The following is a 56,426-nucleotide window of genomic DNA, read 5'->3' as shown; positions in this document are numbered from 1 at the left end:
ATATATATATATATATATGTATATATATACATATATATATGTAGATATATGTATATATATATATATATATATATATATATATATATATTAGAGCAGTTGAAGGTGTATAGTTAAGTTATTAAAGACACATAATGACCGCGTTAGAGCGGAACAGAGATGTTTCTTCTAATAAACAGGCCCCGCCCCCTCAGTAATGGCCATAACGCCACATAATAACCGGCTGTATCCTCCCGGATAATCACATTTTCAGCCGGCTAAGCCCGGCCCATCGATGCAGGGGCGCTCCATGTGACGCTGCTGGGGCTGGAAGGAAAAAAATCCAGTATGGCGGAATCTGTCAGGAGATGAATTTTCTTGTCCCCCCCCCCTCCTCCTCCTCCTCCTCCTCCACCCTCCACTCCACCACCTCCTCCTCCTCCTCCTCCTCCTCCTCCTCCACCCTCCACTCCACCACCTCCTCCTCCTCCTCTGCGCTGAGAGAAAGAAAAAACACCCCAGAGTGTGACATGGGAGAGAAATAAAAAATGTTTTAAAAAAAGAGCCCCCGCGGGACACATGTTGGGACGACTGGCTTCCTGGTGGCGCGTGTAGGTGAGCTGTCGGATGAATGCGTGGACCCGCGCGCGGCCGCTTTGATGTTTGAGGGGGGCCGCGGGATGCGACGCACGAGACGGGATTCATCAAAACAATGTCCGGCTGAAGTTTCCACTCCGCTCCGCGCACCGGTTTGGGCTCGTGTGTGTGTGTGTGTTTAATTGTGTTGTTCTTCTCTTCTCCCCCCCGGACTCTCGCGTTTCCTTTTCTTTCTGGAATGATTTAAACATCTTCTTTTTTTTTTTGCGACATTGTTTCTCTTTTCCAAGACGGTTTCTTTGAGCTGCAGCGGGCGGGAAGTGTGAAGGCAGCGAGGGAGCGAGGAAGCGAGGAGGGAGGGAGCGAGGAGAGGGAGCGAGGAGAGGGAGCGAGTGGACAGGCGATGTTTATTATGCCGATTGTTGCCGAGCTATTTTTAGGTGCGCGGCCGGAGCCTTTAGGCTTTTAACGCGACGCGCGGCGTGCTAACACGCTCCTGTCGCCCGCGTGCGCGTCCGCGTCCGCGTTATTGGAGAGGAGGAAAAAAAAAAAAAAGGTAAAAAACGAAGACGCACAGGCCCGCGTGAGTGTGTGTGTGTGTGTGTGTGTGTGTGTGTGTGTGTGTGTGTGTGTGAATGGTTCGGGATGGGCGGTGTGGTAATTCTCTGCATGCGTCAATCTTTTTTTTTTTTTGTGAATGGGGGCGTACGGGTTTGTTTGGAGCCGTAAACGCGACATATTACGGCTGGTTTAAAGTGTCGTAAAGCAGACGTATTTGCCGTCGTTGAGGGGAGTTTGGAGTGCAGGGTGAACGCTAGTGACACGATTAATGCTACGCTGGGGTCGTATTGCAGCACTCTTTGGCGTTACATCCCATCATAACTGTGTGTTTAACCCATTTTCCCACTTCTGTTTTTCTGTTGTTGTAATTATTTCTTCACTTTGGGCTCCAGGGCTGTCTCCCCAGATCTGTCAACCTGCATCATGCACGCTCTTTTAGGGGACAATGGCCTGGGACACGCACGCACACACATGAGATGAGATGCCCTGGAGAATGGTGTTGCATGAAGCCCCCCCCCCCCCCCCCCCCCCCCCCCCAACCCCCCTGGAGTGTCAGCTACTCCCTGTGACACACACGTTCAACCCCCTCCCCGGTTTAATTTTTCCATCACAAAGCACAAGTGTACATGCTCTGTGCAGTGACCGACTTTTTTTTGGGGGGGCAATTTGTCCTGCGGCTGCACTGTCTGGCCCTCTTGTCTTAAGACCCCCCTCTTAAATGCACGCGCACACACACTCACGCGTCCATCCTGCTTTAGAGGACCTCTGCCAACACACACACACACACACGGGCGTGAACATGCACGCTGCCCCCACGCCGCCCCCCACCCACTTTGCCTGGGGCGGTTTTTACCCCTTCTCTCCGCGGTGGTAAACAAACTCGACTTGATGCTTTGGTCTCGAGCCGTTATTACATCTGACAGCGCTGCTCCAGGCACGAGGAATTCAGGCTACCCTCCAAAAAAAGAAAGAAAAGAACAATAATTTATTTCCAGGAACAGCCGAAAGACCAAATAGTTACTCGCAAAAAACGAAGAAAAAGATTTTTTTTATCTCCAAAACAAATAGAAGAATGAAAGTATGTGTTGTCAGAAGACAACTTATGGAGTCTGTGGTTGCTTGTTCGGCATTTTCAACGCAGGCCTCGAAAAAAACAACAATTTAATTGATGGACATACAAACCAATAGTCATATTTACATTTATAGATGACCACGCCATACCAGCTCTGTACTGTAAGTGGAATCCAAGACGTCGGTCAAGAGTCATCATTAGAGTCACGGAGAGATCAATACTATAAATAACTTGTAAGAAGAGCCGTGTGTGTGTGTAATCATTAACGGAGATGCACCTCGACAGCCTTTTTTCTCCCGCGCCGTCTTTTCTTTCTACCTTTTCTAACCTCACCGCCCTTTTCATCCTCTCCGATAGGTCGCCAGACAACCAGCCGGCTCTTTGATTGGAGCAGCCGAACCAAAAGCCTCATGGGGATTGGCTGCCGCCGCCGGACGTTTGCTTCCTGTTTCCAGCCTCGAGAGAGCGTTGGATCAACCTGAAAACACACACACACACACACACACACACACAGTTTTGGCATGATTGTAGCTTCCTGATTGCCATCTTGTAAACACCTCCTCCTGCATAACACACACACGGCGAGCCGGGCGCTCGCCTGCCCGTGCAGCGCGGACGCCACCGACCTGTCAGCGATGACGTCACACAGCCACCAAGGTAAGATCTACGCCGTTGCATTACGTCTTCTCGTTCTGTCGGCGCGAATCGGAGTCATTCGCTCAATGCTCCACGTTGATACACGTGAACATTTTGATTTTGAGCGCAGACAGACCGCCGCGGCTCGTTAAAACACAGTAAAACATTTAAAATCTGTCCGTGCGACTGTTAATTGGCTCGATTCAATATGAATGAGCTCCAGAGGACGAGAGAACGAGTCCGTAACCGGGCTCATTAAGAGAGTCGACTCTCCTCTTTGACGGCCAATCAAAGCTCAGTTTAGATCAATTATTTCGGAGAAGCAGCTGGCTGACGGAAAAAAAAAAGGTTAGCCCCCCCGCCCCGGTCGCCGTGGTACCTGGCGCTGTCGACCGTGTGTTTACCTCGTACACCAGGGAGTGTGGGAACTATAAATAAATACCACAGCTGGGGTAACCAGCAGGGGGGCGGACGTGAACGAGCTGCAGCCTCAGCCCTCCCAGCATCTCCTGAGCACACCGCCGGCGCTCCGAGAGCGCTCGGTACTCTGGTGGATATGTATGTCCACCCCCCCCCCTCCAAGAAGGGCCAATCTCATTAGATTGTTAAATCAACCTCGGGATTAGCGCGGCTCAACCGTTATCATTAGACGAGCCATTCTGGTCCCTTTACACCTTCACTCATCTCCTCTTCAAACAAGGCTGACAAAATGAACGCCTCCCTCATCCGGAGAGATGATTTAGACTGACACATCAGAGGTGTGTTCACCGCCTGGAAATACACGATAATAGACATTTAAGCAGGAAGACATATTCAGAAATCTTCCGTTTCGTTTCTGATTAAATGCAAATGTTAAGGGTTAATGCACAAGTTTAAAAGCAGCGGAGGCTGAGATATCTTGCCTTTTTGTCCCTACCTCCTAAAACAATACATTTCCCACAATGCAACTCAATAGCGTCTTTCATTGGACCCACCCGAGGGTGGCCAAACTGTGGAAATGAATCAACTTCTGAACAGTCTGAAAACTTAAACAGACTTTTATTTAAATCAATAGATCCTCAACGTTGTGAAATGCACTAATAGCCGATTTATCTTAGTTATCTTTGTGCTGCTTTTATTTTATTTTTTTCACTGAGCTCGACGAGGAAACTGTCAAATCCACGCTGTCACACGCGGGGGGGGGGGGCGCGTCTCTACGGATCAATAGGTGCTCTTATTATCTACAACCGAAAAAAAAAGACCGCCGTCCCGTCATTATTTAATCACGGGACGGCGTTTCTTTTGGAAGAAGACAAACATTGATGTTGAATCAACGCCCAGAGCCGAACGCAGCCAAGGCAGGAAACTTCAGCAGCCGATGGAGCAGATAAACTAAGCAGCTCCTGTCAAAACACGATCATCTTAATTTCCCACGCTGCACCTCCTCTCCCCCCTTCATCTCTCACCTCTCCCCACCTAAAAAAAACGCAAAAATAGCAGCGATCTTTCCGTTTGTCTCGTTGGCCTCCGAGAACCTTCTGGAGGAGACGCTCTCGGCCCTCCGGGGGGGCCGACAAGTGTGGGCGTCGATTTTGAGGTGTTGCTTCTCCCGGCGCTTGAGCGACAGCTCGGAGACGCACTTGTTGGATGTCGGTACGATAGATATATATATATATATATATATAAATGTGAAACCTCGTGCCGCTTGTCGGGCTCACTGAAAGTGATATTTTAAGAAGTGAGAGTGAGGTCAGGTGTCGGTTTACATCTTCTCTGGTGTAATTGAAATAAAAAAGATGCAGGGGAATTGATTCAGGTCGCATTCTCGTCTGCTCAAACTGTTCAATTGAGTTTGTTTTTTTAATGAGTGTCATCAAACAACGTTGGCTTTGTTCTCGGGGGGTGAAAACAGCGAGACTTTTCACATCCGCGGCTTTTGTTGTACTCTTGTATTTGCAGAATCAAAGCTTCCTTTTTCTGAGGTTGCTTTGCACTTATTTCCAATCATGTACCAGGTCTCAAAGTGTAAAGCCCTGTGTGCGTGTGCGTGTGTGTGTGTGTGTGTGTGTGTGTGTGTGTGTGTGTGCTCCATGCAGCAGCTCTGGTGGGTGTTTTTCCGGCGTGCGTGTGCGCGTTCCTGCTTGTGTGCCACTTCTGTAATCTGCAAATGAGCTTACCAGCACGCATGTTTTTGATCCAGGACTTACTCATTTTCTTTATTACAGTGGCAGCGGGATTCTTTTTATTTTTTTAGATTAAACATTTACCATAATGCTCTTCCTAGAAAAGTGAAATGTAAAACCCTTTGTCGGGTTTGTATTGTTCTAGAACAAAAAGGGGGGGGGGGGGGGGGGGGGGGGGGGGTCAGGCCCTCACAACATCATTTTCAGCAAACAGGCCCGAGTGTTTGCCTGGGAGTGATTACTCTGTGTGCCGAGAGCTTTAGCACATTAGCCGGAGACATTTGTTTTACACAGCTAACGCGTTTCAAACGTCACGCTCGTGCATGATTAGCCACAGATCAGCGGCCGGAGCTGAATATGGAGGACAGACAATGAAAACTCGAGCGTGCTGCAGAACGGATCCCCCCCAAAAACCTCTTTGTGAGTCGCTCCTGTTCGTCGTCCTTCCTGTTTTCCCACAATTCTCTGCGGCGACTCGGCGGTCGCCTGAGGGAATCGGCCTGTCGGCACCGCTATGGGCCGGGTGATGAGTGGAAGTGAAGAGCAGGCGGCCTCCTTCACGGGTTTCAGTGACGGGAAGATGCCACTTGCTGGCAACGATTTGTTTTTTAAAGTCAGAAGTGCACCGTCTTTCCAGGAAATTCTGCAGCTTTCACTCTTGGAGCAGGAACAGGGTGTACATATGAGTCATCCACCAACACACACACACACACACACACACACGCAGGTACTACTAGTGATTATCAATGAATGAGAGGTTAAAACTTTCAGTTCTTTCATGCAAATTTGTAAAAAGAGCCTTCCCCCCCCCCCGAACACCATCAGAAGCGAGCGTTCATCAGGATATTGAAACTGTTCAGATCACATTTCTCCCGTTTCATTGTGCAGGGCGTGTGCGTGGGCGTGGGCGTGAGCGCCTTTTATGGCTCTGAAACGGCGAACTTGACACAGCGTTCTCTTCCCCGAAGGCTCAGCGATATCTGAAGTTACAAGCGCAACCAGTTCCAGGTTTCACATACGACCTCGAAGGACAACAACAACAGTGACGGGGGAATGAAGTAAACGGTAATGAGCGAGACCAGGGGGGGTCACGTCAGAGCAGCTGTACGATCACTGGTTACAGAGAATTATATATCATTTTAAGAGTGTTTTATGGAGAACACAAACCCTCAATCTGTGCAATAATGTGAAATATTAAGTACAGAGAAACATCAACTGTAGAAATAGACAGCGAGCTAGTTTTTTATTCCTCTTTTGAACTTCAACACCCACTCCTTTTATTCGACATTACGAATAACACAATTGTAACAGATGGGAACGGCGCTGCCGTTTTCAAGGTAAGGAGCATCCGGTTGGTTCATCAGACTACGACCCTCAAAATGTGGCACTATTCCTTTAAGTATCGCGATCTGCTTTCTGCTGCGTGTTGTAAAATCCTGTGAGTGTACTTTTACTCTCTGCTCAGCTGGGGGGGTTTTGTCTGGAGTGGCGAGAGACTGCTGCTGATGTGTGTGTGTGTGTGTGTGTGTGTGTGTATATATACTACCACAGACAAGGTAGTGACACGCACATGTGTGTACACACCCCCGGGGGATGCTGGGACAAGCATGCATGTCCTCTCAAACCGTGTTTTTCACTCACCTTCCAGCAACGGGGCGCCATAGACGTTGTAGAACGCTGATGATTGCGACTGATCTGCTACTTTCATCCGTCTTATAAAACCCCCGCACCGTCACTCTGCTGCCGACAACCCCGCGTGTCACATTTTTTAGCTGAATTTCCACTCGTATGTTGGAGTAATTTGACGGCCCGTCGTTGGGGTCTCACGCCTCTATTTGATAAACACTGCAGCGCAGTACGGATCTCTGGACGCCTATAAATCCATATTATGGATTTTCTTTTTATTACACCTGCCAGATACTATTAACGGGGCAGCAGTGGCACGGAGATTTAAGGAACAGACTTGGGACTGGAAGATCACTGGCTTGGTAAGTAAGAGAAAGTGAGGACGGTGTCCTTGAGCAAGACACATAATTCCTAACTGGTCCAGAAGAGCACGTCAGACATAAAAAGTTTCAAAAACAGTAGAAGTACTCCCTGCCTGTAGAGATATGAACACAAGGCCAAAGTGCATGATGGTTCATGCATTGAATTTACATTTCCCTTATGCACTCTCCCAGAGTGACCCCCTTTGTTCATCCTCTTATCCAAACGCACGCAATCGCTGCTCAAATCCTGGGGTGAAGGGGTTAAAAGTTTTTTCGCTGCAATAAAAGAGGGCCCGGCTTATCCCTGCGTCTATTTTTAGAAACACACACATGCGCGCACACACAAGATAAGCACATGTGCACGGCGAACAAACAATCATTACATTTGCTCTCCCGTGACGCTTCTCCTCATGTGAGATGGGCCGCGGGCTAATTCAACCCCCCCCCCCCCCCCCCCCCCTGGCGTTTGGTCCGGCCCGTCCACTCGTGCTGACGCGTCGTTTCCCATCCTCCCCCCCCCCCCCCCCCCCCCCCCGTTTCCAAATCGTGGCAGATTGCGAAACGCGCCTCCCCGCCCTCGGTGAACCCCGGTGAGCGGAGCCGCGGTCGCTGCCAGCCAGACAGTTCGCCCGCCGTCCCATGTGCCACCAACTTGGCTGAACATTACAAACAGTCCATCCCAGAACAAATCCCCCCTGGAGGGGGGGGGGGGGGAGTCTCTTGTGCAACGAGCGACCCCCCCTACATGCACAAGCCCTGCTTTGTCCTTGTGCAAATGGAGCGCAGCACCCATCCCGTCCCGCCGCACCCATCCCCCTCCAATAACAAACGCCCAATCGTGGACTTCAGACGGGGTTTTATGTGCTGGCTACGTTAGAAAAGCTCTGTTTTTAATTGGTATCGGGACAGAGACGGCAGAGAGGGAGCATGAGCTAATGAAAGGAACAGGACGCGTCTTTTGTCCCCTTGTCTTTTGTCCCGTCCCAGCCGAGAAACGGGATACACTGTGTTCTGCCAACGAGCTGTCAGCGGCAATTACGGTTTACACTGTCTCCTCGGAGCCCTATCTTTGCCTTCTGACATGGCGCCACGGTGCCAAACACCAAAAAACACCAAAATATGAAACGGTGCACCTGTTACTCTGTCTGCAGAGTAGCTGCAGAGCAACTGGCATCTCGCATGCTGTGGGCGTGTGTTGTTCTAAGGCATTAGGCTACTGAGGCTTTAGGGTTGCATCACGAATCTCCTAGCAACCGTGTGTACACGTCCATTAAGAATCGACCGCGTGAAAATAATCACTAAATATACGTAGAAGCGTTCTGAGTGGTGTATGTCAAATGGGATGTGTGCAGGTCGATTCAATCATTTTTTGCTTTTATAAATTTTTATCATACTTAATAATTGCTGCACTGGGTCCCAGAATGCACCAGAAATAGAAATAGAGCCTCCGAAGTTGCATACAAAGAAGCGCTTACACACCACCCCAAATCGCATTACCGCTGTTTTCCCCGACTCTCCCAGCATGCAACGGGGGTCAGACGGTCGTTTCCGACTGTTTGCGGGGACGCAAACCGTCGGAGGCTCGCGCAGGGGTCACCCGCTCGCTTTTAATCCGTCGCCGTTGACGTCAGCCCGTGCCCTCGGGGGGGAAGCAAATTTGCGACCCTTGGGGGGGGGGGGGGGTGGGGGAAACAGGCTCTTCAAGGAGAGGCGTGTTTGATTAATCGTATTGTTCCTGTCGGGTTCACCTTGCGCGCCGGAGTCACCCCTGGACGAAGCAGCCAGAACGGAAGTGCGCTGCATGTAATGAGGCTGGAGCATCCTTCCTCCCTTCCCCTCGGGTCTCTGGACACGCATCTCGCTCCTCCTGCACAACAAAGACCTCTGTCAACACGGAGAGCCCCATCCTGTCTCTCTTTACTGTCACAGACCACGCTCGGCAATGCAGCAGACGGAGCCCTCCGCCATTTAGCACCGCACTCCTGCATCACCCCCCCCCCCCCCCCCCCCCCCACCCCACCGCCCCCCAGAGAGCAGATCATAACATGCATGTTTTTCAGCGCGCGGTAGCTGCATTAGCTCGAGCTGACTGACTCTCTGCCCGAGGCGAGCCGAGGCTATTTATAGCTCCCCTGTCTCCCGATGCCTGCCCAGTGGGACCGAGAGGAAAGAGGAGGATGGAGGGAAAGAGAGAAAGGAGGGAGGAAAAGGGGGCTGCTGGGTAACTAGGCTACGTTCAAGATTGATGGACCCCCGTTACCGCGGCACGGGGCACTTCTCAGTGTGGTGGTTGTGTTAGACACGTGTGTGTGTGTGTGTGTGTCACACCTGCGCGGCCTCCACGTGCGTCTCGGGTTTCAACCGCGCGGCCCGGACTGAAAGCGTACACGCTGTCTTGTCATAACCACCCCACCCCCCCCACCCCCGTGATTCCCCACACTCACAGGTGAGAGATGTAAAGCTGCGACACCAACCCGGCCTAGGATGACTCCTGAGCCACAGGTGTCATTACACATTTACATCGCGCGCGTGTTTTCATTTGAATATCCTCGTCCAGAGATATCCGCTGTCACGGGTGTGTTTGTTTTGGGGAGGCAGGGACGTGGCCCCCCCCAACCCCCCCCTGCCCGTCTGCTTTATTTACATACATTCTGAAACTCGTGTGTAGGAGGCCGCAGATTTGACCTGCTTTTAAAAAACAAATTGATTTAATTATGATACGTCAGGCAGCGATATCTGACAGAAGGTCACGGTGAACAAAAGCGGGTTGAACAGGACCAAACGTGATGAGTCCTCACCCAAGTGCACAGAGGGATTGGTGCATCATGGGTGCAGCCATTCATGCAAGGTGGTACGAGACAAACACACACACACACACACACACAATCAGCGCACAACGCGTCCTCCAGCTTCATGGCTAATTAAGTGTGTGTGTGTGTGTGTGTGTGTGTGTGTGTGTGTGTGTGTCTGGTCCAGGGAGAATTCCAGAAATAGATCATGCACAGTGAGACGCTCTCCTGTTTTCCTCTCTTTTATTCCTCCAAAGGGATTTCACATGGGTTTTCATCTCCCATCCAAAGGAATAATTGCATGTTTGAGCGCCTCAGATGTCATTCAGCCTTGTGCTCAGAATATATATATATTTATTTATTTATATATACAGTATATATATCTATATATAGATATATAAATATATATATGCACACATCAGGTGCCCAAGATTACTAAAAATACATGCACATATAGAGAATGTGTGTGTCAGTAGTTGCAGATTGGTGTGAAGCCGCGATGCATGTCAATTCCATCCTCCCTCCTCCCTTTTTTTGTGCCTTTTTCGTTGTTTTTTTTCCTCCACCGCCTCATTCTCATCACCTCTCTCTCTCTCTCTCTCTCTCTTTCTCTCCCCTCCTTACCTCTGTCTTCCCCCTCACCCCCAATGCGTCCTCCTCCTCCTCCTCCTCCTCCTCCTCCTCCTCCACTACCCCTCTCTGTCGCTCTGCTTTTTATAGCCATGTCTTCCCAGGGCTCGGCAGCTACAAAAGCCCTTTTCATGTTGCCACTATAATTACAGCCTACACACACACACACACACGTGCACGCACGCACACGCGCACACAAACACAGGAGAGCGGCCGCGGCAGTGTGTCTTTGTGTCTGCATGTGTGTGCGTTGGGTGTGCGCTCTCCGCATGTGCTGTTATACACAAAAGGGTGAGCTATTTTTACCTCTCTCCCTCCCACCCCTCGTCTCCATCCCCCCAACCTCCCCCCGCCCCCCTTCATCCCTCTCCGCTGCTGCTGCCAGCCACATTTGCTATGCTGAGCACAGGCGGTATCAGTCGAGCCCCACCATCCCTCCTCTCGCACACACCGAACTCGCGCACAAGCACACGGGAGCCGATGAAGGCTGCTCCCTTTCGGCGTGCCTCCGATTTCGGGCTTCTTTCAGAGCACCTCCTGCAGCCGAGCCTCTCCGGAAAAATTTAGCAGCTTGCTCTTTTCGCTGGTCATGCAGCGGGCGGTCGCTCAGGTGGCAGAAGCCGCGGCGCGGCGTGTTCTCGCAGCCCTGCAGATGACCTGAAGCCCGCCTGCACCGCCCCGGACCGTGGTCTCGACCGCCTGAATTAACACGCTTGTGTGTGTGTCGCCGGAAAAGCCCGTCTCAATGTTGCGGACCATATTTGAAGCGGAGTGTGCTCTCTCTCCCGCAGAGGGGCTCCTGGGGAAGGAGCAGCCGCTGGAGGTTCTGAAGACGTCGGCGCTCAACCACATCCCAACAGGTTGGTGTGTGTGTGTGTGTGCGTGTGTGCGTGAGCTTCTGTAAACCAAAGACAAGTGCGTGTGTGTGCATGTGTGTGTGTGTGTGCACCTACGTGATTTCACTGTTAACCACATCCTGTACAACTTTGCATGCATAGGTGTTGTTCCTACAACGGGTCCGATTTCCATTCTGTCCCAATTATCAAAGTGTCCTCACTTTAAATACCGTCCGATCTCACGTTCACAAGCACGGCTGACCCTAATCGCTTTGTGGATTTTTTTTTAATAAGTCCAAAGAAGAGTCCGCGCTGATTCCTGTACGCTTTGATTCATGCAGTGCCATTTTGTTGAATGGAAATACAGCCGCCTGAGTGTCGGCGCTCCGCTCGTGAGCTCATGTGAAATTGTTGCCGAACGACTCGGAGGAGGAATGGCTGCCAAAAATATGAAGCAAAACAAAACAAGTAAATTGTGACTTGTCTTGGTGATGTGTTTGCTGCAATTCCCCCGAGGCAGGAGCGGAGGAGATGGTCCCAAAACAAACCGGAGCTCCCTTTTTTTTTTTTTAGCTTGTGGGCTCAAAATATATATAAATAGGTGAAAATGGGCTTCTCTCTCCAGATCCCCATGTGCATTCTTTCTCCTTTGCAAGGACACAGTCAAAAACATCACAAAGTGTTGCACCGTATTGACAGTAGCTTCCTCCACCTCCAGTCCATACAAACACTGGCAGGGTGGACGAGGAGGGAGCAGAGGCGAAGCTGTGAGTACAGAAATGAAAGGGCCACAGATGGAGATGAGGTAATCTGAAGGTAATATATGCATAATGCATTATCTGATTCCATGATGAGGAAGCTTAAATTGCTCTGTGCTTTTCATTTATCACCGCGGAGAACCATTTTTGATTCCCCCCCCCGTCCCCCTTCAAAAATAATGGAAATAGTAGGAGTGCGATTCATAATTTACGGCCCATGCTGCTCTTTAGCTCCCGCGATGCCACGATGAGAGAAGCAGGAAGCTGCTGTTCGGCACTCTGTTGCTCCGGAAGAACACACAAACGACAACTTCTCCCTCACTTTGACCCAAAGAACCGCTCTCTCTCATCCCAGAACCTTGTTGTCGGGGGGTTTGTTCTGCACGCCTCCGGCGAGGCTGATGAAATATTGAAATTCACTGGAGCGACTTCATCGGATATTCTCAAAATCTGTTGTCTTGGATACAGAGCTGACGCCCCCCACCCCCCCCCCCCCCCGACTGTTTGGATGCGCACCTGTTTTTAAAAGCGTCCCTTCGCCAACAGCCCCGGAGCAAATGCAATTGTTGCGTCGTTAAAGTGTCGAGCGCGCATCGCTTTTCTTTCGGGATGCAAAGCGGCGGTGGCGGGGCGCCTGCTGGCAGCCTCGCGGCTCAAAGCAAACACCCGGGTTTGGTTCCACGCAAAGCAGCGCCGGGCGTAACTGTGCTCTGTTGAGCCGTGAACCTGGACCTCAACGACAAGAGAGGAGAAGAACTGTGGAACTGGTGTAAAATGTCTGGTCTGGAGTGCAAGAGCTTTGGAGGTAATCTTTAAAATGTCAGAGAATTGGGAATAAATTAGGACACGGTCTTCAAATTCTGTCTGACCAGCAGTCCAAAACCAGTCCAGATTCCAGATTGCATGACTCCGGGACGCGAGCGTAAACCGTACGGCATCAACGCTCACAGGCCTTGACACGTTCCTGCACGTTCTGCACCTCGACATCAACGCTACGGACGTCACCGGGGCCGCGGCGTGTCGGAGCTCGCTTTCGGGGCAGAACCGGGCCCTCCCTGCTTTCCCCCTGTTCCCCGTCGGCGTGCCGGCGTGATCGCGGTCGTAACCAGGATGTGCTTGTCAAAAAAAAAAAACAAGAGTTTGCATTTAGGTAATAACTCTTGAGATAACGTAGGCGGATGTTCACGCAACCCGCCCTCGGAGACCAATCAGTAAGCCGACCGCAGCTATATTTTCCACCGTCAACAGATGTGCTACTTGTTGCCTCTCATCTGCTAAATTCACTGTGAAACCGTGTGCAGAATATCTCCTCTTCTTTGTCGTCTCTTTGCATGCATTAAATAAAGAAGAAGAAAACGCTCGGCTCGTCTCAGCATGACGTCTATTAAGCCTGACGAGTACGGCGCTCGGGCAGCCGGACCGCGGGATAAACACTCGGCGAACCGAGCCTCAAATCAGAGACGCCAAGCCTCTGCATTGTCTGGTATTAATAGATCTGCAATTGGAGCCAGAAGAGTTGTGGAGTGCGCCGGAGGGGTTGTAAACAGATTGCGATCCGTTGCGGCGAGATGGAGGGAAGGGAAAGTGGGAGGGAGCCGCCGAACTGGGAAGGATGCAGAGCGGCGGCCTGGAGGACAGGGCACGAAGGAGGAGGATGGAAGGGAGGAGGGAGGAGAGGAACCTGCTGGGAGGGAGAGAGGTCAAGGAGGAAAGGTTGAGGCTGAGGGAAGAAAAAGAAAGAAATGGATTCCAGAGAGTTCTACGTGTTGGAGAGGAGGTCCAACCGCACGCCCCGAATGCGTTCCATATCAAACCTGGAGGAAACTTTGAAGCGCTCACAGGATATGAGCCTGATGTTTGCTCCAGGTGAGCTGTCAGTTCGATCCTCCGGTGGAGACGGTTCGTCTTCGTCTGCCATCCGGCACACGTCTGTGCACCGAGGCACGTGTCCGAAGGCAAGATGTGCCGAGTTGATCTTCGCCAGGTTAGTCTGATTGGGCCGTGAGAGTTTTTTTATATCCTGCCATGCGTGTTACCGGGTAGTTTAGTGTGTGTGACCTTTTGAGGGGAACCCGTACTGCAGCTGCGGAGCCTTTTATTGAGCTTGACCTGCTACAGCTCTGCAACCAATGACTGTTTTCACCATCGATTCGTCTCGTCATTATATTCTGGATTACTTTATCAATTGTTCGGTCAAAAAAGCGTCGAAAGAAAGTGAAAAATGCACTTTCAAATTGCTTAAAACTCAACAAACATTATGAATTAAGAGAACAACACATTTATTCTCATTTTAGCAGAAATATTTGCAGCTAAAGATGTGAACGTTTGCATGAAGGACACACAAAACAGAATATATGTGAAAGAATACGAGACCTGTACTGTAATGATGGGACGCAAGATTACAGTAGCAGAGTTGTGTTAAAATAAAACAATAACAAACCATTATCTAACACTAATCCCACATTATTATTTTTTATGATCCTCCATCTTGGGGTTTTATTTGTTTGGGAAATGTTGGCAAATTCCAGGCCAGGAATTTGAGCACTGGGTATTAAAACCACATGGTTATTATGGGGGAGTGCTGAGGGAGGGGAGGGGAGGGGGGGGGGGATACATGCAGCTGAATGAGACGCAGGAGATATTTGATGCACTACAACCGGCGTGGAGGGTTTTCCTTTCCCTTTTAGAAGCTAGGGAAGCAGGTCGAGGGACAGAGTGAGAGTGTGTGTGTGTGTGTGTGTGTGTGTGTGTGTGTGTGACGTTGGTTCCTGGAAAAGCAGAGGGCTGCAGAATAAACAGGCTGCATGCCTGAGACTGCCCTGTGATGTCACCACTGGGCAAGCGAGGGACGAGGGGAGGAGAGAGAGAGAGGGGAGAGGAGAGAGACGCCCATCGGGTTTAACAGGAGAGGGGATGAACGACGAGCAAAAAGTGTCGGAGGTGAAGAGCAAGAGGAGTCAGATGAGCAGCAGAGGGAGCGAGCTGTCGTTTGCGGCAATAGACTGAAGGAGGTGCAGCGATAAGGAGGAGAGAGGAGGCTGCTGAACGGAGGAAGAAGAGGAGGAGGAGGAGGAGGAGGAGGAGGAGGAGGGCACCGATGGGTACGTTCAACGACACCACCGAGCCCCGTCCGCCTCTCGCCGGCGTGACGGAGACGCAGCGCGTCACCATCGTTGTTTGTGTTGTGTCAGGGACTCAATACCCAAAGAGGAACATTGTGTGCGTGTGTGCGTGTGTGTGTGTGTGTGTGTGTGTGTGTGTGTGTGTGTGTGTGTGCATGGGTTATGGATTTGCCTGAGCCAAGATTGGAGTCTTTGTGCAGCTTTTCTGTCACAGTAACATCTCCCCTGTCCCTTCTTTCTTTTTTTACTTTTCTATCACTTCCTCTTTTTTACGTGCTAAAACGACTCTTACGTGAGACAAAAAAAAAAGAAAAGGACAATTAAACCTTTTTCCTCTCCGAAGTCACCGGCCATGATGCACGTTTACCTTGAAACTGACCCCGAAGACTTAATACAGAGTCCGTGGCTCTTTCCAGACTCCTTAGCCGTCTGCAGGGATCTCAAACTGCAGAGTGACTCATACGGATCCAGGTCGGAAATTATAATATCTCTGTAAATAAGTCATTTTTGTATGTATATATATATATATATATACTGTATATATATATATATTGTCGGAATCCAGCCTCTTTGCTGTCAAAACTCTCTCTTCATGTTGTGAAATGATGATTCACGACGTGGAGGAGTCACTCTTTCCTAACGAGCTCTCTCCTCCTCTTCTCGTCTCATCAACCGCCAAAAACCTTTAACCGGCGTCGCCTCTGAAGCGAGCGAGGAGGGGGGGAGGAGGGGGGGAGGGGGGGGATGGCCGCCGACGAGGGGCGTCGCTGCATTTCATTAACGATCGGGCACCTTGTTAGTCAGATTCACAAATGGGCGATAAAAACACTCAGGGCTCCCTTTTTTTATTCCTGGAAGGAGACTAATCGTGGTAGAAAGAAGAAGGGGGGGGGGGGGGGGGGGGGGGGGGGGGGGGGGTGAAAGGAGGCATCTTACCACGAGGGAAAGGTCAAACCTCATGGGGTTTGAAACGGAGAGACTAATTCTCACTTTGGACAGATTGTACGCAGATTAAGAGAGAGCGCCGGGTCCCGCCTCACATGTTGCTGTCATCCGCCGCATGACGGCAGACCCTCTGGGACCCGTTGCATGTTGTTACTCTGGGGGGGGGGTTAAGCCGAGTGAGGACGATGTTCAGACGGGGAAGAAGAGGCTTCACGTGGCTCAACAGATGCAGGAAAGGGGAAGACTGCAATATAAAAGTGTATTTAAAATCGACCGAAGCCTCCTCACACGATTTGTGTCCGAGGGTTGAGTTCAAGTGCGACGTCCCTAAAAAGAAAAAGGAATCCTGAGAAATCCCTGCAGGCTTTTAGGCATAAGTGTCAATTTGCCCGCTGGATAGTGCTCGCTGTGTACTTCCCTCATGTGAGGTTTGTTTGGCCGTTCGTGTGGTTTTCCTCTTTATTAATACAAAGTTTCGGGGGGCAAGTGTCTCTTGGCTCTCGCCCGCGCTCTCTGTAAACATGTAGGTAAATAATCGGCCAATCGGCTCTCTGTTTATTTGGATTAAATGGGGAGGAAGCCGCGTGATTGGAGGGCTTCCTGTGCAGTGATTTGTGGGTGGCTCAAGGTCAATGCGACCTTTGTCAGGTGTCGGCGGGCTCCGCGTTGCAAAGGTGGAAAGGTCTTTTGTGGAAAGGTCTTTTGTTACCGGATGAAGCGGCTCGTGTCCCCGTTTGTGTGCATTGGCTACAGTTTTAATTCTTTACCTTTGCACTGTCGATTTGAAATCGAACAAACGTGCACACAATAGTTTCTATGCCGCTGTGTGTTTTCCGTCACTAAAGCGAATTGATTCGAACTCCAAAGCGTTGAAACTCTTTGATGCTGATTGGTGGCAACAGGTATCGTCTTCATATCGCTCACCCCCGAGCATTTTGAAGAAGCTTTAATTTAATCATATTCAGCTGCACAATGCCAAGGTGCCTTTTTTAGCTTCACGCCATCGCAAACGTCTGTGCCGACGTCTGTCCGTCTCTTCTCCTCCCCCCCCCCCCCCCCCCCCCCCCCCCCCTCGCAGTGGACATCAACTCGGCGCTGCCCCTGCGTCTCCCTCCGGCCGCCATCCCCATGGACCTGCGAGTGGACCATCACCACCACCAGCAGCAGCAGCAGCAGGTGTCCTCGCTCTCGCCGCCCGGTCAGCAGTCGTCCGGCCCGGGGTTGCTGGGGGGCACGTGCCAGGCCGGCGGGGGCGTGCGCGAGCAGCAGCTGCAGCAGGAGCTGCTGACCCTGAAGCAGAAGCAGCAGATCCAGAGGCAGATCCTCATCGCCGAGTTCCAGCGGCAGCACGAGCAGCTTTCGCGCCAGCACGAGGTCCAGCTCCAGGAACACATTAAGGTACGTCCGTTAGCGTACTTCAGTATAATCCTGAGGTACTCGTGCTTTACTCGAGTACCTCAGGATTTAACCTCCTCAAAGGTTCAATGTTGAGCTCATTTGACCTTTTATTTTGAAGGAAAATAGCAGCGTCAATCAATAAAGCTGTAGACCAACAGCAGCCAGCAGCAGGAGCAGCAGGAGCAGCAGGAGCAGCCTGAACCTATTTAGAACTTGACTAAACAAAGCTGAGGCAGCTCTAGCCTTCTGCTTCTTCTTCTTCATCATCAACAGACTACACTCGCCTCCGTCGGCTTAAAAGAGGACAAGGAGGCGCGTCGGCTTCTTTTGCTTCTCCTTCAGAGGACGGATAACAGCGTTTAGATCCAAGACTTTACGTAACCTTACTTTAAAATGCGAGCATCCAGATAATACACACTGGTTTAATATTTCAGAACATAATGGCACTTTGAGTCAGACTCTATCGGAGTGACCTGGAAATACAAAGTGAATCTAGATCAGCACGCCCACTCGGGGCGGCGCTGATACATCGGGGGCTCCCGAGAGCACCCGAGGGGCTTAAGTGTCATATAAAAATATTCCGGTGTTTGTTCTTTTGTAGAATATTCGTACTATGAATTGCAACGCGCGCAGATTCAGCTGAACTACTTTCTTTTTTTTGTGTGTTCAGGTCTAAAAATGGATTGTAGGGGCAGGAGATTGGATTGCGGTGTGCTGGATTACATTAGTTTGAGTGTAATGGTTTTAATTCCTCCTGTGCGACTTGGTTCATACTGGACATGTTTCTTTGATTTCTTATTGGCTTCCTTCTACCAGCTTGTCTTTCCTCCTGTGTTCCTCCCTTACTGTCTCCCTGTATTCCTTCTTTCCTCTCCTACTCTTATTTCCTGTCTGCCTTTCCTCATTTCTTCTTAATGCCCTTTTTCTTTTCCTTCTTTCCTCTCCTCCTTCCTTCCGACTTTCTCCTCTCTTCCTCTCCCTTCTTTCCTGTCTCCTGTCTGTCTCCAGTCACCCTTCTTATCTTTCTTACTGTCGTCTTCTCTTCCTTCCTTTAATTGTGTCTCCCTTGCTTTCTAGTTTCTTTCCTCCCCGTCCTTCTTCCTGACTTCTTCTCGTCCGTCTTTCCACTCCACCCCCTTGCTTTCTCTTAAGTTCCTCTCTTTGTCCTTTCATCTCCTTCCTCTCTTCCGTCTCCTCTCTCTCTCTTTTTTAAACCTCTCTGTCTCCCTTCATGCCGTCCTCTCGTTGTCTCGGTGGGTCGTCTCGTGACACTGAGGGATGAGTGAAGCCGTCTGAAGGGCCGTCTGGCTCGTGATGAGGCTGCTGGACCACTCAGGTGGAGGCCAGTGACGCACAGCCTGAGCAGGGAGGCCCGGCCTCAATCAGCCCCATTCACTGCCCCTGTGGACACACACACACACACACACACACACACACACACACACTCACTCAAATGTCTGCAAACACACACATTTCTTGCATGTTGACAACAGGGAACCCTCATAAATTGAGCGCTATCATGAAGGTCTTTGCAGTATTAGTCATCTGTGTGCACATCTCTGGTCCACTGAGCCACAGGGGTTTGGTGTGTGCGAGTGTGTGTGTGTGTGTGTGTGTTACTTTGAGCCTCCCCACTCACTCAATCCCCAACGTTGATTGAAAGACAACAAAAAAAAGTCCCCGCGTTGGCTGGCGGCCAGAGAGCCCGTGTGCTTTTCTCACGAGCGCCTCCCTCACCTTCAGCCACCGATTTATTCACAGACTTGTCTCCAGCATTTGATTTTTAACACAGGAGCGTCTGTTGACTGCGTTTAAAAAGAAGAAGAAGAAGAAGTTGATTATGTGCCGTTACGGCGAACTGATCAAATATTGCCGTTGGGTGTGCGTGACGATAAGAGGAAGAGGAGGGCAGAGCGACGGGTCCTCGGCTGAGTGCAAGCACAGGCAGCGCCTATTTATTCTATATTACAGTGGCATTAAAGAGTAATTGGGACTCTTGAATTGGTGCCTTAAGTCGAGGAAATGTATTAAGATGGTGAAAGCAGCTTTCAGTTTGCATCAGCGGGCATTTAATTGATGCTCTTGTGCACAGTGACTCATTCAAGGACACTTCAGGGAGACGAGGAGGTGTTTCTAAACACATTTTGGCTTCTGTGCCGATATTATTTGTGACCTTTCTCGCTTACGGGATGAACCGTCGAAAAAACCACAGCGGAGGTTTTTTTGTGTTTTTACTTCATTGAAAAGTGACGAGCAGATTCTCTTCTCTGTCTCCTCCGAAGTGATGAGGAAGGGAGCAGATTGGATTATGTGTTCAGCCCCGGTTACATTGTTTATGTTTATTTAAAGGCTTGTGGCCTAAAGTTTTTATAGAATTGCAACGTTTTTATTTTTTTATTTTATTGCTTCTAACAGCTGTCGGACTTAATTATTTCAGATGGCAACTTACCAGGAGTGGAATGTAAATTGATGTTTAAAGAGGAGAAAGTAATTAATTAATTACATTTTAATTGGAAAACTAGCTGAGAAGTGTCTCCTGTTGTGCCGAGTTTGCATAAAGTTTGAATATATATATATATATATATATATATATATATATATATATATATATATATATCGCTGGGTGTTAAAAGACGTTGTTCTGATGCTTCCTCCTGCAGCAGCAACAAGAGCTTCTGGCCTTGAAGCACCAGCAGGAGCTGCTGGAGCATCAGAGGAAGATGGAGAACCACCGTCTGGAGCAGGAGCTGGAGAAGCAGCAGAGGGAGCAGAAACTGCTGCTGCTGAAGAACAAGGAGAGGGGACAGGAGAGTAAGTGGCACATGCAGGAGACATCTTGTCCACCAGACATCTCAAACTCAGTGTTACTTACTGCACGTATCCAAAGTACACAAAACACACAGAAAATCCAGGCTAATCCAGATCCAGACTTCAAGAAAACCGTCTCCGAACGCCACATTTCAAGTCTTTTTTTGGGGGGACGATAGACAAAAAAGTCTGCGCTCCGTGGTGGAAACGGCCATTGAGATCCACAGAGTGTGTTTACTTGCAGAACCGGTGTGTTCACTGTGGTTCAACGAGCTGCATTAGCCGGTGGCCTTGGCGGGGGGGGGGGCGAGTAAGCCAGGTTATTACCGCTGCCTGCTGGATGTCTTTCAACAGTTCATTGAAAGCGAGTGGACGGGAGTCCTTGAGAGCAGTTCACACACTGTATGGAAAGTGGTTCAGATCGAGGCTGCAGCCGTGGGAGTCGAGTGGGAGAGAGTCGGCGTGTTTGTGGCAGAAATGTTACTCCTCGAAGGCTATATATATATATGTATATATATATATTTATATATATTTCCAGCACAGTCGTGCCGTGCTGACACATTCTTTTAAAGAAAAGTTTCCTTTTTTTTGGCTTTTGATTGATGTCAAATTAAAAAAACTGGATGTTAAAATGCGACTAGTTAAATATACTTCTGGCGAGACATTTCTAACTGCCAATAAATAACAACTCTCTTCTTCACAGACCAGCACTTCTTTTTTTTATTTTTATTTTTAATACAGATCTCGCTTTATCTTCCCTCGCCTTCACTCCGTAGGCGCCGTGGCGAGCACCGAGGTGAAGATGCGGCTGCAGGAGTTCGTCCTGAACAAGAAGAAGGCCCTGGCCCAGCGGAGCCTCAACCAAGGAGGCCTCCACAATGACGCTCCCTACTGGTACCGGTGAGGGACACTTAATGCTTCCTTTGTAACGATTGCAGCAGAAGGCGGTGGAAGCGGATCATCATCAGTTCGGATGGTGTTCCTCCCTCTAACTGCAGCTGAATTATGTATTGGATTGTGTCTTAATCTGTCAGCCAGGCTCTCCTGTTCCTCACCTGAGCCCGGCGGAGAGGCGGACCGAGCAGGGTTACGAAACAATAATGGGAAAACACGTGCACGCTCACGCACGTGCACACATAAGAGCAGGATATTGAAACCTGATGATAGGGGCTCTTACGCTGAAGGCTCGGCCTTGAATCTTTATTGTAGCATCTCTGGAGCCTTTTGCAAGTGTGCAGACTTGATGTTTCCTCTTTTGTTTGATCTGGTAGTCGCTCTCTTTGTACGAGTAACACGGAAACATGGGAACATGGGAACATGGAAACATGGGAACATGGAAACATGGGAACATGGGGAACATGGGAACATGGGAACATGGAAACATGGGAACATGGGAACATGGAAACATGGGAACATGGGGAACATGGGAACATGGGAACATGGGAACATGGGAACATGGGAACATGGAAACATGGGGAACATGGGGAACATGGGAACATGGGAACATGGGAACATGGGAACATGGGAACATGGGGAACATGGGAACATGGGAACATGGAAACATGGGAACATGGGAACATGGGAACATGGAAACATGGGAACATGGAAACATGGAAACATGGGGAACATGGGAACATGGAAACATGGGAACATGGGAACATGGAAACATGGGAACATGGAAACATGGGAACATGGAAACATGGGAACATGGAAACATGGGGAACATGGGAACATGGAAACATGGGAACATGGGAACATGGAAACATGGGAACATGGAAACATGGGGAACATGGGAACATGGAAACATGGAAACATGGAAACATGGGAACATGGGAACATGGGAACATGGGAACATGGAAACATGGAAACATGGGAACATGGAAACATGGGAACATGGGAACATGGGAACATGGAAACATGGGAACATGGGAACATGGAAACATGGGAACATGGAAACATGGGGAACATGGAAACATGGGGAACATGGGAACATGGAAACATGGAAACATGGGAACATGGAAACATGGGAACATGGGAACATGGAAACATGGGAACATGGAAACATGGGAACATGGAAATGTGGGAACGTGGGAACATGGAAACATGGGAACATGGGAACATGGAAACATGGAAACATGGGAACATGGAAACGTGGGAACGTGGGAACATGGAAACATGGGAACATGGAAACGTGGGAACGTGGGAACGTGGAAACATGGGAACATGGAAACATGGGAACATGGGGAACATGGGGAACATGGAAACATGGGAACATGGAAACATGGGAACATGGGAACATGGAAACATGGGAACATGGAAACATGGGAACATGGAAACATGGGAACATGGGGAACATGGGGAACATGGGAACATGGAAACATGGAAACATGGGAACATGGAAACATGGGAACATGGGAACATGGAAACATGGGAACATGGAAACATGGGAACATGGAAACGTGGGAACGTGGGAACATGGAAACATGGGAACATGGGAACATGGAAACATGGAAACATGGAAACATGGGAACATGGAAACATGGGAACATGGGGAACATGGGAACATGGGAACATGGAAACATGGGAACATGGGAACATGGGGAACATGGGAACATGGGAACATGGAAACATGGGGAACATGGGGAACATGGGAACATGGGAACATGGGAACATGGGAACATGGGAACATGGGGAACATGGGAACATGGGAACATGGAAACATGGGAACATGGGAACATGGGAACATGGAAACATGGGAACATGGAAACATGGAAACATGGGGAACATGGGAACATGGAAACATGGGAACATGGGAACATGGAAACATGGGAACATGGAAACATGGGAACATGGAAACATGGGAACATGGAAACATGGGGAACATGGGAACATGGAAACATGGAAACATGGAAACATGGGAACATGGAAACATGGGAACATGGGGAACATGGGAACATGGGAACATGGAAACATGGAAACATGGAAACATGGGAACATGGAAACATGGGAACATGGGGAACATGGGAACATGGGAACATGGAAACATGGGAACATGGGAACATGGGGAACATGGGAACATGGGAACATGGAAACATGGGGAACATGGGGAACATGGGGAACATGGGAACATGGGAACATGGGAACATGGGAACATGGGGAACATGGGAACATGGGAACATGGAAACATGGGAACATGGGAACATGGGAACATGGAAACATGGGAACATGGAAACATGGAAACATGGGGAACATGGGAACATGGAAACATGGGAACATGGGAACATGGAAACATGGGAACATGGAAACATGGGAACATGGAAACATGGGAACATGGAAACATGGGGAACATGGGAACATGGAAACATGGGAACATGGGAACATGGAAACATGGGAACATGGAAACATGGGGAACATGGGAACATGGAAACATGGAAACATGGAAACATGGGAACATGGGAACATGGGAACATGGGAACATGGGAACATGGAAACATGGGAACATGGAAACATGGGAACATGGGAACATGGGAACATGGAAACATGGGAACATGGGAACATGGAAACATGGGAACATGGAAACATGGGGAACATGGAAACATGGGGAACATGGGAACATGGAAACATGGAAACATGGGAACATGGAAACATGGGAACATGGGAACATGGAAACATGGGAACATGGAAACATGGGAACATGGAAATGTGGGAACGTGGGAACATGGAAACATGGGAACATGGAAACATGGAAACATGGGAACATGGAAACGTGGGAACGTGGGAACATGGAAACATGGGAACATGGAAACGTGGGAACGTGGGAACGTGGAAACATGGGAACATGGAAACATGGGAACATGGGGAACATGGGGAACATGGAAACATGGGAACATGGAAACATGGGAACATGGGAACATGGAAACATGGGAACATGGAAACATGGGAACATGGAAACATGGGAACATGGGGAACATGGGGAACATGGGAACATGGAAACATGGAAACATGGGAACATGGAAACATGGGAACATGGGAACATGGAAACATGGGAACATGGAAACATGGGAACATGGAAACGTGGGAACGTGGGAACATGGAAACATGGGAACATGGGAACATGGAAACATGGAAACATGGGAACATGGAAACGTGGGAACGTGGGAACATGGAAACATGGGAACATGGAAACGTGGGAACGTGGGAACGTGGAAACATGGGAACATGGAAACATGGGAACATGGGGAACATGGGGAACATGGAAACATGGAAACATGGGAACATGGAAACATGGGAACATGGGAACATGGAAACATGGGAACATGGAAACATGGGAACGTGGAAATGTGGGAACGTGGGAACATGGAAACATGGGAACATGGGAACATGGAAACATGGAAACATGGGAACATGGAAACGTGGGAACGTGGGAACATGGAAACATGGGAACATGGAAACGTGGGAACGTGGGAACGTGGAAACATGGGAACATGGAAACATGGGAACATGGGGAACATGGGGAACATGGAAACATGGGAACATGGAAACATGGGAACATGGGAACATGGAAACATGGGAACATGGAAACATGGGAACATGGAAACATGGAAACATGGGAACATGGAAACATGGGGAACATGGGAACATGGGAACGTGGAAACGTGGAAACATGGGAACGTGGGAACGTGGGAACATGAGAACATGGAAACATGGGAACATGGACAAATGGAACATGCAAACATGGGAACATGGGAACATGGACAAATGGAACATGCAAACATGGGAACATGGAAACATGGAAACATGGGAACATGCAAACGTGGGAACATGAGAACATGGAAACATGGAAACATGGGAACATGGGAACATGGACAAATGGAACATGCAAACATGGGAACATGCAAACATGGGAACATGCAAACATGGGAACATGGAAACATGGGAACATGGGAACATGGGAACATGGACAAATGGAACATGCAAACATGGGAACATGGAAACATGGGAACATGCAAACATGGGAACATGGACACGTTGGATATCTGCCCGTGTCTCCTTTTCCGACGCCGTTCTCTCTCCACTCATTGGACTCATCGGCCCCCTCACTTTGTGAAGAGATGTGTGTGTGTGTGTGTGTACATCCGCTCGTCAGGAACATTGCATTTTGGGTCTGAAGCCAACTCGAGCTTAACTTTGCCTACAAACGCCACTCTATTCTGTCGGCGGTGAGGGAGCAGATGGCGGCGCATGTCTGCAGCCAAGAGGATTGGCACGCGGCGTTAATCATACAGGTCTTTGACAGCCATGAAGTCCGTCCCGTGTCCACTGAGTTATGAGCGTTTCACACGGTTCTGTGGTCTTGGTGACGCCTTTAACACTTGTTCCTTTTTGTTTTATAGCAAAACACAGCACAGCTCTCTGGACCAGAGCTCGCCACCGCAGACTGGCTTGTCCACCTACAACCACCCTGTGCTGGGGGTCTACAACCCCCGGGACGACTTCCCACTGCGAAAGACTGGTACATCACACACACACACACACACACTCGCATCTGTAACGTCCAGTAGCTGCTATGCTGACTCACGTCTGGCATAATTTAGATGGCATCAGAGCCCTGCACCATTAATCACATGCACATTAGGCTGTCGGGGTCTCCCGGCATACCCCACATGAGACGGTTAGCGAGAGCAGATGCGTAGGTGGTTCAAGAGTTCAATGCATTTGTTTTTTAATAGTTCCTTTTCCTCAGGCGTTGTTTAAACTCAGCTGTTGTTCAGCAACGTCTAAAGAAAGAGCGTTTTATATATATATATATATATATAACTCATATTCAGATTTGAGGCTCGCTGTTGTACTATTTTGTGTTGCCGGACCTTTCTGCTGCCTTTGAATTATTGGATGATTGCATATTAAAACTAACTGGCTCTAAGAGATCCTATTTGGGGGCTGTGTCAGTTGGGAACATCTCCTCGAGTAGCACAACAATTACTTTTGGGGTTCCCCAGGGCTCGATTGTTGGCCCTTTATTGTTTTCACTTTGCATGCTACTTCTGCTCTGGCTCTGCAATATTTATTTCCACTGTTATGCTGATGATAGGCTCACAGTAAACCCATCAGACCCATCCACTGTCTCAGGGATGTCCAATCATTCACGTCCAATAATGTTTCGATATTAAATGTTGATAAAACCTTTGGGTCGAAAAATAAATACAGAACATGATCTGCTTCCATTGGGTTTACGCGATAAAAACTAATTATCTTGGCACACACACAAACCTTTATTTATGTCTTTGTAACATTTAACTCGGTGTGCGTTGCACTGTCTAAGAACAGATCTTCTTCAGCTTGTTAAAAACGCATTTCAACCAATTTCTATTCCAACTGCGGGCCATAAATCCTTGATTGGAAATTCACAAAACATGCCATTTGTTAAATCAGGTGTGAGAATGAATCCATTTATATCATTTCAAATTTGATTCATGCTTTTTTTTTGTTTATGCCCGGCCACATTTTCAAAGAAAATTAATGGATCACCCTCAGCTCCAAAAACACAGTGGGCGTGGTGATTACAACGTTGGTTTGTAATTACCTTGTTGTTTACTGCAGTAACCGTACCACTGCACACACAGCACCGTGTTTTCTTTTAACTGGGTGACACATCTGCTCCAGAGTGCACCGCTGGAGTTAAGTTTCCTCCACGCCGACAATCTTAACGTCTTCAGAAGCCTTTGCAGAGTAAAACCAGCTGTTTTGCAGGGTGCTTCTTTTCTATTTTTTGTGTGTCAGGTGTGTGTATGTGTTCAGCGTTGTGTGTGTGTGTGTGTGTGTGCGGAGTGTGAGTGGTGTGTGTGCGGTGGTGTAGCCGTGATGCGGCGGTCGTCTTACAGTGCAATTATTCACTTAGCGCGGCGGCGGCAGGCGGCTGCAGCCGGCGCTGTTGACTCTGAGCCTTCGGGGCTGCTGGCTAACGACAGCGGATAGACCACAGTTGACACTGGCCCACAGAGCCGCATTCCACCCACGGAGTGGCGGAGACGGAAGAGAGGGAGGAAGAGAGGGAGGGAGAGAGGGAGGGAGAGAGGGAGGGAGAGAGGAGGGGAGTACGAAGGGGCGAGGAGGAAGAGAGCCACGCGGTAATCAGAAAGATCGATCGGGGAGGACGAGAGTGGCTCCACTGGTCATTTGAGGTGGAGGATGGCGTGGTTGGTTTCAAGGATTTAAACTGAAAACCGGTTCATTTGAAGAAAGAGAGGGTGGGGTGGTGGGGGTGGTGGTGGTGGGGGGGGGGGGGGTTCGGGGTTCGGAAAGGATCGTCCCTGGAGTGTCAGTTCGTCTCCTTGATTTCCTATAAGGCTGAGGATTGTGTTCGAGAGGAGAGAACCTGTGCCACCATGATATTTGCCCACAGCGGTGACGTGCTTTGCGGGGTTTACTTATGGTAATGCCAGCTCGGGAGAGGTTAGAGGCTCTTTTATATCACCGCCTGGCCGTAAAGTAGAGCACTGGCACCCAGGGAGGCAACAGCGCTCTTTTGTTGCGTCTCCTCTTTCACTTTTTAGACGTTCAGCGTCGCCGATACTCTTATCCGCCGCACGATGAGAGCAGCGCGACAACAGATTGATGTCAAAAGTGTATTATGAGAGTAATTGGATGCGGCTCTGATACGGTGTTAACAGTAATGCTTTATAGAGAGGTAATTACGGAGTATAAATACATTGAATGGCTACGCAGAAAAGAAGAAGGGGCAGGGGGGGTGTTGGATTTCATGTGAATCCTAAAACTGGACCGCCCCTCGTGATAAAGTGGGATGGTCTGAATGTGCGGTGGGAGAAGAGCTGCGTGACAAGAGGCGCTGAGCCTCAGCCAAACGGGCGCCTTTAAAATCAATAACTCCTCTTGTGCGGCGAACACTCAGGGGTGAGAGAGCACCTCATGTCCGCGGCACGTTCTCACATACACATGGTCGCCTCTGAAAGATGGCGACCGGGTGGGAAGGTTTGAGCCCCCCTCCCCCCGCTGTGAGAGCAAAGCAATACTGTCCTAAATATGTGTGTGTGTATTATTATTTTTTTTCCCAGCCTTTCACATGGACACAATAGCACACAGGCAGGCTGGTACCGAACATGGCACGCAGCGAAACCCATGAATGCAAAGCAACATGTCGCTCACAAACGTGACCTTTGACCTCTGCACTGAGGCCCATTTGTAAGGCGGCGACAATGCCCCATCTGTGCGTTGATATCATATGGGATCGTATGTGCTCATGCTTCCCCGAAGCCTCTAACAAAGCCTTTCATTTCGCATGAATAGTCACCAGTGATAGAACCATGTTGAGGCTATGTGCTTGGTGTAATTTCCAATTATATTCAAGCAGTCGCCTCGGAATGAGTTAATTAATGCAGCAAAAATGGAAATAACTCAATGCAATGATCTGTAAATCTCATAGAATTAGAGAAGATGGCTCCAAGACACACTTCAATGTGACAGACACATGAGTTTCTTCCCTGAGCACCACTATATATCTTCGTCTAATGGGTTTAGGGTTGTTATGATATTCAGTCTTGATCACGCGGACGTATAAATAACTAAGTTTCTTCTTTTAATCATTAAATAAAAACGAAATCCCGTACCCGAATGTTTTTAATCCGTCAGGCAGAGGAATCATTTGAATGACAGTTTGAGATAAACCCAATAAAGCACACGTCAATGTCTATCCTCCGCGCAGAGTGGACAGACGGTGAATTATTAACAATGCTTCTATGGAACTTGAAGCTTTTCATTTTTGATTTTTCTGACGGCTTATGAAAAAGGGTGAGACGTAAGATGCTAAATGGCATCTTTCATGTTGTTGTGGTGTGTTGTTGTGTGGCCTAGATGTTTGTGGCCTCAGAAATGCTCATTTGTAGTAAAATTTTAGTAATTTGGCTGCACAAACTTTTATTTGGTTGCACTCCATCTGGACTGAGCGCTCCCCGTACCTTCACACACGTTTTATTTTTACCTGACACTGTAAAAAGTGTCAACAAAAAAAACAATCTTCTTTTTGCTGCAGGTGAAGAAGCGTTTCGGCATGTTGCGTAATAATCGGGAGTGGATTTTACCTCTCATTTTGTCCATTTAAAAATATAATGAATAGTGGATAATGAATAGTGAAATTATCCGAGGCTGTTGATTGGCAGGGCAGAGTAAACAGAGCATTAGGCCAAAGTGACATGTCGGTCCCTTCTCCCTGTCTCCATTCACAAGTCTGTGACAGCGCTCACAAAAGACCAAAAGGCCTCGAGGCAATCAGACATGGCTCCCAAATTGCAGCTAATTGCTTTTCAGCCGCAGTGTCGTTGGGGAAATGGCTCAGAATTTGGCATGTTCAGAAAAGGGGGGGGGGGGGATCGTGTCGCTGGTTTGTCTCGTAAACAGGTTTCATAACAGAGCCGCTCCAGTAGACCAGTGCTCCCAGTTCAAGCCGTGAGACTGCAGCTCAGGTGACTCTCCGAACCGTCTGACAGAGAGTCTCACAAACAACACAGCAGCTTTAAAAAAAAATATATATATATATATATATATATATATATATATATATATATATATATATAAATCCGTCAGGGTGCAACAGGAACACGCGACACGCCTCGTTACGAGTACAGCAGATAATCAGACACAGGTGTGGCGGTCGAAGAACGGTCATTAGGCGAGACTACATTTAGCTTTTGTTGGAGACCACACAGAAATCACAGGATAATAGTAAGTTGTGATGAGGTGGGGAAGGGCAGGTATCAAAGACGTGGTTATTGGGAAACCAGGAAAAGTGTGAACCAAGACTATGGACAAACCTCTCTCTCTCTCTCTCTCTCTCTCTCTCTCTCTCTCTCTCTCTCTCTCTCTCTCTCTCCATCCGCCCCTCAGCCTCGGAGCCCAACCTGAAGCTGCGCTCGCGGCTGAAGCAGAAGGTGAGCGAGCGGAGGAGCAGTCCGCTGCTGCGGCGCCGGGACAGCCCCATCACCACCGCCAAGAAGCGCTCGCTCGACATGGCAGGTGAGCGACGCGGGAAGAAACACAAAATATATATCATTATTTTCAGGATGCTGCATTTTTTCTTGCGCCTGTGTTCTATTTGTGTGTGTGTGTGTTTCAGACTCTGCGTGTAGCAGCGCCCCCGGCTCGGGCCCAAGCTCCCCGAATAACAGCTCCAACAACATCCCCAATGAGAACGGCATCACCGTGTCCAACAACACGGAGGTAACACACACACACACACACACACACACACACACACACACAGCAAGTGCATCCTAGATTTAGACCGATAAAATCGCATCTTTCTTCCGACGTTCACGATATTTAGATGTTATACATCGTGGAGACGGCTTCGGTTCACGTGCTCTTTTGTGTGGGCGCTGGGCTACAGGTGCTTGTTGTTAGCTTTTAAACTCTTGAGTGAGGTGACTGGTCTGCTGAGGAGGAGGAAGACAGCCGGAGGAGCCATTAGGGGCACTCGGGCAGTGCGGAGGAGGCCGATGGCCGTGACGGTTTCATGTCGAGTGCATGCTTAGCTCTTTTCCACATGTGCGGACATCCACTGCTGCAGTGCTGCTCTCTTTCCTGTTGATTCAAACACAGATAAATCATTTAAAATATGTTTCCCAGGCGTCTCTGGTCCAGAGGCTGTGCAGCGGTGCCGAGCGGGGCTCCGTTAACCAGCTGTCCCTCTACACTTCGCCATCCTTGCCCAACATCACCCTGGGGCTGCCCGCCACGGCCACGGCCACTGCTGCTTCCAACGTAAGGGAGGGGGGGGAAGCTGCTGCAGACTGTTCATCGGGGGGGATTTGTCGGCGTGCTGTCTGTGACCGGTTACGCTCTCCCCTCCTTTTAACTTTCAAGGTGACCTCGGCGCAGCAGGATGGAAGTCTGCAGCCGGCCCTCTCCCTCAGCCCTCCCTTCCTCTCCGGCGGCCACTTGACCACCTACCTGGCCGAGGCTGCGGCCGGAACGGGCGGGCACGGCGCCCACAGTCCACTGCTTCAACACATGGTGCTCATGGAGCAGAGCCCGGCACAGAGCCCCCTGGTGACAGGTAGGAGTAGTGGTGCTGAATGAAGCCGGTGAATGATGAGGCATAAAAAAAAGTGGCTTCATTTGCGGTGGTGGTTTCGGTCAAATTGATTGAAAAACATAAAATCGCCAATTAAAACTCAAAAAACTGAAAGTTAAAGTATTCCTCTTTTTTTAATACCCTGTTTGGCCGCTCACACTGACAGCCGACCATTCACAAGCTCAGACTAATGAGCTCCTTTTCATATGTTGGCATGCGCTATGAGAGTGTGACATGGTTGCATTGTGCACCCTTTTCCCATCAGCTCATTCATTGACTACCACTCTGCAGCTATTTCCGTCAAAGGGGCGATGACGCTCACACAGACGCACGCATGGCGATTCAACAAATGCGGTTATTTATGCAGTTTTATGCATTTATTTCTCAGCTCAGGCTCTGACCTCCTCATGACGCCCGGGGAAGAAAATGCTTCAGGGAAAGCTCTCAGACACGATTTGAAAACACTGTTAAGTCGTCTTCTCTGATATTCCCTCAGATGCTTTTTCCTGGCGCTCGCTCGAGCCAGCGTACCATCTCACCCGGATGGTACGCTGTTTATTTAATTAACTAATCTGTTCACTTTCCCCCCAGCGAGTGTCATCACAATAGAATGCCACAGATGGCAATATTTTTTATTTGGTTCACAAATACATCTGCTGCCTGATCTTGAGAGTTAGGTGTCATGTGTCGATGTGAACGCGCCACAAATTTGATCTTTTATTTTAGGAATTCAGCCGGGAAGTGCCAATTAATGCAGCTGAGCAGAAAAGGTTGGGGAGGGGGGGGGACGAGGCTCGAAAAAAGACGACAAAATAGCTGACGTCGCGTGTCTTTTAAAGGAGTCACCAAATTAGGCCTTGCAGACAGAGGGCCATGCATCATCATGACACCCAGTCTAAATACTTCATAATGTTCTGGGCTGTCGGAGTGGCGGCAGGTCGTCATCGAAACACTCACTGTGGTTTCTCCTCAACAGCTGTGCGACCGAAAGATCTAAATTAAACTAAATTAAAGGAATACTTCAAAATGAACACGTGTCCGTTAATTGCTCACCTTGAATTGTTTCTCTCTCTTAATAGTTTTATTTTAGGGGGAAAAATCAACGAGAGTTGGAGTTGAAATGATGATGTGGGACATATCAGACTGACCAAGACTTCTTTGTTTGTTCCGGGTTGTTGTTGTGTCATGACGCAACATTCAAAGTACAAGTCCCGGGTTTCCCTTGGAGATGGATTCCCTCATGTTAAAATGCTGCCATCCCTAAATAGCACGGACCAAGTGCAGAAAATGAAAGCCTTTGTGGCCCTAATCGGACGTCCAACATGAAGCCTGTGTCCGATTAAAACAATGCCCCCTCTGTTCCTCTCCCGGTGTGAGTCACCGCCTCCCCTTCTAACCAAAAGCCTTCCTCGTTTATTTTTGCGCCCCAGGTGTGAGCGGCCTGTCGATGTTGCCGGCAGCGTCCATGGCCAAGCTGCAGCGGCAGCACCGGCCCCTGGGGCGGACCCAGTCGGCCCCCCTGCCCCAGGGGAGCGCCGCGCAGGCTCACGCCCAGGCCCTGGCCCTGCAGCAGCTGGTGGTCCAGCAGCAGCACCAGCAGTTCCTGGAGAAGCACAAGCAGCAGTTTCAGCAGCAGCAGCTCCACCTCAACAAGGTGAGAGGGGGGGGGCCTCAGGTATGACATCACATTCAAATGAGCAGTAACTCAGCCAGTGACGCGTTAGCCGTGGACGTCTGTGAAGCCTTTGATTTCATTCTGAAAAGAGGCCGGTGTGGGTTAACGAGTAAAAAAAAAAAACACTGCGAGGTAACAGTGTGCTGCTGCCATGGCAACAGAGCGGAAGCCTTTTTGCCTTTTATGGTCGGGGAGGAAGCGAGTAGCAGCAGCAGCCGCCACCGCGGACGGCTTTACCTGTTCTCGCTGGAGGAGAGAGGTGGGCGGATGAAACGAGGGATTTCCTCTCCTCCGCCATCCCCTTCTCTGCTTTCGCTCCCTCCTTCACACAAACATCTCTCCGGCACAGGAATTAAAAACATCTCCACTTCAAACGTTGTTTTTATTCTAAATTGTGGCGTCGATTTAGTCAATGAATGACTTACTTGATTGACAGAAAATTAATTGACAGCATTTATAGCCCCTTTCTTGCTGGACAACAGTCATAAACTGAAAAATGCAATGCAGTTTAGGTTAAAGATTTTCTCATCTATAAATAAATATCTGATTTATCGTGTGTGTAAACGCTCGCTGCATTTTGTGATCGGTGAGGACGGATCTGATAAAGAGGGGGTTTCTGGGAAAGTGGAGCAGAGGAAAGGGGGTCGAGGGAGGAGGTGAAAAGAAAATGAAGGGGGGGAGAAGAGAAGTTTGTCTCGATGCAGAGAAGACAAGAAGAAGAGGAGGGGGAGGGGGGGAGGGGGGGGGGGGGGAATTAGAGCTGGTGAATGCTTTGACGTCAATGCTGCACCAGCACACACACGCACACACGCACACACACACACCTGTAGCTCACTCTTGAGACTTCCAGCAAACACTTCTCTTTCTCGCTGCGGTTTTTGTCTTCACGTCATAAACACACTCTCACGCGCACACACACACACACACACACACACACACACACACACACAATGTACTCCACAGCCTCGAATGGCACTTCTGAATGGTCCGTGTCAGTGAGAGTGAATGAATAGACAACTGAATCACTACTCGGTTAACAGCAGGCCCCAGAAGGAGTCGATGAAAAGCAGCGCAGCGGGGAGCGAGGAATGCCTCTGTTCCAACAGACACATTTAGCCCCGGAGTACAGACGGCAGAGAGGCCGCTCACATTCAATTAGAGCGGCCGGGTTTTGAAACGAGCGAGCCACCAGATCTGACTGGGTAATCCAAATTAAGCTTGTTAAAAGAAGAATACTCCCGAGAAAGGAGCGATTCGCCAGGAATTTGATTCAGAGGAGAGAGAGAGCGCGCCCGGAGACGGGATTTGTCACATCCTGCTGTTTCGATTGTGAAATTTAATTTCACGTCGGGGGGTGTCATCATCCCTTTTCTTCCCCCGGCCTGCAGATGATGACCAAGCCCAGCGAGTCGCCCGTCGGCCGCCAGCACCAGAGCCACCCGGAGGAGACGGAGGAGGAGCTGAGGGAGCACCAGGACGGAGGAGCTCTGCCGCCGGGGGTCACCATCAAGCAGGAGCCCCCCGACCCGCAGGAGCTGCAGGAGGAGGCCCTGCAGCAGCAGCACAGGGAGCGGCTGGCGGAGCAGGAGCTGCTCTTCAGACAGGTAGAGGATGGGGAGTTCAAAGTGAGACATCAAAGCAACGTCGACTCGAGAGAATCAATGCGAAGGTTCGGGGAATTGATTTGCTTGGCACTGATGTATTGTGGCTGTTCCTGGGGAAGTCCTTGAGAGGTGAAAACACCCCCACCCCCCCTAAAAAAAGGCATGAAACTGTATTGAGGACTCTTTGTCCTATGACGTCTCTCTGATTAACTGCTGAGGGAAAATCCAAGCTGTATCATTTGTTTTGGCTGCCATCTTTTGGCCATAATTTGCACTTTTTTTTTTTCTTCCACTGTAGTCCCCTGATGCATTTACATTTAAGGCGTTTCACTGAACAGCTCGCCCATACTGTGAAATTTATCTTCTTTATTTGTGTGTGTGTGTGTGTGTGTGTGTGTGTGTGTGTGTGTGTGTGTGTGTGTGTGTGTGTGTGTGTGTGTGTGTGTGTGTGTGTGTGTGTGTGTGTGTGTGTGTGTGTGTGTGTGTGTGTGTGTGTGTGTGTGTGTGTGTGTGTGTGTGTGTGTGTGTGTGTGTGTGTGTAAGCAGCAGGCCCTGTTGTTGGAGCAGCAGCGGATTCATCAGCTGAGGAACTACCAGGCCTCCATGGAGGCTGCCGGCCTCTCCATCTCCTTCCCGGGACACCGCCCCCTGTCCAGGGCCCAGTCGTCTCCGGCCTCGGCCTCCTCCTTCCCGATCAGCGTCCCGTCCCTCGAACCTCCGGTCAAGCCCCGCTTCACCACAGGTTCGGCGTCACCTTTTCATCGAGCTCGTTCAAGTTTCTCGTCATTTTTAAAATGATGGTGGCCTCTCGAGTGCTCATTTGAGAGGTTAGAATTCACTCGCTTCCCGACGCAGAAACTCGAGATAACAAACACACTGTAGTGGAAGATGTTTTATGTTCCTCTTGTTTACCTGTGTTCATAATGTACATCATTCACACATTACGTAGTCCTTTATTTATATTTTTCTTATATTTAAGAGCAACAGTGACGTACGGGGGATCTGAATATTTCCTTATCTCACCATAAAAACAAAACAAAGACAGAGGCACTCACTCAGAAGTGGTAAATTATCACCGTCGAGAAGCTGAAACTAGGGAATATTTAAAAGAGAAAGATGAAAAAATAGTTACCGTGCTGCCATTTGTCCAATCGCTGAATAATTACACGGCGACTTGAGTGTGTGTGTTTCTCTCGGTGTGTGTTCCCCCAGGCCTGGTGTACGACTCCCTGATGCAGAAGCACCAGTGTATGTGTGGAAACACCAACAGCCACCCGGAGCACGCGGGCCGGATTCAGAGCATCTGGTCCCGGCTGCAGGAGACCGGCCTCCGAGCGCACTGTGAGGTACGTAGCAAGAGGAGAAGACTCCACGGTGAACGTCTCCTGAAGACGTGAACCGTATACAAGAGTTGTGTGTGTGTGTGTGTGTGTGTGTAGTGTATTCGTGGGAGGAAGGCCACTCTGGAGGAGCTGCAGACGGTTCACTCTGAAGCCCACGTCCTGCTGTACGGGACCAACCCTCTCCGACAGAAACTTGATTGTAAGCTCACGCACACACACACACACACACACACACACACACAATATCCAGTCAATAACTGTCATTGACTGTATTACCTGTTCATCAGGTTCAGTCACTCCCATGTTTGTTCGCCTACCGTGTGGAGGGGTGGGGGTGAGTGCCAGTTTGAATAATGATAATCTACAATACACTAATTAAATGAAGTCTCTGTAATCTAAAAACGTGTTTGTTGTGCTTCCAGGTGGACAGCGATACCATTTGGAACGAGGTCCACTCCTCCAGCGCGGCTCGGCTCGCCGTCGGCTCCGTGGTTGAACTGGTTTTCAAAGTGGCCACCGGAGAGCTGAAGGTAACCGTGATCTCACTCCACCGGTTACTCTCGTCACCACAGCGCCACGAATGCGCCTCTGTGTCACCTTAAAGGAATACGTCGCCCACAAAATGACCTTTTCTATGTCAATTACTCGCAGTAAGAAAACTCCCCGAATGGGCGAGCAAGTAGAACTTAAACTAAACAAATCCAACTTGTTTACTTCAAGGCAGTAACTCAGGGAAATGGTTGTTTTGTGGGTGAATTATTCCTTTAAAGACATTATGGGGTTCCTGCCTGGAAAAACAAGTGTCATGTTTTGATTGTAAGTGAATAATTAGACTGCAACTCCATTTAATTAACTAGTTTATTTGAACTAATTCGAAATGCGGTCTGGAAAAAGAGCAAAAAGTAACCCTAACCGCCTCTTTTTGTGTTTTTGAGTGAGTTTCTGGCGACGTGACGGCGCTCCGTACGCGGCGGTTCACCGCTGCTTAGTAAACAGAGGAAACTGTGAGTGGTGATCAGTGTGGCTAACAGACGTCTGTCGCTCCTGTCCGTCTCTGCAGAACGGTTTCGCCGTGGTCCGCCCCCCCGGACACCACGCCGAGGAGAGCACTCCCATGTAAGGCCTCGGCCGTCACCCACACTTCATCTCTGCATACACAAACACCGGCGTCGGAGCCGGGAGAAGAAGTCTCGCAAACCACTTTGAGTTTATTTGCACATAAAGCACCGAACGCCTTCGTTTCCCCGCCAGCTGTTCCAACACCGCTTTATTTGTTTTTCATTTCCTTCTCGGAACGACGTTTGAAGACGTGAAGATAAAGCTGATTTTCATCTCTTTTCTGCTGCTTCAGGGGTTTCTGCTACTTTAACTCCGTGGCCATCGCAGCCAAGCTGCTGCAGCAGAGACTCAGCGTCACCAAGATCCTCATCGTGGACTGGGTCAGTCTCCCGAGGGGTCACGTGACGCCGTTAGTCTGCATAGTCTTTGTATGCACGCAGTTTGTGATCATACCGCGTGTGCTATCTGACCTCAGGACGTTCACCACGGCAACGGCACCCAGCAAGCGTTCTACGATGACCCCAACGTCCTCTACCTGTCCATTCATCGCTATGACGACGGAAACTTCTTCCCTGGAAGCGGAGCGCCTGACGAGGTGAGTGAGCGATTGCGCGAAAAACGCTTCCCAGTGCATTGTGGGAAACATTTTGCAACATGAATGAACAATTTAACTCACTAGTAGATGTGACCACGAGACCTTCTCAGTTGATTACTCGGTTGCATTATGTGATGCTAACTTTTGGTGAATTCAGGAGAAATCTACAGACAAAGTAGTAAATAAAAACGAGTTTGAATACTTAGCAATATTCCAAATGAAGTAAATATGGATTTTAAAACTAAACAGCGAACGGCAAATAGAGACTTTTATCTTTTGTCCCGTACGACTGTGAGTCACACAGGTGCTTCTGTCTGCAGGTGGGCAGCGGGCCCGGAGTCGGGTTCAACGTCAACGTTGCCTTCACCGGAGGCCTCGATCCACCCATGGGAGATGTGGAGTACCTGGCAGCCTTCAGGTACCAGATCACAAGACCACCAAGTCTCACAGAGACCAGCATCACGATGCTCGTCACGTGTGTGTGAAACCAGCCAGATGCATTCATGTCTCACTTTCAAAACTCAGAGATATTCAGTCTATTAGCTCATAAGACAAACAGAGCAAACAGATCCAGGATTATTATTATTATGGATTACCAGATTATGAAAAATACTTGCTGGTTCATGATTCTGCATAATCTTAACACTCTCAGGTCCGTGGTGATGCCCATCGCCAACGAGTTTGCCCCGGACATCGTGCTGGTCTCCTCCGGCTTCGACGCCGTGGAGGGACACCCTCCCCCACTGGGCGGCTACACTTTGACGTCTAAATGTGAGTCCCGAGATTATCTGGAGAATGTGTCTTATCTCGTTGACCTCAACATTTTTGTTTTTTGTGGAACACACAAAATGGAAATCGATTTGCGTTCCTCAGGTTTTGGCTATCTGACCAGGCAGCTGATGACCCTCGCTGGAAGCCGGGTGGTCCTGGCTCTGGAGGGGGGTCACGACCTCACCGCCATCTGCGACGCCTCTGAGGCCTGCGTGGCCGCCCTGCTCGGCCAGGAGGTAAGGAGGCGACGCACAGCCTCTGCGTCCTAATGAATGTCCCTTATGTTATCTCAAAGGGAGGAACGTGGACTTGACCGAGTGTGGCACGGGACGCCGTTCATTTGATTAGTTTCAGTACTTTGTGGCGATATGTTTCAGGGCTAGATTGGAGTGAATTGATTATTATTTCCAGATCGACCCCCTTGTGGAGAGTATTGACAACGTTTTCACATTTTCTGCAAACAGCTGGACCCGCTGCCGAAGGCCGTCCTGGAGCAGAGGCCCAACCCCAACGCCGTCCGCTCTCTGGAGAAGGTTCTGGAGACTCACAGTGAGTGCGGCACGCACACACACGGACACATCCGTACCAGTGTTACCTCTGTTTTCTAACGATGCACTCTGATGACCAATCAGGTAAGTACTGGGGCTCGGTGCATCGCTGCTCGCCGCTGCTGGGGCTCTCTCTGCTGGAGGCCAAACGAGGAGACTCGGAGGAGGCCGAAGCCGTCAGCGCCATGGCCTCTCTGTCTGTGGCCAACACCAACGCCATGGATCAAAGGTGATCTGAGCTGTTGCCTCACTCCTACTTCTCCTACTGTACCCAGAGGAATATGTCGCTGTACTCGCTCTACAAAGAGAGGGAGGGCGTATCTGCATGTTTGGAGGACCATTAGCTTGAGGTCTCATACGATGTGTTTGTGTCCACCAGGCCGGAGGAGGAACCCATGGAAGAGGAGGAACCGCTGTAACTGAGGGAAACACGAGGGTGTCACACTGTTACCACTGACCTCTCCGGAGAAGAGTCTCGACTGCTTCCCTTCATTTAGTCCCCCCTGACCCCACTCACCACGTCGGTCACATTGATTGGCGGCCCCTCGGCCCCAAAAAAAAACGAGGGAGAGGGGGTGGGCTCAGCCTCAGAGTAGGGAGCCAATCAGGAGACAAGGACTGAATTGGAAAAAAAAATTAAACATAACAAGCGCTGCTTGGCGGGCACTCGCTCAGAGACACTCATTTTTTTTCCGGGTAGCCACAGCGGCTAACCAAGTGACCGAGGCAGCGGGGAGATGGGCGAGCGTACGAGAAAGACCGCAGAAAGGTGCGACGAACCCTTCAGAAACATACGGCGCTTTACACGGCTGCCCTCTGGCCCCCGAGGACGCCGGGGGGGGGGGGGGGACGTTCCCAGCAGCCAATCGCAGCTCGGGAATTTCTTTTTTCTTTTTTTGCCCTGCGAGACAAACGTGGGCATTACGGTCGACCGAGATGCTATTTTTACGATACGATGCGTTCACTGTGGACTTTGGGTTCGGTCCGAAGTTTGAGTCGGGCCTTTGCAAAGATTTGACGACGAGACTGTCACCTCGCCGGACCAGCCTGTCGTTGGGGGGGGGGGGGGGGGGGGTTTGACGAGTGAGAGGAGTGCCTTGGTGAGGGTCCGCTGGATTTCAGGATTGTTCAGGAAAAGATTGCCTTAAGTAAAAAAAAAAAATAAAAAAAAAAGATTTCTCTCGCCGAGGAATCGAAGAGGGGGGGGGGGGGGGGGGCAGAGAGTTCCCGTCTCTTTCGGGGCGGGGCGAGAATGACAAAAACAAAGCAAACAATCTTTCAGCATGTTTACTTGGAAACGTGACGAAGACAACCTTTATGTCTCTCACAGCCTCTCTTGAAGAGTTACTTTACTTTTGGATGGATCTATTTTTCTGTAAAAAAAATAAATAAATAAAATGGACAAAAGATAACCCCGCTTTGTTATAAAAAAAAAAAATAAACAAAAAATAAAAAGGTAGTTGCCAGCTTCGGACACGGAGACCTTCGAACAAGGAAATCAGATTTAAAAAAAGGTTCAGCCTTTGATGTAGCTTCCCTTTAACCGAAGTCGTTACTTCGTAAACACATAAAAGCATCAAAGCATGCGTTGGAGCGGAGAGACCGGACGTTTTCTTTTTGCAAGATTTTTTTATTATTTTTTTTGAATGTTATCCAAAAGAGGAAAGCCAAGCAAAAGAAAAGCCAAAGCATGAGTTTTTTTTTTGCATTTTTACAGTAATACTTTCACTCCAGACATTTCTCGTATTGGCCCTTTACAGAAAAAAAGGCTCCCGGTACCCAGTTCAATGTTTACTGATTTAATCCTCACGCATCAAAAGTGAGCGTTTTTCCTGACGCGTGCCGATCGGCCTCTTCGCCGGTCGGCGACTCCCTTGTGAGCTCCACATCGGTCGTGTGTATATTGAATTGAATATATTTTGAGGGGGGCGGTAATCGAGTGCTGACCCATTTGTATCTACATGTATGATCTCCACATCAAGTTGTCGAGTTTACAATATCAAAAAAAAAAAAAAAAAAGTGTTTGGTAAGCGTGTCCACTTTTTATTTTTTATTGTGTAAGATTATTTTTCTAACTTTTCATCCATAGATTTTGTTTCCGTGTTTTTATCCGTTTTCTGGATAGTTATAGGGCTGCCATTCACCAACTTAGTACTATTGTCACAAATTTTCTTTCTTTCTTGTATTTATCAAAAATAAGGAGCAACCCTTTCTTTCTTTCTTTCTTTCTTTCTTTCTTTCTTTCTTTCTTTCTACGGCTCTCGGCCTTTCTGCATTTTCATCAATCGTGTATTTATATAACATGTACTGTTTATAGAAGATTTGTATATGGAAAATTTATAAATGTACTCTTAACTAATGACAGCTATGATATTGTGAGCGAAAAAAAAACCAGTACGATATTACTCCATGAACTCCGACACAAGGGGAAAAGATAGCAGCGTATTTAAACCGTCTTCAAGTCGCCCTCGGGGGTCGTTAACCGACTTTTTGAACGCCTTTCAAGAGTAAAACGTTTGATCACTTCGTTGCCTAATCGATACATTTTTCCTCTCGTGCGTGGGCGATAACGCACTTACCTTTTCGACTGTGACAACATCACGCATCCCAAAGAGAGAGAGAGAGGGGGGGGGGGGGGGTTTCGAGACCGTTTTATGTAGCCAGCTGAGTTTTCCTCAGCGGGGAAAAGAGAAGGAGGGGACACGTCAAAGGAAGTGGGAGTCTGAATGAGGACGAGGATGGAGGGACATCTGTGAGCATGTGTTGCACTATAATGTTTAATCGGTCTCCTTCTCCCCTTTTCCCTGGTTCAATTCAACTGATCTGACACCAGTACGACGTTGAAGTTATCCCCATCTGTCAACTGCTTTGTTCCACCCGGACTATCATGTTTAAATTATCATCCCCCCCCCCCCCCTCTAACGAAACATTCCACTTGTTACTCGTTTAATTTGGCTTAATTATTTTATTTAATGTCCTTTTTTTTTTTTTTTTTATGTCTTTTGTTGAAACTTTTAACACTACTCTTTCTTTTTGTTAGTTTTTTTGCCATCTGCTCGCGCCAACTTTAACTCTTTGCATGGTTTGTGAGTCAGCATGCCTGCTTGTCTATGTAACAAAAATGTATTTGCACAATAGAAGAAGAACACTGGAGGACTTTCAAGAAGAAGAAGAAGAAGAAGAAGAAGACAGGGCGGTTTTTCTTCCTCTCTGGTTGGAAAACAATTCGAGAGACTTTGTCCAAAACGACTCCACTGAGAAATCATTTGATATTTGTTCTTATTGAATATCGTTTCCAATAAGTGATTTGAACATGATTCAGCACTTCCAACATGTATGTACTGTGTTAGAGAGAGAAAAAAACATGCTCTGCCAAACCTCTGCTGTGCACCCACAAGTTCACGAGACTCTCCCAAAGAATGTTCCTCTTTCAAAGATCTTTGAACGGGCACGATTACGCTGGAGATGATGGCGGATATTGATTTAGGAAAAGGTTTGGAGAAACGGGCATCGTCGTTTGATTGTCACACCCACCTCGGCCAGTTCTATATCTATATATCTATATCTATATAGATATATAGATATAGATATATAACCACTGTGGCTCAAAAGCAAATCTTGGTTTACATGTAAATGGATAAAAAAAACGTTATTTTTTTTTGTTTGTTGTTTGTCTATTGATGAAAAATGTTATCTTTCTTTGGGACCTACGCTTTGGACATTTCATCTCTGACATCTATAAAATATATTTCTGAAAAATACAACGATCTGCAGTTTTTCTTTCTTTCTCGTCACGTTAAAAAAAAAAACAGTTGTTTTTTTTTTAAAGCTTTTTTTTTGTAAACGTTCGGTGCCATTTCTGGGAGTTTTCACATCAATAACAAAGCCGTCCGGTTGAAACCAGTTCAGCATAGATACACTCACAATTCAAAGATTTTCTAATCACTCGTCAGGACATTTAAAGTTAAGAATCTCTGAGTTTTTGGCAATCTGTCTCTTCAGGTCAATGATTAATCAAAGTCCATGTGAGCGAATACAAGTGCAAATAATCAAAGGGTGCTGGTTGTAGTTGAATTCCTGAAATGTATTTAGAAAGATGTTTTTCCTCCCATACAAACCCTCCACTTTCTAACCCGAGCTGTGTCTGAAGGACAGTTGGCTGCCCGGCACATGACGGCGATGATGGTAGAAAGTATGTCACCGCTGTCTCAGCTGACTTCTGAGTGGAACATCTAATTACAAGAGCCAATATCACAAGTGTCCAATGCAGCAGCGGTCAGGTGACCTCCTCCAGAAGACTTAAGAAAACCAGCAAATGGTATTATAAGAAGCTGGAAAGTGAGTTTGAGAAAAAACAAATACTAAGAAATTACAAGAAACAATACATACAAGCAATGCATTTTTCCTCTCCCATAAAATAATAATTAGCAAAGGGGAGGAGGATAAATAGAATTATAAAGTATAGGTATAACAATACAAAATAATGACAATAATATCAAAAAATGCTTATAATTATGAATAATCATATTTATTAGGGTCCGAGCAACTGACAAAGTCCCTATTTGTTTTACCTGTAATTTTAGTTATTATTTTTTTTAGCTTTTAGGATGTTATAATTATGTTATGTAAAGTTTCTTTGAGTACCACGAAAAGCGCTACATAAATTAAATGCATTATTATTATTATTTTTATTAATCACGTAAACCACGTAAGAAAAACAAATTAAAAATGTTTAAAAATACAACATAAAATAATAAAACATCAAGAATTTAAATGAAGCTGGTAAAAAAAAAAAAGTGCATTTTTAAAAGGAGATTAAAAATGCTAATGTTAGTGTGTTTAGTAATGATAAACAACACGCGCAACACGTAATAAGCGTCCACGTGACAGCGGACTGCTCCGCCAGCCAATGAGCGGAGGGCACCTCCCCTTTACAGCGCAGAGGCTTCCGGTTCGCTCGCTGGCCCCAGAGCTGCACCATTGCGATGCCACGGCTGCAGCATTAGCACGCTAACTTCCCCCCATTTTCACAGCCCCCTTAAGTGGGCGACCCGTCGGTTATTCTTTTGCTCTCCCTCCTTTTTCTTTTTCTTTCACGCGCTGCAAACGGGAGGGGTTGTTTTTTCTTTCTTTTCTTTCCTTTCTTTCCTTCCCCCGACATGCCGAACATCGTGCTTTTTAGCGGGAGCTCGCACCACGACCTGTCCCAGAAAGTGGCCGATCGGCTCGGACTGGAGCTGGGGAAAGTGATCACGAAAAAATTCAGCAACCAGGAGACATGGCAAGTAGACAAAAAAATACAAAAAAAAGTGGACTTGTGAACCCCTTTATTTTTACTTTTCCATATTCGTAAGAAACGAGGTTTTTTTTAGTTCCTATAGCTCACGTTACTACCCCATGTGGGTCCGGTTAGCTTGATGCTAACAATAGTTTACTATTCAGCGGGCTGTAAAGTGCACACGTGACTAGCTAGCCACATGTAAACACACCATGTGCCGTCCCGGTACCGGACAGCTTGTCTCCGCTCTCATTGCACTTTTAATTGTGTACGGGAGAGTTTTTTTAAAGGAATTAAAACCGTCAAATTACGCAACGTTATATTTTGTTCGGTGCGTATGATGCTAGCTACGCTAACGGTCCGTGTGATGGGGGAAGAGGCTAGGTTTTGTGTATCTGGTTTTTTAAATACCTTCTTCCTAGCTAGCTGTAATCATGACACCTGTTGATATAATACAAATATAGTCGTTGGCACACCTGATTAAACACTAGTTTAGGCACCACTGTTGCCTAAAGTCATTAAACGTGGCTTTAACGTGAGCTTAGCTGGCTAACGGACTCAAACATGTGGCTCACTGCAGTTGTGAAAGCATGTGACTTCAACCGTAACAGAGGTGTCGTCTCTTAAAGAATACCTTTCAGTTAAATAAGAATAAACATGTGTGGGTAGCTCTCGTGACTGCCTGTGTCGCTAGGGAAGTTAGCTGAAGTCACATGCACTTTTATTTTGTGCCCATTTACAGTTTAATTACTAACTGCACGCTGGTGGCGTACCATTAGCAAACTCCCCCCCCCCCCCCCCCCTTTTTTTTATTACTGTTGCTGCCTGGCCTTGAACAGTCCTGTAGAGGTCACGCAGCTTGCTTGAACCCTGCTGCAGGATGACCTTTTGGCTGCACGCTGGCCTCTTAGTTGCCCCGAACTCACCACAACCCTGTTTAAGCGGTGCAGCTTTAAACTTTGCATACATTTGAATGCATGTGTGGCTTTCTGCCTAAGTGCATTGTGTTGTCTTTGATTCAGCCCCAAAGGTATTAGTGTGTTTTGTGGCTTATTGAGTACACGTTGTCAGGGTTGTTTTTTAATTCGTGATGCACTCACTCTGGATAAAAGCATCCACCAGATGGGATGCCATGTTTTGTAATCGTTCCTTTTTTTAAAAATGTAACCAAAGGGTGCTTTCCAACTCTCCCCCGTTAAAACACGGCCTGCAAAGTTTTCTTGACCCCCTTTTGCCCCCAAAGACTCTGCAGTTGATGTTTACACCCACAACTCTAAAATCCAGGGAAAACTCTGATTATCCGCGCGCTGGTTTCTCTTGGGAACCCGGCTGTTTGGGTGCCGCGCTGCAAAACAAAGATTATTTTCCCATTCTCACAGACAAACAAGGAGGTGAGAACGATACGCTAATAACGGCGCTTCTCAGCGCCGGCACCGGTTTTGCAAGGTGACTCGCGGAGGCCAAGGACCAATGCGGAGGGAGTGGATTCCTGGGAAAGATATCTCAGGGAGCATGTACAAAAAAGACTTTGTCAACACGGCCTTGTTTTCTCTGTTATGGGCAGTGATCCAGATTTATTGTAGGTATCAGAAGATGATATTCAAACATGGCAGGACTGTGACCAAAGAAGACAGTAGGAAAGGAGAGTATCAAAGAGCAATGCATCCCAGATGTGAGGGATTTTCTTCTTCTTTTCCCTGTATTCGAGGCGTCACCTTTTGCGTCCTGTGTTGTTCCACCAAGACTGCAGTTTTAATTTCAGCATCTGTGGCAGGAAATGTTTTGGTCAAGGTGGTGGCGGTCCATCCACGTTGTCTCTCTTATTATTTATTAAAAGTACGGCATCGGAAATCATGATTGGTACCAAAACTCAAGATGGGGCTGAAACACTCGTCGATTGATCAATAAGTACAGACAAAAAGATGTATTGGCAACTATTTGAATACATTTCTACTACAATAATAGCTGTTAGCTTAACCGTTGGTCTCTTACGAGCGCGCTGTGACGCGTGTTTAAACGATTTGAGCGCAGGACACGCGTCTTGTGACCGCAGAGACGGTTACCCGTTACTACTGTACATGGCCAGTGATCACATGACTGAGGCCGGGGCGACGTGGTCATCCCCCCACAGAGGAATGTTTCACACGTGCTGTGGCTGGTTGGAAGTGCAGTTTTTTCCCCCCCCCCAAAGGCAGAGGGTGTCGGCCCAAACTGGTTTCTTGACATTCTTTCGTCCATAACTTTCTGCGTGGGGCGAACACGCTTAATTAGGAAGCGTATGACGTTTACTTTTGGAAAGAGATTGTTTCATTGAAATGTGCCGCTTCCCTAAACCCGCCATGTTCCCCTTTCTGTCGCTCACAGTGTGGAAATCGGGGAGAGCGTGCGCGGCGAGGACGTGTACATCGTGCAGAGCGGCTGCGGCGAAATCAACGACAACCTGATGGAGCTGCTCATCATGATAAACGCTTGTAAGATCGCCTCCTCGTCCCGCGTCACCGCCGTCATCCCCTGCTTCCCCTACGCCCGGCAGGACAAAAAGGACAAGGTAGAAACACAGACACGGCATCATCATCATCACCACAAAACCAATGTCCTGTTTAATCCTCTCCATGATGCCCCTTCACAAGACTTTTATTGATTACATGCATGCATAGGTCACCTCCCCAGCATTTATTAACATCTAACAAATGATTTACAACACGATCATTTACTTTTACTGGAAGCAGCTAAAAGTGGTTATTAATGTTTCAACAACTAACTCCTCCCATAAGTAGAGGCTACTGTATAAACGCATAAAACACAATTGTAATATATAATGTGTCCTCATAGATATTATATAATTTCTTAAATGTTCATATACTTATCCGTGTCTGCACCGTTGGTATTTCCACTGTAGGTGACCTTCTTCACTGCTGTGTTGATAAAACCTGCACGTACACGGCGTAACGTACACTGCGGCTGCCGTTTGAGCTCCTCTTTAAAATCCCAAACTTTCAGCAGGCTGAGAAACAGGTTCACACAACCCGCTTATCTTGTAAATCATTATCTGGTGTTGCCTCAGTTATTTATGCAACGACAGCAAGTCGGGTCCAAATGAAGCAACAAGAGAGCTCCGCTAGTCGGCACCTCCGTGCTCAAAGTTATTCAATACAGTTGCATTTGAGGGTCAAAGCTCTGCAAACACTTCGATTTACCACATCCATACTTTGAGTGGTATGCAGCAGGACGGAGTTTATCCCCTGAATAAGTCCACTTCACATTTCATTCCCCCGTCTGTGTGCGATAGCATTTAAATGTAAGAGTCTCGTCGACCTCGCTCTCCAAACAAACAGCATCTTCTCTGAGACGCTCCGCCACCATCTGCAGGTAGTCGCGTGTTTTGTCAACAGGCTCCGCAGCCTGAGGCGTACGTCTGAGCGAGGCCTAGATTAGTCCACACCCGGGCCGTAAAGGTCAAAAATAAACCCATCTTTCAGTAAGACGGTGCTCTCTTCCCTCAGCAAACGGAGGCTCATTTTAATATCGCATCAAATCATTTTGACAACGGATCTTTCTTATTTTTTTATAAAGGTTCCAACATTTCTTTTCTTACTTACTTACCTCAAGCGACTGTGTCTTGATGCTTGTCCCAGAGTCGAGCACCCATATCGGCCAAGCTGGTGGCAAACATGTTGTCTGTCGCCGGGGCCGACCACATCATCACCATGGATCTCCACGCCTCTCAGATCCAGGTCAGTACGCAGCCTTCTCTCTGGGTCTAGACTGTCCTTTTTTAAATTTAATGAACTGTACAGACGGGCATAAGGACCTATTGATATAATTAAGAGACTGGATATATGTATACAGTTGTTGTGTGGTTTGTATAACACGGTACGGTGGCCTCGTGTTATTAAAAGTTACATTTGCACATATTCCTGCACTGACTTTGAGCAGTTTGCTGTTCTTAACACTCGTGTCTTTTTCTTTCAGGGTTTCTTCGACATCGCCGTAGACAACCTTTACGCAGAGCCCGCCGTGCTTCAATGGATACGGGAAAACATCCCAGAATGGAAGAACTGCACTATCGTGTCTCCGGACGCCGGCGGAGCAAAACGGTACGAATCTGGTGACGTTTCTGGAATTAAACTCTGAAGCAGACGCGTGTTGCCGGTCAGACGTTCCTGCGGATGAGTGCTCGGCTCAAATGGGGAGTCAACACGAGCAGTTAGCGGCTTCCTCCGTGTCTAATGGGTCTTCCTTCCTCCAGCGTGACGTCCATCGCCGACCGCCTGAACGTGGACTTTGCTCTCATCCACAAAGAGAGGAAGAAGGCCAACGAAGTGGACCGCATGGTGCTGGTGGGCGACGTCAAGGACCGCGTGGCCATCCTGGTGGACGACATGGCCGACACCTGTGGAACCATCTGCCACGCCGCCGAAAAGTCAGTGTCATTAAAAAAAACGTCTTTAATTGTATGAGGGGATCCTCCGGCATGGCCTTGTCACGGTGTGTGTGTGAGATTGCAGCTCTCCTGCATCCCGGGAACAAAGGAGGCATTGTTTATCCGTCTTCTGTCCTGTGCATTCTACAATATGAGGATTTTATTTTTATTCATGCTCCGAGAAGAACAGGGGAAGATAATGAAAGAAAAGACGTGGATGGATCTTTCAGGAAGTGGCCATCCTAATATAATCGCACTACTTTAGGAGGAAGTTTAGACGGCTGGACTTACCACCGTTTTGCATTCAACACATTTTTTTCCTTCTTCATAATGTACACCTTTTTATAATCTGAAATTCTGATTCTTTATCTCGTATTTTAACCTCTTTACCTGCAACACACTGAGCTTAAAGCTGACTTAACTTTGTGGTGAAGCATCGAAAGACTAGGAATAAAATCAATCTGTTTTTATAATGGCAAATAAATTCCCCGTTTTTCAATCGATGATTTTTTTTTAAACTTTCTCAAAATGTGTTTCTCCTTCCAGGCTGATCGACGCTGGCGCGGTGAAGGTCTACGCCATCCTCACACACGGCATCTTCTCCGGTCCGGCCATCTCGCGCATCAACGGCGCCCCGTTCGAGGCCGTGGTGGTGACCAACACCATCCCACAGGAAGAGAAGATGAAGGCGTGCCCGAAAATACAGGTACACACAGTTTCTGACCTTTTTTTTTTTTAAATACACCATGTGTTTGTTTTCAAGGCCACTTGTGTTGTGTCTTACAACACCGCTAGATTCCAGGTCCCTCGAGGGCCTCGGACTGTTTCTCTTTCCTTTTTTTTTTAAAGATGTTTTTTACCTCCAGGCATGCAATAGGTTTCATATCACTCATGACTGTTTTCCTCCAGGTCATCGACATCTCCATGATCCTGGCGGAGGCGATCAGGAGAACCCACAACGGCGAGTCTGTGTCCTACCTCTTCAGCCACGTACCCTTGTAAAAGAAAGAGGGGGTGTCCTCCCTCCCCCCTCCCTGTTGGGCCACCCGGCTGGCACTTTTTGTCACACATCCTCCAGAATAAAAGGCCTGGTGTTTTTTTTTTTTTGCCAACCCCGTGTGACTGTTTAAAGGTCACGCCCTCACATTATCTTTGACATTCTCACCCAGGAGACGGCGTGAAATATCATTTCATTCTCAGAAGACCAAGTTTCTATTTATGAGCATCTCTTTTTTTTTTTTCTTCTTCTCGCCGATCTTGGTCACCCGAGGCTTGGCCTTCACTTTAACCAAAGGCTCCACTCATGTAAACGTGTATTTGTACCTCGCATTGAACTCGCTTGAAATGAAGCATTCCACTGAATCATGTGACACGAAATATGTTGGCCCCTTCCTGCTTCACCAAGTTATACAAATGGGTAAAGAAATGGCACCTTTTCCCCCTCAGTGTTGCTTTAACAGCTGCTACAAGTATTAACATAATATAGCCTAACCCTTTACTAGCTATATTGATTGTAATAGTTCATGCTTTGTCAGTTTAAAGCTGCACCACAAGTGTGTTGATCTGACCAAACGAGAGTACAATTAAGAACACGCATAACTTTTAATTTTGTGAGCCTTTAGTGAGCTGCTGTCCCCAGTGGTGGCTCATCAGTATGACACCCCTCTTATGTTAATTGTGCTATAAAACTAATAGATTTAGACACATCTCTCCAAACTCTCGACAGGTCTGTGGATAGGTGTCTGAAACGTGGTGTCGGTGGGTGTTTCACCCAAAGTTCCAAAAGGTCATGAAAGCAAATTGAGCCCGACGCTTGTTAAAGTGTCCAGATTTAAATTGGCATTACGGCTGTAAAGGGTCACTTAATTCCAATGAGGCAGGTTTGCCTGCAAGTGGATAAAAAAAATAATTAAAGTTGGTGAAAGCGTGATTTAATTTTGTTTTGTTTTATATGTAACACTTTGAGCTATTTCTTTGACAATAAAGCTTTTGACAATGTCTCATCTTTTGTTTTCCTCATTGTCATTTAATCTAACGCAACCTTAAATGAATTTAAATATGAATTTAGTTCCCATAATGGAATTCAATAAGTTTTATGAGTAAGTTGAATAAAATTATAGTTTGTTTTAGCTTCAGGGTAAACTAAAGATGTGGCTGTTATCTCTGGAAATCTGTATCTTAGGGTATTTACTGCACTTAAAGCTTATATCCATTTTCTAATATTTTACATAAACATTGGCTTCATTTAAATAACACAGTAAAACAGTTTGAATGCCGGGCTGTTAGTAATTAAATAATTTGATTGGATTATATTTTACTCTGGTGACGCATCTGAAAGCTTCTTCCACGAATGAACCGTCTAACTCCATCAGCGGCTCAATATTGATGCACGATGACCTAATAAACGTCATCTTCTGCCACCAGGGGGCGCTCCTTCACCACCAATGTGCAGGCGGATGGAAGTATGTGCCACTGATATCAATAAAGAGTGCTTTTAGTTGACATAACCGTAAAACATCTACAGTGGTGTCACAATAAAGTGTCAGGCCGCCATGCTGCTGGAAAACAAAGGGGGGGGGGCTTCACGCGCAAAGAAGCCCAATAAATCCATTTATTTCCATTTTCCTGAAGGGAGATGACACGAGGCTCCTCTTCTTCTTCTTCCTCTACTTCAGTGTGTTGGTGTTCGGCACCAGGAGGGTGTAGGGCTCTCGCCTCTCCAGCAGGGGGCCTCGGGAGGATGCGAGCCGGTGATGTCAGATGTCATTAGCATATTTCTGACTATATCTGATGCTTGCGCAAAGACGCGCACACTACTGCTGCTGCGACGCGCTGACCAAGAGCCCACCCGGACCATCAGCCACCACTTCGGTAAGCCTGCTCCAGACAAAGCGCTCCCATTGTGTGAGGCAGAGATGCTGCTCCGTGAGACACACGAGCTATCTCTATTTAAACGGATCATTATGGTATGGGAGGTAATGAAGCGCGTTATCTTTGTCGGAACACCGATTCCCTTTGTTTCCGTTTGTGCTCGTGCTGAATGGTTCCGTTATCCAAGCGATGCCCTTTTTTTTTTTTCCAGTCGGCCATCAACGCTGCCTGCTGGTTTATTTATCTTTTCTTTTTTTTTTACTAGGTATATTTTGAACTTGGATTTTAAAAAGGCATGACGTGAACGTGCCACAATGCCCGATCTGGGCGGCGGTTCCCTCCTGGAGGGGAGACGCAGCGTCCGTGACAATGTGGCACCATGTGGACACTTCTCAATATCAATATTTCACCGCTAGATTACTGCTTTTATAATCTCTACAGTTATCCTGCACACAAGCCATGCGGCTCCCCGCAGCCCCTCCTCCTCCCATTTGTCTCGGCCGTCGCAGAACTCCTGTTGTTATGTAAATGTGGCGGTCTGAACCCTTTTTGGACTGTCTTCATTGTGCCCCCCCCCCCTCCCAATCCCTCTGTGCGCCATCCCCGGGCTGAGTGTCCGGCTAACGGGGACGCACGGGAGGCGGATCACGCGTCGGTCGAGCTGCGGACGAACAAAAGGAGGGGCGGACGCACACTAGCTGGGGGGGGGGGGGGGGAAGTAGTCCGCGGTGTGAGTGCGCATGCAGTTGGAGTGAACAAGCGTTTTTTTTTTTTTCGGCCACTGAGATTTAGGCAACGCCCTTAGACTGATAAAAAAAAACAGAAAAAGTCAGGGTGAACCTCATGCTCCGGTGGGCTCTGCTTATACATCATTATTTTAACAGCCTAATAATACACATTAGATGGATATATATATATATATATATTTATTTATGTATGTTTGTGCCTTCTGTTAAAGTGCCTGCTCTCTTTCTCGTGTTTCAGACTACCTGCAACAATGAGTGACAAGCCCGACATTTCAGAAGTGAGCACCTTCGACAAGTCCAAGTTGAAGAAGACTGAGACCCAAGAGAAGAATCCCCTGCCTACACAAGAAGGTACCATTTAAATTCCTGCTGTGTGTGTGTGTGTGTGTGGGGGGGGGGAGGAGCTACATCACATTCCTTTTGACAGTTTCTGTGCTTTTTACTGACTCTAGTGTATAAAAGTAGAGCTTGACCCATGAATCTCATATCTCCTTTCCTCTCTTCCACAGCCATCGAACAGGAGAAGGCCGACAATGCGTGAAGCCCCTCCCCCCCGTCATGCACTGTACACCCCCTCCTCCTCCTCCTCCTCCCGCATTGCCTTGTTTTCAGCCACTTCTTCTAGATGTATAACTTTGTAACCGAAAGTATGAAACGACAACAATAACCAAGCTGCACAGCCTGTGGACCGGGTGACGCTTTCGACCAGGGGGGGGGGGGCCGGGCCTCGTCCCCTTCAATGGATTCCAAACCGTGAACCGCCTTCACGCAGGTCTTCCTAAAGGATGGGGAGGATTTGTGCGAGGCCGAGGGGGGGAACTGCGGAAGGTGTGTCGACACCACCTCCACAAGGGGACGGGGCGTGGCCCCCGCATCCCAGGAAGCTCACCTGCGTCTCTCACACACACACACACACACACCACCAACACCCAACTTCCTGTGCGGCTGCTTTTGCGCCCGAGCCGAGGCGTCAAGCTTCTTTTTTTGTTGTTGTTATTGTTTCTTCGTCTTCTAATTTTCGGGAAAATGCACAACTTTTTGTTTGTACGCTGGCCAAAATGTAAATGCCCCCCCCCCCCTTTCCCCCCAAAAAATTAGATACTGTTGTCTGTCACAATGTTTATTTTTTATTTTTTTGTACGTTCACGAGGATAAAAAAACAACCGGATTCCATCTAGATCTGGGAGGCGCTCAAATGGGACCTCGTTTACGGTTTAATTGTAACGCCCCTTCAGGAATCAGGATGGCTTCTGTGTCGTCTCCCGAGGAGGAACTGGGAAAGCAAAAATATTCCGGCAATTGATTCCATTTGTTTGCTTTCAACAGTAGAATTCAGTCATGTTACTCTGCCACAAACCAGAAATGGGTGAAAACCGTGAAATGTTGTAATAAAAAATAATTTGTTACTAAAGAATTGTGCCTGCAGAGTGCTTCTTCTGGCGTGTCCACGCCCAGTCACAGCCCTGGCGCTGTCACAAGTGCCTGTTTCACATTTGCAAAACGTAATGCAGACAAACTGCTCGTCTTTAGCCCGACACGCATTTCACACCAACGTACACTCTTCACATGCCAAACCGGCCTTCAGCATTACTTAAGGGACTATTAAAAGGCTCAAACGCCTCACGCCCACGTGTGTCGAGCCAGGCGGAGAAATGACAGCCACTTGTTAGACCGCCGGTCACGCCGGTCTTTTTCCTCCTCAGAGGCACAAAGCTCACCGTAAAGGAAACTATAGTCCTGCAAAACCAGGAAGTAAACTCAAAAAGCGCATCGGTCACATCGGTCATTGCTGGTGAGAAGAGAGGTGGCTTATGGGACGGCGAGGCCTTGAGCCTCAGGGGGAGATTTACACAACCCTTAATTAGCCACTGCCTGCAAAGCCTGAACGTCATCAGCGTGACATTCCTGCATGTACAGCTTCATGCAATGGTATTTTTATTCCATTGAGAACCCCCCTTTGGTTTATTCAGCCTGCATGTAGCATTGAATGCTAAAGCTATCAGCTATGACGTCGGGCATGAATCGTCACTTTTAAGCACGCCAGTATTCAACTCGTATCTTGTGGGCGTGCTTCGAGGTTTCTCAGCTATTTCTTCCCGGGCCGACGGCGAGATTGATCTCAGGCCACGAGCTAGTCCGCGACTCACTGTACGTGCGTGTAAATGGATTGTTGCTAAGTCAGTAATAAGGCATTAATCTGCGTGGCGGAGGCGGGGTGTGAGGCGTTGGGGTTAGAGGGTTGGTGCAGGGAGCCGAAGCCTCAGATGGGATTACCGCGGCCCTCTGCAGGCTGCACACACAGGAAGAAAGTGACGAAGGATTTGAGCTGGAGCGGCAGATGGGGTGGAGTCGTGGTAACCCATGGCAACAGCTGCTGCTGAGTCACTTCCTGGATCTGGGGCGGTCGGATGCTTGTTACCCCGCGTGGGGAGGAACATGGGATTATGAACGCAGCGCTTTCAAACCTGATTAACCAAGGCATCGGTTAATTGACGGTTCCCCAGTGGACACATGTTATTGTTGAGGCTCCAGGAACAAAGTGTCAAAGTGGCACAAATTCACTCCCAAAACTAACCTTGACATTCTAAGTGTCCCTCGAGCGTCAGTTTTGGACACGTCAGGGTTGTAAGTGTCTTTAAAAAATAAATAAATCGGTCTCCTGGGTGAAAGTCCTGTGTTTGTCTCTGTCTCTCTAATGACGTGGAGGGTTTGTGTTTCCTTTGCATCTCAACCGCGATGCTGAACACTGTACACATTGTACCTCGACAGCCTGATTGTCTCCAAGCGAGTGCAGACTCTCTCCAGCTCCATAGTTGGAGGGGAAATAAATGAACCGCCACATATCAGTAAAGCTCATTCCCCCAAAGCGTCCTTCTGTTGACTGCTACATCTTATCCGCAGTAGTCAATTACCTTCCTATCACTCGCGTGGCAGAGACAAACACTGGGTCTGCTCTCCATTTCCATGGCAACTACCCACCCAGGAGCTGCATTCGGCTGCAGAGACACAAGCAGAGAGAAACATGCACGATTGTGTCATCGCCACGGTTTCCTGTCCAAACCGCCGCTCTCTAGATGGTCATTGTTTAGCGTTGTGCCACCTCGGCCGCAGCCGGCTGATGTTGATAAGCACGCATCAAGCCTCGATGCAGCGGCCATGTTTTATGGGTTGAGGGCCATGTGTGTGTTGGCTCACGGGATGCGACTGCAGGGAGGCGATGAAAGCGCCTCGCGGGTGAAACTCGACTGGAGCTAAAGGAATGATTCGTCCGAGCTGAAGGAGTTTTCTGGTGAACCCGAGACGTGTGTTTGATTCAGAGAGTTCACCCAATCAATTCATTTCAAATGAGTTTGTGTTTTTAGTGCAGGTGTTTTGCGCACTGGATGACATAAGTTTGTCGATGTTGACCCATCACACATCGGACAGCTTCGGCCAGTCATGTCCTCTTCGTGCAATGTGTTTACAGATAAGTTCTGCTCGGCATCCGGAGGAAGCAGGAACTCACTTTTTATAGCACGTTTGTGAACAAAGAAACAAAGTGCTCTGAAATAGACCTTTTAACCTCACAGCTGTAAGAAAGAGGCTCAAAACCACCTCGCTCTCCTGTTGCATCAAGGACCATTGCATCACATCCTGTGGATCAGTGAAAGTCCGTTAGACAGTTGTGTTACTGCTACTTACACCATCAAACTGGCTTGTTAAGAATCGGTGGTGCAGAGAGCGGGCGTGGTCCCCCGTTCCAGCAGCAGGCTGCCTGCCTGTCTATAGCTTGGGTTGATTATCCCAGACATGCTCTATTAGCGAGGCCCCAGATGGGCCCTGATCGATGCGGTCTAAATGCTCTTCTGGATCGCTTGTAAATGCATTAGCCAGAGCGCTGCGCATGAATCGATGCTGCAGACAGAGGAGCAGAGTGTCACATTGAGTCGTCGCTACTTGATGAGATGGTCCAGAGGACCCTCCGCGACCGTAAACAGAGCGTGACCTCTGCAGCGGGCGCGCACGTGTCATCGCACACGATCCGGTGGACAGATGTGCGTGCCGCTCGCCGTTCGGGGGGCTCGTGTGAGCCGCCTCGGCGCATCCACGAGGTGCAAAAGACACAGAGAAGCTCTCAGCGGGCGCTCTCCTGAGGGGTGACGCAGAGCG

At 48.3% G+C, this 56,426-nt stretch overlaps 3 protein-coding genes across 8 annotated transcripts; all 3 read left to right on the top strand.

Moving 5' to 3' along the window:
• Positions 1–444: 444 nt before the first annotated feature.
• Positions 445–41,792, top strand: LOC117742431 (histone deacetylase 4-like). Of its 5 annotated transcripts, XM_034549808.1 has the most exons (28): positions 475–591; positions 2,564–2,863; positions 5,893–6,069; positions 11,203–11,271; positions 17,151–17,470; positions 20,131–20,281; positions 21,055–21,178; positions 25,672–25,790; positions 30,176–30,304; positions 30,405–30,508; positions 30,917–31,051; positions 31,154–31,346; positions 32,795–33,018; positions 34,428–34,643; positions 35,187–35,385; positions 35,856–35,989; positions 36,083–36,185; positions 36,274–36,320; positions 36,409–36,516; positions 37,047–37,102; positions 37,338–37,425; positions 37,521–37,640; positions 37,961–38,058; positions 38,293–38,411; positions 38,514–38,647; positions 38,876–38,960; positions 39,044–39,188; positions 39,339–41,792. In XM_034549808.1, exons 5-28 carry the CDS (start codon positions 17,201–17,203, stop codon positions 39,376–39,378), a joined length of 3,141 nt encoding a protein of 1,046 aa, XP_034405699.1. In that variant the 5' UTR covers positions 475–591; positions 2,564–2,863; positions 5,893–6,069; positions 11,203–11,271; positions 17,151–17,200; the 3' UTR covers positions 39,379–41,792. The 5 variants fall into 5 exon arrangements, with proteins under 5 accessions (XP_034405690.1, XP_034405699.1, XP_034405680.1 ...); XM_034549799.1 differs by lacking the exon at positions 5,893–6,069 and having other exon boundaries at positions 445–591; positions 35,190–35,385; XM_034549789.1 differs by lacking the exon at positions 5,893–6,069 and having other exon boundaries at positions 475–587.
• Positions 41,793–43,907: 2,115 nt separating this feature from the next.
• On the top strand, positions 43,908–50,660 carry LOC117742796 (ribose-phosphate pyrophosphokinase 2). Of its 2 annotated transcripts, XM_034550434.1 has the most exons (7): positions 43,908–44,240; positions 46,602–46,785; positions 47,873–47,971; positions 48,210–48,334; positions 48,487–48,660; positions 49,207–49,366; positions 49,570–50,660. In XM_034550434.1, the coding sequence occupies exons 1-7, from the start codon at positions 44,119–44,121 to the stop codon at positions 49,660–49,662; spliced, it is 957 nt and encodes a 318-aa protein (XP_034406325.1). In that variant the 5' UTR covers positions 43,908–44,118; the 3' UTR covers positions 49,663–50,660. The 2 variants fall into 2 exon arrangements, with proteins under 2 accessions (XP_034406325.1, XP_034406334.1); XM_034550443.1 differs by lacking the exon at positions 43,908–44,240 and having other exon boundaries at positions 46,671–46,785; positions 47,847–47,971.
• A 739-nt stretch (positions 50,661–51,399) lies between these two features.
• LOC117743024 (thymosin beta-12-like) lies at positions 51,400–53,691 on the top strand. Its single transcript, XM_034550754.1, has 3 exons — positions 51,400–51,531; positions 52,516–52,628; positions 52,787–53,691. The coding sequence occupies exons 2-3, from the start codon at positions 52,529–52,531 to the stop codon at positions 52,816–52,818; spliced, it is 132 nt and encodes a 43-aa protein (XP_034406645.1). The 5' UTR covers positions 51,400–51,531; positions 52,516–52,528; the 3' UTR covers positions 52,819–53,691.
• Positions 53,692–56,426: the final 2,735 nt, after the last annotated feature.

The sequence above is a fragment of the Cyclopterus lumpus genome, chromosome 2, assembly GCF_009769545.1.
Source record: "Cyclopterus lumpus isolate fCycLum1 chromosome 2, fCycLum1.pri, whole genome shotgun sequence".
NCBI lineage: Eukaryota > Metazoa > Chordata > Actinopteri > Perciformes > Cyclopteridae > Cyclopterus > Cyclopterus lumpus.
This window is presented reverse-complemented; position numbering and strand designations above follow the sequence as displayed.

Excerpts from the sequence above, each read along its gene's own strand:
- LOC117742796 (XM_034550434.1), top strand. The coding sequence starts at position 44,119 with ATGCCGAACATCGTGCTTTTTAGCGGGAGCTCGCACCACGACCTGTCC. Across the intron at positions 44,241-46,601 it reads TTCAGCAACCAGGAGACATG|TGTGGAAATCGGGGAGAGCG; the intron begins GCAAGTAGACAA and ends TGTCGCTCACAG. Across the intron at positions 46,786-47,872 it reads GGCAGGACAAAAAGGACAAG|AGTCGAGCACCCATATCGGC; the intron begins GTAGAAACACAG and ends TGCTTGTCCCAG.
- LOC117743024 (XM_034550754.1), top strand. The coding sequence starts at position 52,529 with ATGAGTGACAAGCCCGACATTTCAGAAGTGAGCACCTTCGACAAGTCC. Across the intron at positions 52,629-52,786 it reads TCCCCTGCCTACACAAGAAG|CCATCGAACAGGAGAAGGCC; the intron begins GTACCATTTAAA and ends TCTCTTCCACAG.
- LOC117742431 (XM_034549789.1), top strand. The coding sequence starts at position 2,842 with ATGACGTCACACAGCCACCAAG. Across the intron at positions 21,179-25,671 it reads GACGCTCCCTACTGGTACCG|CAAAACACAGCACAGCTCTC; the intron begins GTGAGGGACACT and ends TTTGTTTTATAG. Across the intron at positions 37,426-37,520 it reads AGATCCTCATCGTGGACTGG|GACGTTCACCACGGCAACGG; the intron begins GTCAGTCTCCCG and ends ATCTGACCTCAG.